Below are 72,089 nucleotides of genomic sequence, written 5' to 3'. Positions count from 1 at the left end.
GATTAAATTACCAGATGGGTATGCCTAGAATCTAGAAATGTGTGTTTGAACAAATGAATAAAAAATTACTATATTTAAAAGTCGTGATTGTCATGTATTTTTACAACTTAGCTTGTCGGTTTGTAGCTATGGATACTTGAACACAGATGTGCACGTAGCTTTGATTGAGTTTAGTACATTTTTTAAAGACTTATGTTGTGATGTCCCCAGATTTTGCTTGGGTTCAGACGGATATTTAAAGCGTCGGAACATACAATACAAGGTTACCTGCCTAGTTCATGACTATTAAAGATGCAATACTCTTACTATGCATTTAGCATTATGCAATATTAGCAGCGGATAATTTTTTTCTTTGCAATACTATGCACCAAATTGAAAATATCTCAAATACTTAAAACATACTTCATACAAAAGGACATACTAAACAACTGAGATCATAACTCTAGTAAAAAATGACTATGACCAAAAGAGTAGTGGAGATGCAACTCCATAGTACAAGTAGTAATTTAAGTTAACTACTATATTAAGATTGGCGTCGCATCGTCGCTCAGTCAATCGTGTCCAGTTGGTCGAATCTCATTTCTCCTTTGGGTTGTGTAACAAGATCTACCATTCAGGAGAAAATGGTAGTTGAGACTACCACAATGAGATTTGATTCCAAATCTCAGCAAGTTAACAAAAAAACCCCAACACAATTTAATGATGCATGCATGGTAGTAAAAGCATGAATTCATAATCAAAGTCATAAGTAATCATAGCATAACTTGACATACAACATAACATAACTGTCATAACTTAAATTGAAGCGTGAATAGAACTTGACTTAAATTGAACTGGACTTAATCTGAGACTTAACATGAACTTGATCTGAGACTTGACTTAACATGAACTTGGAATCTTGTTCTTCAAATGATTAAACTCAACTTCTTAGGTGCTACATGGGTCCCCTAGAGCCATATGTCCATGCCAATTACCACATCACAACACAGGTATCTGCAACAGCAGTAAGTGCGTTGTATGTGCCACACTCACTGTGGTCTCCATACCTCGTGTGCCACACTCACTGTGGACCCCACGAGAACTGAAATGTGGCTACATCAGCATCAGTGTCTAGCATGCTCTGGTGACCAGTTAGTTAGGCCCCGCCAGCTATCCGTTGATAGTATTTCGTCAACTTAGAGAATTTCACACCTATTTAGACCACTCCAACGTGCACAAAGGAGTTTCACTAGAATATTACCTCATCCTAGCACTTAAGGTCATGACTGACATGAATAACTTGACATGAGTGCTCTCGAAATACACAAACTGTACTCGAGATGAAATGTGACTAGAATATGAAAGAATAGAAGCTTTGACGCAACACAACATGACTTGAATGTAACTCAAAATATATGACTTACTTGAGATAGAAACATTTTGTAATATGGCATAACATGTAACAGACAACATACTTAACATGGTATAACATGTAATAGATAAAATGCTTAACATGACATAACATGTAACAGACAACATACTTAACATGACATGCTTGCAACAGTGAATATTACATGACATGACATACATGTAACAAATGACATACTTAACAAGACTTACTTGCAATGTATAGTAAAATGTGATAGAATATCTTGCATAACAGATGAACAATTCATGACAGAAAAAATTCTGTGTGATATATGAATATATAATGACTTGGCATGGCACATAAGATAAGATACATACATACACTGTAGTAAACTAATTGTAAGTTAAAAGCTAACTTACCTCGATTTTCGTGTTTCTAAGCAAACTCAAGCTCAATCACGAGGAACTAAAAGTAGTGATTTTTAAAAGCTAGAACATAATCAGTAACAATTAGAAATATGAAAAAAATATTAACTTAGAGCAAAATTACCATTTTACCCTCTACATGTGGAAAAATGATAATTTTACCCCTAACTTATGGATTTTGCATCCTAACTTCAAAAATCACCAAAATTTACATACCTCATCTAAGTTTTGTCCTAAACTCAAAATATCAAATCAGAGAAATTAAAAACTAAACACAACCATGAAAACTCTACAGGGCAAAAATTTACATAGGCTATTTCCCTTGATTTTTGTTGCAATTCTTTCAAATTCAAAACTCATGATTAAACCAAAATTTTGCAACAAAGATCTTCCTATCCTAAATTTAAAAAAATACTTAAACATCCATTAAAAAAAATGCTAATCATTACCACCAAATTTTTAGTAAAAAGATCCAAACTTTTTAACAAAAAACAAACCCTTGAATCACAAGTTTGACCTTATTCAAAACATCTCCAAGAATTCAACAAAATTCAAATCTTACTCCTAACATATTTATAACATCATCCTAATATTAGCCATACTTTAAATCATCAAACAAAGGTCATAAAAAATCACAAAACAACACTTCAAGTTTTCGGTTCTACACTTAGACCGAAAACAAAAATTGTTCCTTAACTAGTTTTGATCAATCTCTTAATCCATGACTTAAAAAGATGAGATCATCAAACTAAAACATCACATGGTTTAAAAATGTGTCCTAAAGAAGATCCAACTATCAAACTTAAAATCAAATGGCTAACAATAAATAAAACACGGATCTCATCCAAAAACATCAAAACTTAGGTCTAACCAAAATCTTCTTATATAGACAAATCATATCTTTGAAACTAATACTAAATATCTTCAAACCAACATCCTAACATGCATATAAGGGGCTTAAGATCATCAAATAAAATTATCAAAGCCATAGGAATAAGATTAAACCATAAAATATTTGAACTTTTTCAAAACAGAAAATGTTTTTCCACTTCCAATTTCTAAGTTTCTATATCTAAGAAAGTCTTTCATCAAAGGCTTTATTCATGAAACAAATGTTCAATGAACATTCATAAACACATGTTAAAAATACTTCATAAAATTTTTGGACCAAAATTTGTCGACTATCTTGGTCAAAAACTCCAAAATATAACACACTCCCCAGTTTAACATCCAGAATTACCTTTCCATGGTTAAAATAACTTTGGACCGACCAAAATGGCTTCGAAATAAAACAAGTAAGATATGCACAAAAACTAGACTCAAAGAAGAACAACTTTTATGAAGAAGTCATCGCAAGAAAATACCTACAAAGGATCGAAAAGTGCCACGTAAAATGACTCATAAAACTTTTCGAGAGAGGTATGAAGTGTTTCTCACTAAGAACGGGGATGAGAAGTGATGAAATCAAAGGAAGGGTTCCTTGCATGCCTCTAGAATTTTGGAAGGGGAAGTTATGGGCATGAATGACCTTTGATTGGAGGTACATATGTCACATAAAGTGAAAAATAGAGAGGGGCAAGGACCACCTGCTGCTGCCATGAGGTATGGAGGGTGATGAGGTGGATTTCTCATCTCCCACCAAACCACTATTGGATGCAGCCAAGGATAGTGGATGGCCTGCCATGTAGGGGAGGAAACTTCTTCTAGAAGTTTTTCGAAATTGGCCAAATTTATGGGCCTTGGTGGGCCTCAACCAAGTGGGCTTCAATTTGGGGTTTAGAGAGGATTTGGTTAGGGTTTGAGATGCTCTCAAGCTAAAAACTAATTTTTCTTGGCCCAATCAAAATTTCAAGATTTAAAGAGTTGGATAATCATGTCATATCATGAATTTGAGAAATTAATAGCTTGTGTAAGTGACTTAATCAAGTGATTAAACACATTGCTAGAAATTGGATCAAATAGGGTTTGGAGGCCAACTTTAGGGTTTGGGGAAACCATTTAGGGTTTCGACTTTTAACCAAGATTTTGGGGTTTCAATTGGATTCCAACTAGGTAGGGTTTCACTACCCAACTAGGTAGGGTTTAACAAAGAGGGTTGAAACCCTCTTTGTTTCAGCAAAATTTGGTTGATCAGATAGAAAACAAGGTTTTGATTAGGTGGCATGATCCCACACTTTGATTCCTTCATAATTCAACAAACTTAACTGTGCAATTCGCTTATTGAAATTCAATCTCGAAGTGCCTCGAAATAAGCAAAACGTATTTTCGAACATGCGTTTTGTCCGAAAATTGAAAATTAGGTTATTGTGCCATTAAATCCTAAATAATCAATCAAGTCTAATGGCTCAAATCATATCTCAAACTGACTCTTCTAACTACATCAAATAAATAAAACTGCACTTCTAGCATCACAATGAGTGATAACTCTAGCTATGCTGACAGACTAAAACCTACGAGATTGGTCGAATCCTGAAAACGTACGGTGTTTCCACGGAGACCTAAATCCTATAGAAATTCCACCAATGAATTTCTAGTGGGCTGGTACATATATGCTATAACATTGAGTGTAGAAGTTTTGGAATGTATGGAACGAGAAATTATTATGAAATTGTGTAAGCTGGACTGTATTTACCCACCCTCATTTTTTGACTTCATGGTTCACTTAGCTTTTAATTTGCCGCATGAGGCTTAACTTGCAGGAGTAGTCCAGTATAGATTATGTATCCCATTAAACGGTTCTTTGGAAAGTTAAAGCTTACAATGGGTAATAATGTCCGCACAGAATGGTCAATTGTAGAAGTATATATTAATGATGAGTGTCATACATTCCATTTAAAATACTTCCATAGAGTTGATACAAGATTTGATTGGCCGAAAAGAAACTTTGATGTCGGAAAACTTGCTCAAAGAACATGGAGTAAATGATATAAACCAAAAAATGAAGTGGAGTTTCCGAAATTGTTTGAACAACGGGTAATGACATTACAGATGCCAGTTTGAATTACCACATCAATATTACGATTGTTTATTTTTTGTATGTTTACGCTTTCTTCAATATATAGGTTGTACAAATACATACGAGCAATCCAAACGATATCTTGGATGAACTATATGCATTGGTGCTTGCCCATCGAGACTCGCAACTCAATATTCTGCATGTATTTCTCAAGGAAGTAAGTATCATACAATGTTGGGAAAAATGTTGACTCATCTGAAGTATCTATAAATGACGAGAGTGAATGGTCAACTGAAACTTATATGAATAATTGGACTGTTTTGTGTTTACATGACACTTTATAAAAAATCTTTGATCTGATGAATATATCAGTGCTTTGAAATCATGCCATTGAAAAAGAAGTAAGTTCCCATCTCCACATGTTCCTAGCACTTCCTCTGACTCATCATTGGAAATTAACTCTCCAGAACAAGGTAAAATTTTGATAATAATTTTGTTTCAATTAAGGTAAATCGTACATATTAAATATTTTCTAACTATCATTTACTTTGATTCTACAATAAATATGACATTTTTTAGAGCTAACTGTATAATATCGTCAAGTTCAAGGCATTACTGGAGGCGCAACTTTGGAAAAATATAATAAAGTGAGTAAGATTAACATTCACATTTCTGACAAACATACTGGGGGTGAAGGAGAACCAACAACTTAGCTTGCAACGCATGTGAGTATTCTTACATGAACTTATGCCCCTTTGACTCCGAGTTCTTGGCATAAAGTCCCCTAAGATATCAAAGACCTTATCAAGAAACGTTATTTTATAACTTTTAATTGATTTATAAAATTATTTAATGTGTATGCAAAATATAGAATATGCAAATGATTTGTTTTTGTATATATTTCTTCAAAGATGACTTTGAACTAAATTTTGGTTGGAGAGAAGAGTGTAAGGCTATTGATACATTAAGCAAATATAAGATGAGATGTCATTAGCATTACAATAAGTTCGAGAACAAGGACGAGGCATGCCAACATCCTTTTCAGGATGTTCGACCTTCCGCTTAGGAAACATTTTGTGACATGTTTGAGGATCCTGCATATAATGTAAATGACTTGTTTTACATGTCATATTTTATAATTTTCTCTTACTAATATTTACAATTTTTATGCAGGAGCGAAATTCTATAAGCAAAACAAATAGATCGAACTTGAAGATTCATCATCATCCAGGTTCAAGATCTTTCCATCATCTCTCTAAGAAATTTGTAATATTATTTTATATATTTAATTCTTCAAGTTTGTTTTTTGTCGTATTCTAATGACTTTCATTCTATAATATATATGTCTTGCATCAAGAGTAAAATACCAATTACGATCTAAAAAAATTATATGTTGTATCACATACCGATCGTAATGAAGAGTGGACTCATCTTGACACCCGTGAATATTATGTAATTAATATTATCTTTTTTAATTAAAAATATTTGAATATTTGTGACAATATTAATTGTTTCTCTTACGTGTAGGAAAAAATGGTTGTCCTACGTACTAAATTTGCGTCTGATCAAAATTCCTCAAGAAGTGATGTTGACATTTTTATAAAAGTTATAGGTCTTAGGATATTTGAGGGGTTTGGACCGTTGTGTCAAGCCTTCTAGTTTGTCTTCATCATCCAACAGTGCCTCCAACACCTCTAGAGCATTAGAGGTAGCGAGGTATGATATCGAGGAAATGAAGACAAGGCAGCATGAGTTAGAAGCTCAAATAGTGCAACAAGCATACATGTAAATGTGATTGAAACAACAAGAACAACAACAAGAGAAGTTCATGAGAGAAATGCAACTTCAAATGCAGATGCTTATACAATAATTCAGACCTCTAAGTAATTGATTTACATTGTAAATAATTTACAACTCTTTCTGTATGATGAACACTATTGTTTTATTTATTTAGCTCGTACTTATGAGACTACTTTTATGTTTATTGAAAAAATTGTAATGTATTTTTTTAAGAGATTAAGTAGTATTTGATTTTTCATTATTGGGTATAATCAAATTCCTACTGTTCGAATGACCAAAACCCGTTCGAACATAGTCAGTGAAACCATTCAAACGATCACAAAGAACATTTGAACATAATCCATAATCGACATTTGAACATCAATTGGATACCGTTCGAATGTAATAAACGTTCAAATGCTTTCTGACGACATCAAACGTTACATCTACTTTTGAAGACTATATTCCATGTTCTAACATCATCTTCTAGTAAATCATTCGAACGTATCATAATCCAATCAAACATTTAATGTAATACGTTCGAACATAGTTCCATTTCGACCACCAAAATTTATCATTCGAACATTTTTCCATGTCAATATGTTTGAACAAATTTATTTCGATCAACCACTCAATCCAATGCGTTCAAACAAACTTCCACGGTCGAATGTAATGATTTTATCGTTTGACCGTATGTTTGGGATGAAATTTAAATGTTCAAATTTTTTTTTGTTGAAATGCTATCAAATGATTTTGTTCAATTTTGTCTCAAAAAATATTTTTTGGGACAAAATTTAAATTTTCGTCCGAAAAAACCTTTTAGGATAATGATATTGGGACGACCTTGAGACGATTTTTCATCTCCTAGAAAGAGTTTTGGGACAATATCATAGTTTTTTGGGAAGAAAATTTTCGTCCCAAAAACCCTCTATTATAGTAGTGACATCTAATAAAAAATCCTTTTGTCTCTTTTGATCATGTATAACTTGGAGGGAGAAAATTGGAGACAAACATATATAGTGCTAAAACCGTTTACCAACTTTTCTCATCCAACCGACCCAAAATGAAACGAGTTGGAAATGGAAATGTTTCAATTCAGTTTTGAAATAATTCGTGTTCGGTATTACCCAATAACCAAAACTTAAGTTCAATATTGTGATTGTTTCAGTACTAAGTTGATGATTTGAAAGTTTGTTGGTCCTTAGATAGCAGTGTGTTTAGAGAAACATATTCACTAAGTTATTGGCCACTAGTGTAAAAACTTTGATTTGACTCTTGATTGGTGATGTGTTTAATATGCGAGCTATCTTTTGAGCCTTATTATGTTTTTAACTTGCTTTTATTTATTCAGTCAGTAGATGAATTTTCTATTTTTGTTAGAGTTACATACACTTCTTGGTGTTGTTGTGCAACATATATTATACACTTTATTTCTAAATTTTGATAACTTTGTATTTCTTATCTAGGGATTGTACATTATTCAATTAGTAGACTCTGTCTTGAACAATAAGTTTCTCTTATTTGTGCAATTTTCCTTTCTTTTCTAATCATAATTTAATAGTCCCAAAAAAGAAAAAGAAAGAAAAAAAAAAAAGCAAAATCTTATGCTATATGAACTTCCTGTATACATCTTCTATCATTTTCCAGACTATTAACAATGAAATCTGGAACTTCTTCTTTCGAATCTTTTTCCTCAACTAAGTATAAGGTAGCCTTTGCCAAATTGTGAGCAACATAATTCACTTCCCTATACTTGAAAACATTCCTAACGTCATCAACTAAAGGACCAACAAAAGACATATTTTCTTCATCATACTTCACAGCCATGATGACTTCCTTTGCATCTCCTTCGAAGATAACTTTCTGTATGTTGAGTTCACTGTATACCAGCAAAGCCTTCCACATAGCTTGACATTCTGCAACTTCAGGTGTTTGCACATTACTCCTACTGTCACACACAACAAGCAAAGCTTCTCCATCCTTATTTCTAATGATCATCCCCATCCCCATTCTCCTCTTCATCATGTTCAGGGAAGCATCCCAATTAATCTTCGCAAAATCTGGTGCAGGTCAAACCCAACTTGTCTTGTTAACAGACATTATAGCTTGCTGAACTTCAGTGATTTGCCTCCTATATGCCAGCTTATAATCCATCAGTGTCTCAATAGCTATAGGTAACAATTTTCTCTGGCATGTGAGTCTTTTATCAAATACAAAGGTGTTTCTTCTCATCCAGACTTTTCTCAAAAACTTCCATCAACTTCTCCCACAACATTAAAAAATCACCTCATTCCCTTTTCCACTTTTGAACTCCACTCAAGCCATTTTTCCAAACATCATTTGTTGTTGGACATTCCCAAAGCACATGCATTACAGATTCTACTTCTCTAAGATAGATTGGGCAAAAGGGATTCTCAATAATCTTTTTCAAAAAAAGATTCCTCTTAGTAGCTAGTAACTCAATTGCTGCCTCCCATAGAAAAAACTTAACCATGTTTGGCACTTCTAATTCACAAATGCTCTTCCACCTGCTATCAAATTGTTTCTCCATAGAAGATTCACCTTTACACCTTCTTCTCATTTCGAGTTGCAAAAAATATGTACTTCTGACAGTAAAGACCCCTTTCTTTGATGGCCCCCATATTGCCTTATCTTTAGTCCAAGCTCTGCCCAGTGGTATGCTTAGAATCTGCTCTGCTTCTTCTTTCTCAAAAACTGCATTAACCAAATCTTCATTCCATTCTCTTTTGTCTTCTAACAGCAGTTTAGCTACTTTTGAATCTTCCTTGAGCATTGATATTGGTGACTGTATTGAGAATGATGAAGGAGTGTTCAACCATTTATGACCCCATATTTGTATCTTCTTTCCATCACCAACCCTCTACCTTATACCCTCATTGATTAAATCTCTTGCACTCCATGTGCTTCTCCATATCAGATAAGGTTTTGACCCCATCTTAACATCCAGGAAATTAGCATTCTTAAAATACTTCTCTCGAAAAACCATTGATGCCAGGGAATGAGGGGACTATAAGAATTTTCATCCTCGTTTTGCTAATAGAGCTAGGTTAAAACAACTCAAACCCCTAAAACTGAAGCCACCATTCTCTTTTTGTCTAGCCATCTTATCCCATTTTCTCCACTGAATCCACTTTTCCTTCTGTTGTTTCCCCACCAGAATTTGGAAAACATATTGTTGATTTCACTGCAAAGTTTATGGGGCAGCTTAAAAACACTCATGGTGTAAGTAGGTATGGCCTACAACACAGCTTTTATCAATACTTCTTTGCCTGCATGGGATAAGAAATTATTCTCCAACTTGTAATCTTTTTCCCTATTTTTTCTTCTAGAACTCTAAAAGTGTTATATTTAGATCTTCCTACAATAGTTGGTAGACTTTAAATACTTTTCATAACTACCAAAAGCTACTGAGTTACCAGCTTCCAAGATTCTTTTTTGTCCTCTAACTTGTAACTTATTCCACTCCACAAGTGTTGCTCTACCAATCAAGATGCAGTCATCATCAAAAATATGTAAGTGATCCTCATCTTCTTTGATTGGTTAAGCAGACAACTCAGCCCTTAAGCACACATAATAAAAAGATAGCATGACAAAGGGTCACCCTGTCTAAGGCCCCTTGATGGATAAATTCTTTCACCAGGATTCCCATTAACAAGTACTGAATAGGTCACAGTAGAAACACACTTCATTATGAGATTAATCCAACTATCACAAAATCCTAGCTTTTTCATTACAGCCTCCAAATATGCCTATTCTATTCAATCATATGCTTTTGACATGTCTAGTTTTACTGTCATACTCCCCATTTTCCCCTTCTTTCTTGTTTTCATCGAGTGTATCATCTCATAAGCTACCATAATGTTATTTAAAATCAGTCTTCCAGGTAAAACGGCACTCTGTGTAGGGGCTATAATCACATATAACACTTGTTTGAATTTGGTAAACCTTTTCAGCAATCAGATTCCAATGGCTTTGATAAAAGCATGCACCGAAACCATTTGGTCCTGGTGACTTTAAAGGGGACATTTGCTTCACCGCCTCCTCAATCTCCACTCTAGTGAAGTTCTTTGACAACATTTCATTCGTTTCCCTTGTCACCCTTGGCTCTATGCATCTTAAATAATCTTCTAGCTCTTCATTGGTTGGATTAGTCGAGCAAAACAAATTCTCAAAATAATGACTGAAGGTTCTTGCAATCTATGTGCTTCCTCTAACCCTTCTGTTATGGTCATTAGTGACTCCCTTTATTGTATTTCTCTTCCTTCTTTGATTAGGACAAGTATGAAAATATTTTGTATTTTTATCCCCAAGCTTGTACCAATTAACCTTTGCTCATTGTCTCCACCTTATATCCTCCTTCTCCAATAGATTACTTAATTCCATCTTTACTCTCCTTATCTCATTAACATTGTGCTTGCTCTCAGCTGCCTGCAATTGCTGTAACTCTACTATTTTCTCCTCCATCTCCCTCTCACCCCCTCTCCTTCTTTGTCTACTCCACATCATTAAAGCATTCTTGCTCCTGTTCAAATAAATATCCACTTTATCCAGAGGATTCATGCAGCCCTCCTCCTTTTTGCACACCTTCCTTACCACCTCTTCACAATCCTCCTCTAGAGCCTAGTTTGCTTCATATTTGAACCCTTGACTTTTAACCTAGTACCTCTTCCTTCCTTTAAGAATATGAATCAAAAGAGGCTTCTGATATGAAGTTCTTGCAGCTAGTACTTCCACCCATACCTCATTAAATACCTCAATCCATTCTGAATTTGCAACAAGCCCTGTCTAATCTTTCCTTAGTGAATGACTCATCCCCATGCATATTACTCCAAGTGTACTTCTCACCCTTCCACCCTAAATCATGCAGGTTTCTTTTCAAAAGAACTTCTCTAAAATCCTCCATCTGTTTCTCTAGCCTTGGTCTCCCCCCCTCATTCTCATCAATGAAAATCATTTCATTGAAATCCCAACCTATGCACCACCCCATCGACCCTTCTGGTTTTAAAGAAGGTAGCATCTCCCATGATTCCTTCCTTTTCCCCACCTTAGGCTGGCCATAAAAACCAGTAAATAACCACTTGGCTTTTGTATCTTCATCCCTCACCCAAGCATTTATATACCATTGTGAATAATTTCTTATCTCCACATTCACCCTATCATTCCGTAGTAGCAACAGACCACCCCCTTTTCCTATTGAGTTTACTGTAAAGCAGCCCTCAAACCTAAGCCTTCTTCTCAATCTCTCAAAATTAACCCTTCCACTCTTTCTTTCCATAATAAAAATATCATTGGGTTTCTTTTCCTCTGCCATACTGCAGAGATCATGAACTATCCGAGGATTTGGGAACCCTCGACAGTTCCAACTTAAGATTTTCATAATGTTTGGTGATTCCCCTTTGCACCGCGTGTTCCTGCTAGTTATAGCACCATCAATGATCCGTACACCTTGATGAATACATCATAAACAGAGATTCATATTAACTCGACCTTACTTCCTCGGGTTACATGCCTTATACACCCACTAGCGTTAGGCGCTTCCTCGCTCTAGTATCCTTTAAAAAGAACCCATTCGAGGCTCGTCGACTGTTCTTCGTCGACACAGGGGTTACCACTCCATTCTTAAGTACTCTAGAGTGGACAGAGGAGTTCCACTAGGACATTCTCCTGCCCTAGCACTTGGGGTCGTGATAAAACGTTTTCTTTGAAAACACTTCTTCCCCAAATGCATGTGACATGAGACTTAAACATGCTTACTTACACTTCACATATGACCTATGAAATGTCATGCATGAAACAACCAAGTATAACATATTCATTTCATAGCAGGATAACATAAACCTTGAGAGATATCAAAACATATACATGGAACCATGCAAACTTGCTTAGGCCGAAACTCATAGGTACAAAAACATGAAGATTTATCACATAAACATGTTCCAAACTTCAAATATATAATGTAGAAATCAAGACATAGTGAAACAAAACATAAAATCATAGATTGTTTTCTAAGTCCGAAACTTCCAAAGCATATTCAAAATGAAACTTCATATTACATAAACCATCAACCTCAAACAAGTGAAAACCGAAACTCATAGGCATATTTCATGGCATTTTCATCATAAATTTGAGACATATAATTCATTCTTTAGAGTTACTCAAGATTATACTAACATATTCAAACAAACAACCAAGAGATAACAAGCAAAGCAATCAAAATCATGGAATGATTAACACAATCATATATGAATATTAACCAAGAGTACGTTGAGTGTATACTTGCAAAATCTTCGTAAAGGAATACTAGCAAAATATGAATCCGAACATACTATATTATAAACAGCATCTAAAACCCTATCTCATGTTCTTGAGAGTGTGTATGGATTTCTAAGGTATCACTTTGTCTTAAACCATTCGGCTTCTAGGTTTTTTAGGTTAAAACTCCCTTCATTTCACTCATATGGTAAAACAAAACCTAAGGTAGGCAAGAATACATGTGATGGTCGAAACATGGAGGATGAACTCCTCCTTCACTATTCGGCCCAAGTGTTTCTCTTGAAAACCCTAAGTTACTTCCAAGAAAATGGTAGAAAGTGTGTGTGTTCTATCTTTCTCAAAGTCTAATGAGATTTGAATCTCATTTTCGGATTGAGAAAAGACTTGTGTATGTGCAAGACTTAGGAGAAACCGATCGTTACCTTGCTAATCTTTGGTAGTGCCGAAATCCCTTCTCTTGCAAGGATCCTCATTGTTTGGTTGAAAAGAAAATAAAGAAAATGAGGGAACTTTCAAAGGAACATGGGAGAGTTGTGTGGAGAGAATGGAGGCTCATGCAAATCCAAAAAAATGGCAAGGGAAAAGCCCCCTAGGCGTGAACCCTTCTCTTTATATATGAGATCCGTCACTTCCCTCCTTGGTTGCATCCAAAAACCCTTGCATGGATGACAAGTGGCAAGGTTTCTTCTTCTCCCTCTCTCTATTACCGAAATGCCTCTTGGAGTTGCCCACTTGGATTGCATTGGGAATGGACATTCTTGGGAGGTGGAACGTAGGACTTTTCTCCTTGGCCAAAATCCCCTTTTTCCCTTTTATGCCCTTCCTTTCCTTAAACAAGTAAATATCTTTTGAAGGGTACCTTGGTAAAACCATATACCTTTTCCTATTCCCAACAAGTAGCTCGTGGCATAGCCCTAGCCATCGTCTCCATTTCTTTTCCTAAGATGTCGCTTCATTTTCCAAGTATTCATTCTCTAGGTGACCTTTCATATACCATTGGTCCAAAATGCACTAAGTGACAAGTTTCAAGTGAATGGAATGCTTAGGAGTGTGCTAGCCGAAACACTGAGGGAAAACTTGTCCTTGATACAAAAGTCTCTTCACAAAATCTTCCAGAAACTTGGTGCATGCTTGACACATGGCAAAAGCTAGCTAAATTCGAAATCTCAAAGGCCTCCCTTCAGTTTCCTATGCAAAACTTCTAGAAAAGCTCAATTTCACTTCCCTAGGATTCCCTTTTCAAGAAATCTATCTTGAAACTTGAATTCTGGACAACAAAACAATGGGCTAGGCGTGTAAGCCCATCTTGGTGCCTTCCTACACCTCTCTTTCCCCCTTAATCCACTTTCAACACTAGGTTCAAGGTGTAACATTCTCATGACAGATGGCACTAGTAACTTAGAATTGGATCATGGGCCTAAACCATTGGACCTAAATTTCCAAATAGGGCCGAAATTCCAAAATAAACTAGGGCCACTCCCCTCTTGGGCTCAAGTTACTACATCAAAGGTTCTAAGGCCTTCCAAAGTAACTAGAACTCCTAAAATGCCATGGCAACCTAGAACAAATTCTAAGGGCCAAGCCTAGACAAAACTCAGGTCATCACATGTAGCACATGGATCCATCGCTCACTCGATCTGAGATGTAGCGATGCCACCCTCGGCTTGTCGCTCTCTCGAAACCAATGTGTCACCTATAGAAGGAACCCACAATACAGGCTCCTCTAGGACCATTGACGAGGTAACCTCAGGCTCGGATGACGTACTAAAGGGTAAGGAGGGTATAAAGAAACAATCCTCACTAAGGTCAACCACAAAGGGATGGTCCTGGGACAACCCGGTTAGGGGATCAGGGCATGGATGATGGACGCCCTTACCATTGTTGCCTAGAGACCTGGGCACCATAGGGTCAACGATTGTCCCAGGGGCAGTGGTAGACACCTTGGCATCGTTGTGTATGGAGAAGCGGTCATTTCCAAGGCTACTTTGAACAGCAGAATTGGTTCACAATACCCCCTAGGAGAAGAGTTAAGAAAGGCCAAAAATAAGGTCATCTCGAGTTCTTCCTCTTCACGGCTAAGGTCCCTGGTCGATTCTTGGTCACCAGGCTGGGTCAAAAATGGGGCCACCAACTATAATGAAACGGGATTCTGACATGACAAGAGAGACTCCTTACCCCCCGTAGTTGGTAAAACGCCTTGAGTCGATTCCCCAGCTTACAAAGAAAATAGGATGGAGAGGAGATCTCCTCAAGTTCGATACAACTGCCAATGAAACCCGATGACACTCGAGGTGTCTCTGTCCTTGAAGCAAAGTTTCTTTCCTTTGCCCTTAACCAAGGAACCAGGAGGTCTCTTCTGAGCACATGGGGTAGATGACTCCCTCGTGAAGCGAAGGCCCTCGCAACGAGACCAAACCACAGTCACCAAAACCAGATTGATGGTTGCCCCGGTTAGTAGAGTGTCAGCCCGAACTTCCTCCTGAAGCTTCTTAACCCAGGCGTAGATCGTCTTTAGCCGAATTTGCACCCAATCAGACAAAACTAGAGAAATCTTCTTATCCTCTAGGAAGATCCCCCAAATGGCATGGACAGGGAACTCATGGCATACTAGCTCGGCAGCAGAAAATTCCCAATTGTGATCCAACACAAAGAAAAACTACTTAAACTAGTCCTTGACACGGGAAAAGCAGGGTTCTAGGTGGGCAACACTGTGTTCCCTGCTAGAATGGAAGCTGCAAAAGTGGCCATCGTGCCGCCGTACCCCATGCGTAAAAAGAAACTCCCTAGCAGTCAAGTAAGGGCAATCTTGACCCACGGATTCTAAGACTATGCATTACACAATGCAACTCGACATCATAATCCTCCATGCATTAGGATGAAGCTACGACAAAGCCAACCTAAGGTCATCTAAAAGATCTCAGACGGGGTAGCAAAAAGGAAGTCGTAGTCTATTAGAAAACAAGTATGGGTACAATGCCACTTTCGCAATGAAACCCTCCGAGTTGACAGCTTGCTCGCGTGCCCCAGGATTTCTAAGTCGACGGAGTCAAGCACGCTAAAAAGGTCTTCACCGACCTCAATTATGCATAAAAGACAATTCAGGACCAATGGTACCCCTCTAAAAATTGAAACTACCCTAGACCTCAGGAGGATCAAGACCCTTAGGATCCTAGAAAACCCCTTAGGACAAGACAAACGAGAACCTTGAGATGAGAAACAAGAGGTGTTCTTAGGTGCCATCGAAGACAAGAAGAGGGAAGGTTAGGGATTATCAAAGGATGAAGGAAGTTGGAGAAACGAAGAGCTGGGAACTCTTTTAGACAATAGAAGGACGGGAGAAAGTGGAGGATGGGACATGAGTTTAAAAAGAAGAATGTGTCGATTCGACTACCCCAAATGACGGGAACATATCCCATGGTTTCAGCTGCATGAGGGAGCGTGGATTTGAGCAGCCACATGCAACCCCAGATATGAGAAAGTCTTCCAGTACGCACAATGGATACAAACCCTTCTGTTGAACATTACGAACAACTGAAGTGTCGTAATTCCTACCACGTACGTGGCATAGGAATTTGCGGGGTAACTAGAAAGGAAATTTTCAGCTGTCACCGGACTGAGCCTGGACCAGGTCTTATAAGCTTAAAGGCCAAGATGTAATCGACCCACCAAGCGATAAAGGAGAAAGAGGGCCTAGAGCCCACACGAGAAAGAGAATCGACATGGGAGATGGGACAATATTTGCTCTAACACAGCCCTATTTGGATGACCTTCAAGGATACCACGTCGCATTAAATGTGCAGATACAGAGCGCAGACAAGAGAACCCAACGGGATGCATCGTTCCTGACAGAATGCCACAGGGGACGTGGCCCAGGAGAACCATGCCTCATTAAACATGAAGGCTTGGTACCCTATATGCGAGATGGACACGCCTAGTATAAGAAATGGGCCCCACCTAGATAGGAAGTATAAAAGCTCAAACCTAGGTCAGAAATCGATTCTCATGCACTCCTACATACAAAAAATCTCTCTAAGAATCAGAAAACTAACTTAGGTATAGAAGGAGTTTCAATACCCCCAAGCTCTTACATATCTTCTGTTGTAGGGGACCATCGAGCCTAGTCATCAGTGTGCGACACAAAGACAAGAACTAGTCATTGACACGGGACAAGCAATGTTCTAGATGGGCAACCATGTATCCCCCTCGAGAATGGATGTTGCACATGTGGCCATCGTGCCGCCATACCTTATACATAAAAAGAAACCCCCTAGCAGTCAAGTCAGGGTAATCTTTACTCTCGACTTCTAAGACTCTACGCCAGACAACGCAACACGATATTAGAATCCTCCATTCGTTGGGATGAAGCTGCCACGAAGCCAACCTAAGCTAATCTAAGACATGTCAGATGGGATAGCAGAAAAGAAGCAGAAGTCCATTAGAAACCATGGAGGGGTACAATGCCACTTAAGGGTGTAACTGGTTTGGTTTAGTTCACTTTTGGACAAAATTTGGGACCTAACCGGTATGCACCAGTTTTAGATTTTTAAGAACAGATTCTACACTGGTTATCCCCTAAACCGATACTTTCAATTTTACCAGTTCTGGTCTGGTAAAGGCCATACTGAGAGGTATCATGGTTTGTAAAGAGTTTGGGCTAAATCATGTGGATTCTGTGTTAATTGTTCATTCGTTGATTTCAGATGCCTGTAATGTGTGGTACCTCTGGGATTATTGGGACCTGTTACTTGAATGTCTGGTAGGCATGGTTTTTTCCGTTTCACATATTTTCTGTGAAGGTAACAAAGCGGATTTCTTTGCCTGTCAAGGAGAATCAGGGATCACAAGGACGTATGGATCAAGTACGATTTTTCTAGCCTCTATTGTGAGGGGCATGATCCGACTGGATAAGATTGGTTTTCCATATATAAGGTAGAAAGGTTTTTTCTTTTGTGTGTGGCTTGTTATAGTTAGATGGTTTCTTGTTGGGCTTTGTATAGGATGAGTTTTTTTATTTTAATCTTGTTTGATGCATGGGGTATTTTTGTAAATCCCAAGTGTCCGTCTGTTACCACGGTATTCATCTACCATAAGTGAGGGTTTATTAATAAATTTGGGACGGGGCTGCTATGTGGGTGTCTACCAGCTCTTCTTAAAAAAAAAAGAGTATATAATACTATAGTGATAATATATTGTAGTATATAATAATATATATTATAAATGTATTATAGATGCTAGGGATATATTATAGTATATTATAATATATAGTGATATAGTATTAGTATAAGTATTAAATCAATAGACTATAGTTATATAAGATTTTAAAACTTAATATTATATTAATTAATAATTTATGATATAATACAAAAATATTTGGTATATAATTTTATATTATATATAAAAATTATATACAATATAAAAAAATTATAATATATATGAACCGGTCTGATTCGGTCCGATCTAATTTTAGAATAAGAAAAATTGGAACTAGACTAATTTTGACCGGTTTTAAGAAAAATAAAACTGGTACCGGACCGAACCAAACTCGGTGTTGGACCAAACCCCCCATTTCGGTCCGGTCCAATCCGATTTACCGATTTTGTTTTCACCCCTAATGCCACTTTCAGGAGAAAACCCTCTGAGTTGATCGAGTCAAGCACTCTAAAAAAGGTCCTCACCAACCTCACTTTTGCAGAGAAGACAACCAAGGACCAATGGAACCCCTAAAAACAACTGGAAATTGCCCCGCACCTTGGGACGATCAAGATCTTTGGGACCCTAGAAGACCCCTCAAGACGGGACAAACGTGAACCTTGAGATGAGAAACGAGAGGTGTTCTAACACTCCATCAAAGATAGGAAGAGCAAAGGTTAGGGATTATCAAAGGATGAAGGAAGTTGGAGAAATGGAGAGTTAGGAACTCTTTCACACAACAGAAGGACGAGAGAAAATGGAGGATGGGACGCGAGTTTAAATAAATAACTGTGCCAATTTGACTACCCCAAGTGGGAAAGTGACAAGTGTCACCAAGAGGGAAAAGACGAAAACAGATCCAGTGATTTCCATTGCACAAGGGAGCGTGGGATCAAGCTGCCTACACAACCCTAAATGTGGGGAAGTGTACCGGTACGCACAACAGATACAAACTGATATGTTGAACATTATAAACAATTCAAGTGTCGTAATTCCCACTGCACACGTGACGTTGGAACTTGTTGGGTAACTAGAAGGAAACTTTTCAGTTCCCACTACATTGGGCTGGACCAGGCCTAAGAAGCCCAACAGTCATGATGTAACCGGGCCACCGAGCGATGAAGGGGAAAGAGGGCCTAGACCACACACGAGAAAAAAAGTTCGGCATGGGAGATGAGACAACGTCATCGTTTGCTTTGACACCTGTCCAGATGACCTGCAAGGACACCACACTACATTAAACGTGCAGATACAGAGCACAGACAGAAGAACCCGATGGAAGGCATTGTTCCTGAGAAAATGCCCAAGTACTGGCCTCACTCACCCATCTACCACAGGGGACGTGGCCCTTGAGAACCAAATTGCATTAGACATGATGGCGTGGTACCCCGTATGGGTGACGGAAGACCTTGGCACAAGAAATGGGGCCCACCTCGATAGAAAGTATTAAATCTCAAATCTAGGTCAGAAATCGATTCTCATGTACTTCTACAAACAAAAACTCTCTCTAAGAATTAGAAAAGTTAGGCATCGAGCCATGTGATCATTATGGAAAGCACATTGTTAATAGTGTTCTTAGAGATTGCTAGTGACTTCAATCATTGATGAGCTAGAATTCTAGTGGTTCAGATGAGGACATTTGTGGTGTCATGTTGTATATGGATTTTTTGTGTGCAGAGATCATGTTGGTTTACAAAGTTTTGTAAGAGTTTAAACTGATTGTCATATAATAGATATACAAGTAGTGACTGAGCACTACTCGAACTAGTTTCTTACTTTTGAAGATTTCATCAAAAATCTTCTCTTCCTCAACACAATGACGGAATCAATGTACACAAACAGAAGACTCAAACTACTCTATCAAATAGTACTTTGGCAATGTGGAAGTTGATCGTCCCATGATCACAGTAAGCTGCATAATAAAGACTCTTTGCTATTGCGAGAAATGTTTGCTTTATATCAGACTGAATATCATCTTTGGAGTTGTGGAGTACTAATTGCACAAGTTCTCGCATCTCAGATTCTATTTCTGGGGTTGTGACGTAATAATTAGCATATGCAGTAATATTGTGGCTGCAATTGTTGTCTACCTGCATGATTTAGAAAATCCACCCATGATGAGAAAATTAATAACCTCCAAGAAATTAATATTTGAAAATAAAAGTGTGAAATCACCATTTGTCAAAAAAATTTAAGATAACAGGAATAGGTAAATTTAATAATTGTATTATATTCTTAATATAATTTTCAACACTTGCATCGGCCTTACTAAATAGAAATGATCTTTTTTCATCAGAAAATGCATTGGAATCATACATTGCAATCACCCAAATGGAAAAGTTTCAAAAAAGAAAAAAGATCAAAAAACAAAGACACAAGCGGCTGCTAATGGCTTGTTTTTACAAACGACGTCCCATATAATATACTGTTTTTGGTCAGAAATATGCCAAAATGTTTAGCATGCTTGTAGAAAAGTGTCATAACTGTTCTCCATATTGCATAAAATAAATGCCAAATGACATAATAGCTTATTAGAATAAATATTGAGCAAAGTGATATCAATCCTATATAGCAAGTTCAGGCAATCAATTCAAAAATGATGGATTCATATCAAAATTAAATTTTTTTACTTTTACGCCCTAAAATAAACTTTATTGATATTTTCTGAAAACAAACCTTGTCCTTTTTGTAGGAGCTAAGTTTGTAGCAGACTTTGTTAATGAGGCCGGACAGTCTCTTATATTGAGGATGGGACAATAGCTCTTGTGAAAATGAATGGCCTGCAGCGACATTTATCATATGTGCGAGTAGCTCTGCCTCTCCTTTTTGCCTATCGCCGTCGCTGCACCACTCAAGCAGCCACTTCTCCCACTATATTTAATTGTACCACACACAAAGAACAAAAAAATAAAAAAAAAATAAGTATATAGAGCAGGCCTACAAATTACTCAAAATGCATTAACGTCAAGGTTGTCACATGGCAATCAAAGGAAGCTAGACACGTGACATTAAAATGTCATGTCAGGACACTTATTTAAAAAAGAAATAAGCTAAAAATATGATTAGCAGTATGAAACTGTTTAAAATTATGCAAAATAGTTCATAGTTCATCTGTACTTGCATTGCTTTCATTTGTACGTATTATGATAATCCAAGAAACTCACCGCTTGCCGTAAATCGTGGATGATTTCTTGTCCGTCCTGATCAGCTATTGCCTCCAATGAGAGATGCTTTAGGAATTCAAGCAATATCCCGAGGATTGCCTCCCCATTCTTCTTTGTATTCGACTTTCTGCAACTAATAGCAGATGAGTATGACTTCTCTATCCATGTTTTTTAATTTTTTATATAAAAAAGAGGTGAGAGAGTACTGCATGGGTACGAATAAACCCATGTTGTATCAAGTAACTCCGAATTCCGTCCCGCTGCAAATAGGTTGACTTTCTTTGGCTATGTGAAAAGGTTTGACAAAATGATTCTCACAACCTTAAAAGAGTCGTGCATTCTTGCATTCCTTTTATATTTATTTGTACAAAGATTAGAAATAAATATAAAGAGATTTACAGCTGATTTCATGTAGACTATAAACTAGACACTAATGGTCCAACTATTTATGCTGTGATAGAAGCTATGATTGAGGACCATCAGTTGACTTGCCTTGTATGAGAGAGTTAACAGTTGTATCCTTATCACCCCCCTCAAGCTAACTGGGGATGTTGTCACAATGACCTTGGAGCAAAATAAAATAAATTGAGATCGTAAAAGACTTCTAGCAAAAATATCAGCAAGACTAATATGAATCAGGGATGCGAAGCTCATGAAGCAAATGAAAAAACCAAACGATATCAGCTGCAGTGAGTGCAATGGACTAATATTCGAATTCAGCACTGGATCGGGCGACAATTGGTTGCTTTTTAGTTCGCCATGATAGTAAGTTTGAGCCAAGATAGAATAGCATAGCCTAATGTAGATCGACGTGTATCTGGGCAGCTAACCCAGTCAGCGTCAGAGTAGGCAACAAGATCATTAGACCTTTGAGAGAAACTGTTGAAGTCAAAATAAATTGTTCCTTTGACATGGCGAAGGATCCTTTTGACTGCTCGGAAATGATCTTCAGTTGGGGCATACATGAATTGACATACTTTGTTAACAGAGTAGGACAAGTCAGGCTGTGTGATAGTGAGATAATGAAGAGCACCAACGAGTGATTAGTATAGGGTTGGATCTGAGTAGGGTTGGCCTATGCTAGAAAGGTGTTGCCCAACGACCATTGGAGTAGCAACTGGTTTTCTATCAGTCATGGCTGCTTGGTCAAAAAGATCAAGAGCATATTTGGTCTATGATAAAAATAAACCATGAGATTGATGATGAACTTCAATGCCTAAGAGGTAGTGTAGTGGCCCAAGATCCTTAATGGAGAAGGTATATCCAAGTTGCTGGATGAAGCTGGTAAGAAACTCATTGTTGTTGTCGGTGACAACAATATCATCTACATAGAGCAGCAACTAAATGGTGCATGTAGATTGATGATAAACAAATAGAGAAGGGTCTGGACGACTGCATTGGAAACCAAATTTGAGAAGGAAGCTGTTGAACTTGTGAAACCAAGAACGAGGTGCTTGTTTCAATCCATAGAGAGCCTTCTTTAATTTACAGACATGATTTGGATATGCAAAATTGGTGTCACCAGGAGGCTACTACATATATATTTCTTCAGAAAGATAGCCATGGAAAAAAGCATTTTTAACGTCCAGTTGTCTAAGAGACCAATGTGTTCTAATAGCAAGAGAGAGGACCATTCTAATGGTGGAAGCTTTCACTACAGGGTTGAAGGTTTCAGTTAAATCCAAGCTAGGAATCTGTGTATCCTTTAGCGACTAAACTAGCATTGTACCGTTCAACACTTCCATCAAGTTTGAATTTGGTTCAAAAAACCCATTGAGAGCCAATAATATTCTTATTTGGTGGCTGAGGAACCAAAATCCATTCAAGTTTCGTTTTTTTTTTTTAGAGCTTGGATTTCGTCATCCGTGGAAGAAATTTATTCAGGACGTTTTCATACTAATTTGAAGCCTTTTGGTTCTTTAAGAGCTAATAGAGGATGGACAAAATGAGAGGAAGGTAATGAAGTGATAGCATTATAGGCTTTAGGACAAGAGATGCCAGCTTTAGCTCTTGTGATCATGTTGTGGTGCTAATAGGAGCATATGGCAATGGTGTGGGTAGGCTTTGAGGAGATGGAGGTGCTAGGACAATTGAGGTGTTTGGTATGTCAGAAGGTGTAGAAGATATTGAAATGGAAGGAGTTGTTTAATGTGGGAGTAGAGCAAATGGATTGAGTGCACAAGGAAGACAAACTGTAGGTTGAGAGGAGGAAGTGGTAGTGGTGTAGCTTGGAATTGGTGAACTTGGTATTGATATGATTTGTGGAGCATCAAAATAGGAGACAAAATCAGTGAGTGATGAAAAATGAGAAGGAGAATGTCCTACAAAGGATAGATTTTGTTCATCAAAAGTGACATGGCTTGAGATATAGACTCGTTGTGTGCTACAATCAAGACATTGAAAGCCTTTATGAGTAGAGCTATAGCCAATGAAAACACAAAGAGAATTTTTGGGAGTTAGTTTTTGAGATTGATAATCACATAAGAAAGGAAAACATAAACAACCAAAAGTTAGGAAAAGTAAATAACTTGGCTTCTTACCAAACAAGAGTTCATAAGGAGTCCTGCCTCTGAGAATTGAAGTTGGTTGTCGATTGATGAAAATAGCTGCTGAGGACGCTTCAACCCAAAGTGAGGAAGAAACATGTGAGTGAAACAACAATGTTAAACCAACTTCAATTATATGCCAATGTTTACGCTCTGCTCTACCATTTTGTTCGGGTGTGTATGGGCAGGAAATTCGTTGTTGAATGCCTTTATTTTCCAAGTGAGTTTTAAAGTGAAAATTGATTTTCTACCAACCTTTGAAAATGGGTGAATGTTTCATAGAAATCAGCTTTGGTTTTTAACTGGTAGAACCAGGTGAATCTCGTGTGATCATCAACAAAGATCACATAAAACTGAAAGCTTGAAGAAGAAAGAATTGGAGAGGGTCCCCACAAATCATAGTGGATTAAATCTAGGACAAAAGTGTTGGGATTTGTATTTATAAGAAATGGAAGTCTTTCGCTTTTACCAAGTTGACAACAAGAGCATATAAAGGGTGTTGGCAAAATTGATGTAACAGATAAAAGACCATTTTTATTCAACAACTCAAGTACATGATTTGAGACATGCCCTAATCGAGCAAGCCAAAATGAAAATGATGCACTGAGTTTGTTATTTTTTATTGAAGCAAGAAAGGCTGGGTGTCCGTGGTTAAGAACATAGAGGCCATCAATACATCTACCGATTCCCAACTCCATTCCCGTGTGCAAATCTTGTATGAAAAAACCAGAGTAGAAAAACTTGACAGAATAATTATGATCAGCAATCAATTTGCTAATGGAGATAAGGTTTTTAGTGATATGAGGCACAACAAGAACATCACGAAGATAAATTGAAGAATTGGGTTTGAGTGAACCAAATAAGACTTGATCAATACCAGTGTAGGTGGTGGAGGTATCAAGTTGGGCACGACCATTTGTCATGTGGGAAGAAGCACCACTACCAATATACCAATCAAATGTATTATCAGGAGAAGATAAAGGTTCTACAATGTCAGCTTCATGACTATTTTGATTATAGTGTTCCCAACAAACAGCTGCAGTGTGACCAGTTTTGGCACAAATCTGACAAACAGGTTTGGGTTGCTATGTGGTGGAGGAGTTCTTGTTATTGGTGAAGTTGCTACTCCCACCTTGAGAGCCTTGGTTTCGAGTGCCTCGATTGCCACCACGATGGGGGTGACGACCTCCTCTTTGAAGAGTGAATGCTACTACTATATTAGAATGCCCTTCAATAGATTTGGTCTCAATCCATGTAAGAACCAATGGACTTTATGAGAATCATCAATAGAGCAGCCCATGCCTGCAAGCTGGTTAAAGAGGTTTTTGAAGGCTCGAGAATATTCACAAACAATTCGGGTCCCTTTCTTCATGAGCTGAAGATCATCCTTGATCCTGAGTTCTCTGGCCTTGGATTTATGATAGAAGGAATTCTCTAGAGATTTCCAAGCATCTCTAGCAGCGGTCAATCCAAGAACCTCACTTATTGCTTCTTCAGAGAGAGAGGAGTAGATGAGACTTGGGATTAGTTGATCTGTTTGTTTCCAAGAAACATAAGCTGGGTTGGGGATGGGACGATTGTTATCAAGAATGGTTTCAATTGGTACAGGGAGAGAACCATCAACGTAGCCCAAGAGAGTTTGACTTGAGAGAGGGGGTAGAATCTGACTACACTAAAGTAGCTAATTGGTAGAAGTGAGCTTAATAGAAAGCATGTGTATCATAGTGTTGAAGGACCGAATAAAAGGACTTGAGGATTCGGAAGCCATGACAAAATGGATGTTAATACTGTAGGACTCTGAATACCACAAAAAGGTTTGACAAAATAATTGTCACAACCTCAAAAGAGTCATGTATTCTTGCATTCCTATTATATTCATTTGAACAAAGCTTGGATATATATATATATATATATATATTTACAGCCAAATTTAGAGTGTTGCTGGTGGCGAGATGGTGCTAAAGCTAGCCATCCAATGGTGGCGGTCACCACGGGATACTTGTGTTTTTTTTCTTTAAATAACTTTTTTAGTTATTTATTAAAATAAGTCAACTTGAAAGCATTTACACCACATATTATTCACGTAGTATAATTTAATTTAGAAGATAAATTTTAAAATTTGAATCTTACAAATCAAAATATACCATATGAATTGTGTATAGTATAAAGGCATTCAAATATCACTACTCTATTTATTACATCAACCTAAAAGCTCTAAAAAAATCCACATCCAAGTATATTTTCAATGGGTCCCACCAATTTTTAATACTCTATCAAATCATCATTTAAACAATATTTTATAATTATTTACGAAAAAATTATTTATAAAAACTTGTTAATATAACATATTCATAGCAAACGGCGTTGGAAACCCTAATCTAGCAAAAACTACGTTTTTCACTCGAGCGGCGTGTCGAGCGCGCCTCGACCAAACAACCAATAAACATTGGCTCGAGCGGGATGTCGAGTGTGGCTTGAGTGAATATTAGGATTTGTATCTCGCTTGAACCCACTGTCGAGTGCACCTCGAGCGAACTCACGGGTTGTGCTTCGCTCCAGCCCACTATTGAGTGACTCATTATTCCTCAATTTTCTGCTCACAGACTAGTCTCCACATGCAACCCAACAATCTCGCACTGGGTGTGTTTGGATGTTGAAGTGAGTTGAGTTGAGTTGAGTTGAGACGATAAAATATTGTTAGACTATTATTTTTTCATATTATTATTATTTTAGAATTTGAAAAAGTTGAATTGTTTATTATATTTTGTGTTGGGATTTGAAAAAATTGTAACGATGAGTTCAGATGAGTTGAGAAGAGTTTGGGATCCAAACTCAGATCTCCACATGCTAGAAACCTTTTCCAGCCAAGCCCTATCATCTCTATAGCTCACAGCACCCATCTTCAAGCTAGAAGACGCACTGAAGTCAAGCCCGACTTCAGTCTTCCATGTACATCGCCCTTAGTCAGCACATCCACTAGGTGACTCACAACTCCCATTGCACTAGGAATATCTGATCTCAAACCGATATTAGCAATGTCAGCCAACTTTTCCAAGCTTTCATGAGGAACAGCAAAGCTAACTCCCTTTGGCTTCCTCACATATTTCGCGCCATCGAGCCTGCCTTTTTGCACCCTTGTATTTCCTTACACATCACTGGACCCAGATGCTAAATACAAAGAGTTAGATCTTTTACTATGCGCTAAGACCAGCGCACCTTTAGTGATCTTCCAAGCTCCTCCAAAGAACGCTACTGCATAACCGCTGTCATCAAGTTGTCCCCTAGAGATCAGGTTTTTCTTCAGATCTAGAACATGACTTATTTGCTGTAAAGTCCACACGTCTCTGTTTGGAAGTGTGATGTGTATATCACCCACTCTCACTGCATCCAGTGCCTCTCCATCAGCCGCATAAATCTTTCCAAAATCACTAGCAATATAATTATGTATGATTTCTCGATGTGAGGTGCTATGGAACGAAGCCCCTAAATCCAACACACAATCATCAATTGGACTGCAAGAAGTAAGGCATCATGAATTTCTTCTGCCACTACATTCATTGCATCATCCTCAGCACTTTCTTGATTCCTACAATTTTTCTTAATGTTGCCCGGCTTGCCATAACTCTAGCACGTAATCTGCTGTCTAAATCTTGTCTTGCTCTTCCCCCTACTCTTAAAGCTTGACATGTCATGTCTTTTGCCCTGATTGTCAACATTCAAGGCCGATCCTATATCCGAGAACTCACCCGAGTCTCTTCTACATACCTCTTCAGCAAGGACCATGTCACATACGTCGTCGTAGTTCAGTTTCATTTTGCCTGTTGAACTACTCACAACCATCATCATGGCCTACCAACTATTTGGCAGCGATGCCAACAGAATCAATATTATGATCTCATCATCAAACTCAATCTCAACAGAAGATAGTTGATTTGTGATCATATTAAATTTATTCAAGTGTTAGGCCACATACATACCTTATGGTATCTTCAAATTGAACAATTTCTTCATCAAGTGCACTTTATTATTTGCCAACGGTTTTTCATACATACCTGACAAAGTCTCCATGAGATCCACCATGGTTCTCTCTTTACTTACATTGTGTGCCACTGTTCTGAACAAGGTCAGCCAAACAATCTCCAGAACCTGTCGATCTAACAGGGTCCACTCAACATCATCCATGCTCTCCTACTTCTTTCCCAACAATGGAAGGTTAAGCCTCTTCCAATAGAGATAGTCTTCGATCTTATATAACTTTATCTAAGATGCATTTGTTTTAACTCCTCTAACACCCCATTTGGATGTTTAGCTAAATTGAGATGGGTTCAGTTTTTTATAAATAGTAGTGAGTTGAGATGGTGGAGTGAGTTTTGTGGGGCTCACCTAAGATGAGTTTAGATATGTTTGGATGTTAAGATGTTAAGATAAGTTTAGATGTATTTAGGAAAAATTGAAAAAGGTTGTAGGTCCCATGTGTAAAAAGGTGTTGAGTTAAGAAAGGTTGTAGGCCTCACGTATAAAGAGGTTTTGAGTTGAAATGAATTTAATTATTTGAGACTTAGGTATTTGGATGTTAGCTTCAGCTTAAAATTAGACTGAACTGAGTTAATCTCAATTGAGTCTAATTTCCAAACAGGACCTAAGCCTTGTAATAAGGGGTGTCCTTTCTAAAAAAATGTAAGGTTTTTCCTTTGGACTTATTAAGGAATCAGTCAGTCTCAATATAAGAAATTAAAGAAATTAAATTATTGGTCCAGTCTTGGAGTTGGGTTTTTTCTTCCCGGATTGTACCATTAATTAAATATATAATTAGTTAGACAATTTAGATTATATCATTTTCTTCATTTGTTTTTATCATTTTATATAATGTTTTGTCAAAAACTTGAAAAAAAAATTGAAAAAATGACCCGGACCAAAACACCCCAATAAGACTAAATGGACCGAACCAGAGCGATCTAGTCCAGGCTTTTGGTGGACCGAAAAAATCAGTCCGGTACAACAATCTCCGAAAGGAAAAATGTAAATAAATCTGAAATATATATTAGATCTGGATAGACTTTTTTATCTTCACCATACAAGCCCAACAACACTAAGTAAGGCCTATACACTTGCCGCCATAAAATCGCACCACTTAATGTGGTAACTGTCATCGATTGTAAGAGATATTCCCTCCTAAGGAAACAGAGATATTCACCCACAATATGGTAACCACCTCCTCCTTGAAGAAAACCTTGGGTACGTGATAATCGAGTCCCCAAGATTTGGGAAAAAGATCAAGCTATCCTTATCAGCAATAATTTGCACCAATATAAAGAGTCAACACTAACAATCCAAAGTAACATTTTATGATCTCTCATCACAAGGCAACATACATACATTTTTGAATTTGACATCGGAGGTGCACCAAGTACATCAAGCCACAATATTTTCTTGTCACATGTTAACAGTCGAAATGAGTTGGCAGTGAAATACGTCCAAAATAGTGGCGCTGTCTATGGGATCCGAATAGAACTCCTTGTGACATCTCAATGTAGTTTTCACATACCTACTACAACAAGCTCCCACACAACCCATGAATAGGAAACCACTAGAACAAATATGGAAGCATGGCTTTTTGAGATGCAAGAACAGTTGAGGAAGATATGTGTAGCAATGGAGGCTCTCCAGCGAGAAAATGAGAGCCTTAGATGGAAAGATCCCGATTATAGCGAGGGAGTCCTGCCAAGCCACAACGAACAACCATATGGGGAGGCATGCCAAGGAGGCAGAGAATAAAAAGTTGCACGAGGAGTTGTGCAATCTCGTTGACAAATATGAGGAGATGGCCAAGAAGATGGGGGTTGTCCTCAGTCAATCAACTGCTCAACTGCACAGATTTATCCTATAGCGTGGAGGTGCAGGCAATGCTGCACCCACCAAAATTCAAGGTCTCACAAATAGAGTTGTACAACAGGCCCAAGATCAAGTAGATCACTTGGAAAATTTTAAACCACACATGATGCTTCACCAATTCCGTGGAGAGATAGCATGTCAAGCTTTCCCATTGACATTGAAAGGCAAGGCGAGAGGCTGGTTCAGAGCGTTGCGGAGGTGAAGACAACACGCAGCATACCTCTTGACCAATAAGCAGAAGGAATAAGAGAGCCTGAAGGCATATCTCACCTGGTCCAACAAGGAACGATTAACCACTGATGATGAAATGAGAAAATTACACTAGCGTATGGTCTCGAAGCCCATTCATGGTGGAGTTATCACGGAGAACTCCATCAACACTGAGCGAGTTCATGGATAGGGCCGACGACTTTGTCAAAGCTGAAGACACTTCTCAAGCCCTAATTGCACAACCAAAAGAAGAGATGAAGGAAGAAGGTAAGGACCCTCAGAGATCGAGCAAGAGAAGATCCACAGAGAAACATGGGCAAAGTAACCATGACAAAAAGCGAGAAAGGCGAGCACTCCCCAGTAAACGTGGTCCAAGATTCATTCAGAACATTTTAAATATACAATCAGACAAAAGCTCATTTGTCCAGTGGGAGGTGACCAGGAAAGAAGAGGACAATGTTTTTGCACCTACCATCAGTCAAATAGTCACTGGATGGAGGATTGCTACATGATGAAAAGACGAGTAGAGAGGAAGTGGGAAGTTGCAGTGGCTGATTGCGGAACGTTTGAAACTTGCGAAACTAGTGCATGGGCAAAGGATGGAGTGAGATCGAAATGCCGGTAAAGCAGGAGCCCTAAAAGGCAGTGACCAGCAAGGGAAGATTATTGAGATGCTCCTCGCCAAAACCCAAACCACAACAAGACACCAATGGGTGAGATCCATATGATACCAAGAGGGTTTGCTGGAGGAGGGACCCCTACATCCAGCAGAAAAGTGTGTGCTCGTTGGGCAAGATACAGGAGAGCATCCCCTTTGGGGAGGAAGATTGCAAAGGGGGTGCTATATACGCATGATAATGCATTGGTAGTAATGTTTTCAGTCGTAAACTACACTACCAAAAGAATTTTGATCGACAATGGGAGGTCTGCATATATATCCTCTTTTGGGATGCACTTGCCAGAATAGATATTGAACCTAGTAGACTCTGACCATCGTCCATGCCATTAAAGGGATTCTCTAGAGATGCAGTACATACCTTGAGTGCAATAACCCTACAAGTCATAGCAGGGAAAAAGATACACACCACCACCACGATGACCGACTTCCTAGTAGTCAAAGCCACCTCATCCTACAATGCTATACTGGGGTGCCCGATGTTGAATAACATCAAAGCCGTCAACTCAACCTATCACCTAAAGATGAAGTTCCTGATGGAGATAGGAGTATGAGAGGTCTGAGAAGAGCAAGCCCTAGCTCGAGGGTCTTTGTACAAGAGCTCAAGACAAGGGAGTGGAAGTCTGTACATTAAAAAACCATATGTAGGTTGAGGTTCCTTCCACTCTTCTGGTCCTCCTCAACTATGACATGGAAAGGTGGGATGAAGAAAACTTGCAATAAGCATAAGCAAATGAGCCATTAGAGATAGTAACATTCCACCTAAAGCAGCCGAAGGCTACAACACGGATCGGGACCAAGCTGCAACCTGAGATTCAAGAGGCACTGAAGTAGGTCATGGTTGAGCATAGAGATGTGTTTGCATGGAGCTGCAAAGATATATCTGAAATAGACAACGCAATCATTTAGCATCACCTCTATGTTGACCCTGCCAATAAGAAGGTCCACCAGAAGAGAAGATCGTTCAACAAGGAGAATTACGTGTCCACTATTGACTAGTGAAGCCCACTACCCTGAGTGGTTATCCAATGTCGTACTAGTGAAGAAACCCAACAAGTGGTAGATGTGTGTGGACTTCACTAACCTAAACAAAGCCTACCCAAATGACAGTTTCCCCCTGCCACTCATCGACTTGATTGTTGACTCTACAATAGGGCACTACATGCTAAGTTTCATGGACACCTACTCGGGGTACAATCAGATTTGAATGAACGCGACCGACGAAGAAAAGATTGAGGACTGTATTGCTATCAAGTTATGAGGTGTACATCGATGACCTACTAGTTAAAAGCAAGGAGTTGTCCTAGCACTTGGAGGATTTGAGGGAAGCCTTCGCTATGCTATACCAATTACTAAATTTCATAGTGTCTTAGAGAGGAATAGAGGTCAACACGGAGAAAATCAAAGCAATCATAGATATGAAGCCCCCTCGAAACATCAACAAGACCTAGAGGCTGATTGGTAGAGTAGGAGAACTAAAAAGATTTGTGTCTAGATTCACAAATAAATGCTTACCATTTCTTAGGGTCTTGTGCAAGGTACACCCTTGGAACGACGACTAAAATTAAGCATTTCAAGCACTAAAGCAATGCATATCTAGCCCATCACTACTAAGCCAACTTGAGCAAGGGGACACGTTCTACGTATATTTGATTTGGTGATATCACCCCACACCATGTCGACGACCTTGTTCAAAGAAGAAGGGGCGGCTCAGAAGCCAGTATACTACACAAGCCGCACCTATGGGGCACAGAGTCAAGATACCCTCAAATGGAGATGATGGCCTTTGCGTTGGTAACAACTACCAGGCAGTTGTGATCGTATTTCCAAGCTCATCCCATCAAAGTAATGGCTGAAACTCCTATAAGGAAGATATTGCAGAAGCCAGATGGCTCTGGGCTCCTAGTGAGCTGCTCAATTGAGCTGAGAGAATTCGGCATCGATTATCTGCCATGACACGCAATGAAAGGATATGCACTAACAGACTTTATTCGCTCCAATACCACACTGCCAGCCAGACGAGCTCACCTCCATTGGCCATTTGTGCAATGGGGAATTGACCTATCAGGGCCTTTCCCTCCAAGGAAAGGAGGAGTGAGGTTAGTGGTCATTGTCGTAGATTACTTCATCAAGTGTGTAGAAGTAGAACACCTAGAAAAATCACGGCGAAAAGCATCACCAAGCTCCTGTGGAAGACCATTTTATGCCATTTTGGAGTTCCCCAGAGCATCATCTCAATCAATGGAAGGCAGTTCGAGTCAGAGCATTAATGGTGTACAGAGATGAGGATTCAATTCAAGTGCTTATTCCCAAGACACCCCTAGGCCAACAAGCAAGTGGAAGTGACCAACAAATCCCTACACGGGATCCTAAAGAAGAAACTTACAGATAGAAAATGTGAGTGGGTAGAAGAACTCCAGGTGTTCTGTGGGCGTACCGAACCATAGTTAAAACTTCGACAAAGGGACCTCGTTCTCCCTAACATGCGGGAACGCAGTTGTGGCCCTTGTAGAGATTGGCTTATCGAGATACAATATCCTGCATTTCAATCGAAGGTAGAACAACAAAGCATTGGAGGAGCACCTTGAACCGCTAGATGAAAAAGGGGATGAAGTTGAGGCCCAAACGAGCCTCAAGAAAAGAAGAACGAAGCGCTACTTCAACCGGAGAGCCAAGCCCAGGTCCTTCAAGATAGGTGACTAGGTTATAAGAAAAACCAAAACAACCATACAAGAAGAAGGAAAACTTGGCCTCAGAAGGACCATATGTCGTGATTGCCAACAATCGACTAGACTCAAACCACTTAAAAGATGGCCAGGGAAAGGAACTACCACATCCATGAAATGGTGAGCATCTAAAAAAAATAACATCCCTAATTTTGTATCATTACGCAGTCAAGTAAAACAAATAAAGTTGATTGATTCCCTTTCATGCGTCTCCTAACTTGAACGACAACATCATTGAGGTTGAGTCCTTAAACTTGTGGTGATGAAACGGGTTAGGCAAATCCGCAAATTGCGCAATCCTCGACCATCGAGGTTGAGTCCTTTGACTCGCGACGATGATATGGGGGCACGCAAGTCCACAGACTACATGACCCTCACCGACCAAGGTAGATTCATTAGACTCAGGGTGATGATACAAGCGTGCAAGTCCTCAAACTGCACAACCCTCACCCACCGAGGTCAAGTCCTTAGACTCACAGTGATGAAACGGGTGCACAAGTCCTTAGACTGCGTGACCCTCGCCCACCGAGGTCGAGTCCTTAGACTTGCAGTGATGAAACGGGCTCACAAGTCCTCAGACTACGTGACCCCTGCCCACTGAGATCGAGTCCTTAGACTCACGATGACTAAATGGGTACCCCAAGTCTTCAGACTACGCGATCCATGCCCACCGAGGTTGAGTGCTTAGACTTGTAGTGATGGGGCACGCAGGTTCTCAAGCTTCGCAATCCACTCCCATCGAGGTCAAGTCCTTAGAGTCATAGTGATGAAACGGTCGCACAAGTCCTCAGACTACGCGACCCTTGACCACCAAGGTCGAGTCCTTCGACTCACGATGGTGATACCAGCACGCAAGTCTATAGACTATGCTACCTTCGCCCACCATGGTCAAATTTAGAGGCACAAAGCAACAATAACACACAAAACACAATCATAAAATACGACTCGGAAAAATATTATGGAAATCAATTATTTGAAATACAAATTGCTCAAAGAAAAATACCAACCGAGAAAAAAAGATAGGCATATATTCAAGCTGGAGGAGCCGGCAGACTTGGCCTCGAAAGACTCGAGGTTCAACATCCTAAAGTCGGTCTGAGAGTCCGCCAGTAAGAAGGCCCTCAACCTTTCTAGGCCAGCGTCGTAGCCATAACCGAAGGCCCTATTGCAAACAGTCTTGGCAGCCAAGACTTGAGGGGTGAGCCAAATGATCTCCTCACCGTAAGTAGCCAGCTCAGAACCCAAGTACTTAATTCACTCATCGCAAGCTTTAACTCTCCTATTAAGACACAACATAGAGTTTTTAATTCGTTTTTCTCTTGTCCATCCACTCGCAATCCTTCTACATCATCGAATGCCAACCAGAAAGTTCCTCCAACTCCCCCTTCACCTCGTTGAGGTCAAGCCCCAGACATCGACGGGCTTCATCAGCCTTCACCGCAATCTTAGTTAACTCATTACAGTGCCCTTTGGTCTCTTTCAACCCTTTTCTCAAGGCGAGACAATTGTTACTATCTTAAAGCCCTTTCCTTCCCACAGCACCCTCAATTCGAAGTGATCACAGGAAGTTTCCCCACAAGCCTAGTCGAGCTTGCCCCTGATGTCATTGCCAAACGACCTACCAAGGAAAAGAATCATCCCTTGCCTGAGACCCCTGCACGTTCGAGGGCCGAGATGGACCAAGGTGCTCCTCGCCCTGAGGAAGGGGAGTCGAGCTGCAGAAAGACCCTAGAAGACAAGGGTTGGAGGCATCTGCACGTGGCGGCGAGGTGCCACCCTCGAGGGTGTCTATTTCTCCCTCATTAGTGGGCTGAGAAGAACCTGTTGTAGCGGGGTTAATCATCGGGGATTGCTCCTCGCCTCCCCCCTTGACTCATAATGGGTTCACCACATTCTTTTCCTCCCGAACAAGGGAGGATGACATTGCCTCCTCTATGATAAAACTTGGCAAGCGGGCGAAGTCAAGTTCCCAAAACAGAAACTCAAAGTCAAAGGTCGTGGTCAAGTCTGTAAGGGCCTGCCCCATCAAATCACCCATACCATCCAAGTTAAGAGAATCTTATTGGACTAAAGACTACTTTCCCACAAGGACCTGAGCCGATCTAGAACAATCGTCTGATGAACGAAGAGGCTCCAAATTTGTTCCAAAACAAGTCAGGTCCACATGAGGCTCAAGCTCAGGCACCATTTCCCCTCCTTCTCTAGCAAGGTCGTGTTAGGACTTTTCTTATCATTGGAAGCAACTGATTCCCCCATATGGCACGAACTGAAAAGTCTATCACCCTCCTTACTAGGGAACTCTCATCCCCGGCCCAAAATAAAAAAGATCTTTATTGCCACTATTTAGCATTGGAATGATGGCATTCAATTCATGTGAGACGATATCGGGGGTGAGAACAAAAGCTATAAATGTAGCCTTCCAACGCTCTAACTGCGTGGGTAGTGAGGAACTCCCAAACAGTCAAATCGGGATGCTCCTCTCGAGCGGGCTCCAAGACCATTCTCCAAGCCACACAATACCACATTAGGATTCTCCAAGTGTAGGAGTGGAGCTGAGTCTACGCTAACTTCAAGAAGTCGAGAATGTCATGCACCGGCAGCCAAAACAGGAGCCATAACCCATGAGATAGGGCATAGGTAGTGAGGGCCACCTTCTTAGCAAAGCCCTCAGAGTCAACAGCACCATGGGGAGGAAGCTCAAGAATCACTGAATTGGAGATTCCATACGAATCCCTCAACTTCTTAAGGTCGGTTGAAGCGAGGACAGAAGACCAGTCAAAACCTTCATAATAAGGCACGTTGTGGATAGAGGACTCTGGTGCCGCCGAGGACCCCGTTGGTGGGGGAGGGGGAGATCCGTGAGAAGGAAGATGAGAAATCTCTCAACAAGCCACTGACACAAACTGGTGATACCCAAGGAGGAAAGTTAGGGTTTCGACAAAGAATGCAAACAATGAGGAATACGAGCAAGCAAGAGTGAAAAAGGTGACAAGAGGGAAGAGAATGTCAATTTATAAAAGGAGACGCAATATTTGAAGTACCCTAGGAAGAATATGAGCAGACGGACAACAAGATCGCTACGAATAGATCCCATGATCTCGTGATGTGACGAGGTACAGACATAGAGCCCTTACAGCCCCCAAGACGCACGAGCACGAACTGCCAATCAAAACCAATGATACACTGGACAAAAACCGTTCATAATTATTAAACTCCCGCCAGGCCAACGTGACAGGAATTTACGGGGTAATTGGAGAGGCTTTCTTATCTTCACCATTATGAGCCCAACAATTCACAAGTAAGGTCCATGCGAGAAGCCTAATGAGTTGAAAGACCACAAGTGCACCGTATGCTTGCTACCATAAAATCGCACCACCTAAAGGCATTAATATGGTAACCGTCGTCGATTGCTAGAGATATTCCCTACTAAGGAAACAGTGAGATATTCGCCCACGATATGGTAACCCCTTCTTCCTAAAGCAAACCTCAGGAACTTGATAATCAATTCTCTGAGATTTGGGAAAAAGATCAAACTATCCTAATCAATAATATTCCACATTTATATAAAGAGCTAACACTAGCAATCCAAGATAACTTCTTGTGATCTCTCATCGCAAGGCATCATACTTATATTTCTAACTTAGGTATCAAGGTGCACCAAGCATATCGGACCACCATATTTTCTTGTCACAAGTTAATGGTCAAGATCAGTTGGTAGTGAAACACATCCAAAACAAGATTCATTTGGAATTTTCTGGCAAACCATTTTTATTCAGAACTGTCTAGAAATTAATTATAAATAAAATTTACCTCCTGATAATGTAGTCTCGTGGATTGTTGTTTTCCGCGAATTCATTTAGAAAGGCTCTCCTCATTTCTTCCTTATCAAAATAAGATGCGATTGTCTCGACCAAGGCTGTGGTTTTAACCCAAGCAAGTCGTTCCCTTGACCTTTCCGGTTCATAAATACTGGCAGCTGCCAAAAAATAAGCCAACAGAAGGGCTCTTTTGCTGAAGCCAAACTCTCCAAGATTGCATTCTTCGTACCACCTATATATACGTGGATCATTATTGCATAACCTCTCTCAATATATTAACAATGATTCAGTCAATTTCGAGATCCTTAATTTAATATTTATTGATGTGACATCAATTATCAATCGATTGTAAAAGGTAATTTATACCGTTGATATTTCAAAGATCAATAAGAAATACACGTCTCATTCTTTTTACTTACCTTTGAATAGTATCCAATTCCATCCGATGTAATGCTTGGCAATCATTGTAGTCCAATTTCGCCAGTTCGAGATAGGTTTTATTACTGACAAAGGGCATCCTACAGAAGAAATCAACGAGAATCATGAGTATTGTACAGATTTTCAATAAATTAAATTTCGCAACTTGCATATATATATATATATATATATATGATGGTTTGAATATTAGTTTAGATTTTCCATTGGCAAGATGGAACCATCTTCGACCCTTGTGAATTATTAATTTGTGTCAAACTATGTTACAGTCAGCCCTTTTTTTTTTTTTAGCAATTGTGAGTCTCGCTTTGCATGCTCAAAGACATAATTTTAATATTAGCAATTGATTTTTAAAGTAAGTCCAGTGTTTTAAAACCTTCAAATATTTTAAATGTCTTGAAAATATTTATATGAGATATTTTCAGTATTATTGCTTGATTTTAAGTAATATAGTTATAATATTTTTTAAGAGTTCCAAAAATATTATAATTGTAGAAAATCATTTTATCAATATGATTTTAGTTATTTAAAATATTATGAGATTTAAATTATGTTAAAAACTCTAATTAATTAGATGGTTTTATTCTCTCAAAGATATTAAACAAGATTTCATCATTTTATTATTAATAAAAGAATATTATTTTATAAACTAAAATTTAATTTAACTAATATTTTATTAATGTTTATGTATTTTTAAAATAATATTTAAAGCTTACTATTCGATCGTCTTGAAAACTCCAAGATAAAGGGTTGGAATTAAAACCCTATAGCCCTTAGCTTTTCTCCCATTTCCTCTTTCCCTTTCTCTCCTCCCTCTCCCCTTGAGCTCGACGAAAGCCCCTTCTCGCTATCACCCGATTCTCTTCTCCTCAGCTTGGTGCCGCCGTACGCCACCCAGCCTCAAAGCCATCACCGGCAACTCCCCCTCACGCCGGCAAGCACTTCCCCACCATCGACAGCCACCGTACAGCTCTCTATCTCCTCCTGCGGTAGCCCAACAGAAATGACCCATTTCTCTCCCTCCTAGCGCCGCCGTCTTCAGCCAAGGCCACCACTGAGCACCACCACAGGTCTTACTTGACCACCCCCTTCCTCATCCCCTAGCACCGCCTTCAGCCGCTCCCACGACCACCGAACCACCACCAGAAGCTCTTCCTTTCACCGACGACCTCCCCTAGCCACCCCCATGCCTAGCCGAGCCTCCCTCCTCCCGCATGCTCTCTCCCTCTCTCACGAACTCTCCCTCACGCATGGCCCAGATCTGCAGTCATGTCGCCTCCACCTCACCACCATAGCTCCACCAGCAACCCCCTAAGCTCCTCCATGGCCAGCCAACAACCAGCCAAGCTCTCCCTCCAAATTCCCTTGTTGAAACCCATGGCCTAAACTCCTCCATGAGCCGCCGTGTCTTCGACATGTGCCACCTCAGCACCAGCATGAAACCACCACCCCAGGACCACGACCCAGCCCTCATATGCATAGATTCACACCTGAAGCCATCTTCAATGACCCAAACAGCCACTATACGTGGCTAACTGCCACTGTACATGACCTTAGTCTCCACCCACGAACTCCCCACCTTGTCGGCCACCCTCGCACAGCCTAGATCTTGTAGCCAAAATCTTAGATCCGGTCCTCGAGATAGTCTCGTCGTAAGGTCATGGTAGTGACTGCTGCCACCCAAGCTAGTGGCTTCCGAAGCCACTGGCCAACCCGGACAGCAAGCAACGCACGGGTTATCCCGTTGATGGTATAACTCTCTTTCCATTTATTCTCGATATTATGTTAGTTGGTTGGTTAGGTTGTGGATTGTGCTAATAGTATTTGTGGAGTCCATTGTGTAGTGTGGTAATGTGATGTACTATGTACGTGAAGTATCGGGCATAGTTGGGAAGTGTGTTGTGGACTGTGCTGTGAAGTGTGGTTGTGAAGTATGTGTTGTAGTGGTGACGTGGCATTGTGTGGATGGGAAGAGTACAAGTGGAGTCTACTCTGTGTGGCATAGTGAGTGTGAAGGGAGTACACGTGGAGTGTACTCTATGTGGTGGAGTGATGCACCATATGGCGTGTATGTTGTAGTGGTGATGTGGCGTGCGTGTGTGAAGGGAGTACACGTAGAGTGTACTCCATGAGGTGAAGCAATACACCGTGCGGCTTGTCACGAAGATAAGAATGATTGCGTAGTTGATGAGAGTAGAGCGTGATGAGTAGTGTCGAAAATTGTGGAACAGTATCCCGAAATAGCTGTGATGTGGCCTGTAATCTAAGGTGACAAATGTCACCGTGTAGTTGACTTATGGCTGGGAGTAAGTGTGAAGTGACAGGTAGTGTAAGAGTAGTGCATCAGAAGCATGACGGTGGAATGTCACGAAGTGACATGGTTAAACAAGAAGTTGTGCTTTTGATGAGCGAGGAGTAGTGTAAGAGCGACGTACCAGGAACGTGACGAGATGTCACGATGTGACAGGAGTACGTGAGGGACCGTACTCATGATGAGTTGGGAGTTGATGTAACAGCCCGCTAGAAATTCATTGGTGGAATTTCTATTGACTTTAGAAATCTCGTGAAAAACCCATAAGTTTTTACGAATCGACCAATCACTTACGTTTTAGTCTGTCATCATAATCAGTGTTATCACTCACTATGTTGCTAGATTTACGAGTTTAATTATTTGAGATAGTTAGAAGTGTCAGAATGAATTATGGTCTGTGCCATTAGACTCAGTGGAATATTTATGATTTTATGGCGCAATAGCCTATTTTCATAATTTTGGACGAAACGTCTGTTGGAAATTGTGAAATTTATTTTTAGGGCCACTTCGGGATTGAATTTCGGTAAAAGATTTTCACTATAGGTTAATAAGAATATTTAGAATTTTTCAGTACTAAATTTATTATGTATTTTTTTTGGAGTGAATAGTAACCTCGATAAGCGTACCCAGTGCAGTGTTTTCAAAATCACAGTGTAAAATGTCCAAATTAGGTTGGAGGAGTATTATTTGGACACTTGGCAAGATCTTAGCCACACATAGTGAATAGTATTAGACACTTGACACCATGAGGAACCATTAGATGGATTTGTAAAGGAAGTCAAGGTGTGAGATCATGCCACCTAAGCAAAGCTCTGTTTCATCTGATCTACTATATTTTGCCAGACCAAAGAGGGTTTCAACTCTAGCAAAACCCTAAATGGTTGGAATCCAATTGAAACCCCAAAAGCTTGGTTGAAATGAAAACCCTAAACGGTTTTCCCAAACCCTAAAGTTAGCCTCCAAACCATTTTTAATCCGATTTCTAGCGTTGTGTTTAATCACTTTTACATGCTATTAATTAATCAAATCTTTGTTATGACATCATTATTCAACCTTTTAAACCTTGAGAATTTGATTGGGCCAAGAAAAATTGATTTAGGGCTTGATAGCATCTCAAACCCTAACCAAACCCCCCTTTAAACCCCAAATTGAAGCCCATTAGGTTGGGGCCCACCAAGGCCCACGAAATTGGCCACCTTGGCAAAGCTTCTTGGAGAAGTTTCCTCCCGCACATAGCAGAGCATCCACTCCATCAACCTCCATCTCTCACAGCTGCTGCAGGTAGTCCTTGCCTCTCTCTATTCTCCACTTTATGTCACATAGCCACCTCCAATCAAGGGTCATTCAAGCCCATAACTTCCCCCTCCAGAAGTCTAAAGTCGTGCAAGACATACTTCTCTCCATTTTACCACTTATTTCCCCCGTTCTTAGAGAGAAACCCAAAAGAGCTCTCTCAGGTAGATTTATGGATCTCTTTACGTGGCCATTTTCGATCCTTTGTTAGTATTATCTCATGATGACTTCTTCATAGCAGTTGTTTATATTTGAGTCTAGTTTCCGTGGATATCTTATTAGTCTCATTCCATGCTCATTTGATTGGTCAAAAGTAGTTTTAACCATGGCAAGGTCATTCTGGGTGTGAAAGTGGAGAGTATGATATGTTTTGGAATTTTTGACCAAGCTAATGGACATATCTTGGTCCGAAAATTTTATGCAGTATTTTTAGCATGTGTTTGTAAATTTTCATTGAGATTTTGTTGCATGACTAAAGCTTTTGATGATAGATTTTCTTAGATTTAGAAACTTGAAAACTGGAAGTGGAAAAATAGTTTTTGTTTTGTGAAGGTTTGAATATTTCATGGTTTAATCTTATTCCAAAGGCTTTGATATTTTTATATGATGCTCCTAAGCCTCTTATATACATGTTAGGATGGTATTTCGAAGATATTTAGTTTTAGTTTTAAAGATATGATTTTCTATGCAAGAGGATTTCAGTTTTTGCCTAAGATATGATGTTTTTGAGTTAGATCCATTTTTTTTTTGAGTTTTAGCCATATGATTTTAAATTTAATGGCTGGATCTTCTTTAGGACACATTTTTAAACCATGAGATGTTTTAGTTTGAAGATCACATGTGTATAAGCCATGGATCAAGAATTTGATCAAAATTAGTGGAGAGAAAAGTTTATGTTTTGGACTAAGTTCAAAACCAAAAACTCTAAGTGTTGTTTTGTGATTTTTGGTGGCTTTTATTTGATGATTTAAAGCATGGTTGATCTTAGGATGATGTTATGAATATGTTAGAAGTAAGATTTGATTTTTCAGAATTCTTGGAGATGTTTTTATTAAGGTCAAAACTTGTAATTTAAGGGTTTACTTTTTGTTACAAAGTTTGGGTCTTTTTACAAAAAGTTTGATGTTGATGATTAGCTTTTCTTAATGGATATTTTAAGTGTATTTTTAAACTTAGGATAGGAAGATCCTTGTTACAAAATTTTGGTTCAATCATAGGTTTTGAAGATGGAAGAAATTGCAACCAAAATCAAGAGAAATGGCCTATGTATGTTTCGGTCATTGTGAGTTTTCCATAGTTGTGATTGGTTTTAAATTTTTTCTTAGTTGTTATTTGAGTCTAGGACAAAATTTACATGAGGAATGTAAATTTTGGTAATTTTTAGAGTTAGGATGTGAAATCTTTAAATTAGGGATAAAATGGTCATTTTACTCTAAGTTGTCCCTCTTCACTTTTCTAATTGTTAGTAATTAATTTCTAACTTTTAAGAATACACTCTTACAGTTCTTCGTGTTTCGCACTTTACACTCATAGGACGCGACGATCAAGGTAAGTTAGCTTTTAACTTACTATTAGTTTAATGTGTATGAGTGATAAGTAAGGGAACTAAATTGTATGTATGCATGTTATCATATGTGCCATGCCAAGTCATTACATATTTTTCTGTTACACATAATTTATTCTGTCATGAATTATTCATCTGTTACACAAGATATTCTGTCACGTATTGTTATACATTGCAAGTATGTCATGTTAAGTTAAGTATGCCATCTGTTACATGTATTTCATGTCACGTAATATTCACTGTCACATGTTATGCCATGTTAAGAAATGTTGTCTGTTATATGGTATGTCATGTTACGAAATATTGCATGTTACATGTATGCCATGTTATGAAATGTACTCTGTTACAATTATGTCTTGAAGTATGTCATGTCTATCGTCTTACGTTCATTTCACGTTATGCTCCATCAGGACTTCTGTCTTTTATGTCACGTTCATGTTACGTCACGTTACGAAATGTCATGTATGCCAGTTAAGTTATTCATGTCAATCACGACCCTAAGCGCTAGGATGGGGTAATATCCTAGTGGAACTCCTTTGTTCACCCTAGAGTGTCTAAATAGGTGTGAAATTCCCTGGGTTGACGAAGTACAGTCAACAGGTTGCGAATGGAACCTAATTAGCTGGTCACCGGAGTGCGTCAAGCACTAACGCTGATGGAGCCACACTTTATATTACATGTGTCCACAACAAGTGTGGCACAAACAAATAAGTCATAGGGCCACAACAACTGTGGAGCATACACTACTTGAGACATAGCAATTGTGACACGTAGAATACGTGGGGCCAATCCAACTGTGGAGTACGTATTAACGCACTCACAGCTGGTATGGAAACCTGTGATGTGATGCGGTAATCGGCAGCGACACAAGGCTCAAGGGGACCTGTGTAGCACCCATATGGTCACTTTAATGATTAAGTCTATTGAATAAGATTCCAAGTTCATGCATTTCACGTTTAAGTCATATGTCACGTTATGTTATGTTCAAGTTTACGTTCACGCAATCACGGTAATCCCATGAGACAAGAATATGTTTCAAGTTCATGTTATGTTATGTTCACGTTTACATTATGTTCCAAATTCACATTTATGTTATGTCATGCTCAAGTTCATGTTCAAATTATGCATGTTCACGTTCATGTTATGTTTCAAGTCCATATTATATTTCAAGTTCACGTTCATGCTATGTTTCAAGTCCATGTTATGTTTCAAGTCACGTTCATGCTAAGTTTCAGTTTCAGTTTAAGTTATGCCAGTTATGTTATGTTGTATGTCAAGTTATGCTATGATTACTTATGATTTGATTATGCATTCATGCTTTTACTGCCATACATGCATCATTAACATGTGTGGAAGTTTTCTATTAACTTGCTAAGATTTGTAATCAAATCTCACTGTGGTAGTCTCAACTACCATTTCCCCCGAATGGTAAATTTTGTTACAGGATCTGAAGGAGAACTGGGAATCGACCAACTAAAAACGGTCGACTAAGCGACGGTGCAACGCAGATGGTAATACAGTAGTTACCTCAGATTACTACTTGTATTTGTGGAGTTCAATCTCCAGCACTCTTTTGATCACAACCATATGGACTATTATTGTGATCTTAGTTGTTTAGTATGTCGTTAAGTATGAAGTATGTTTTTAAGTATTTGGGATATTTCAATTTGGTGCATAGTATTGCTAAAGAAAAATTTTATTATCCACTGCGAATATTGCATAATGCTATATGCATGTTAGGAACATTGCATCTTATATGTCATGAACGGGGGCATGTAACCTTGTGTTGCATGTCTCAACGCTTCAAATGTCCGTTCGATCCCAAGCGGAATTTGGGGGCGTCACAGTTGAAGTAGAAGTGACGTAGTGAGATGTCAGGTGAAGTGACAAGGTCACAGTGTAGCTTGAGAGTAGTCTTGAGGTACGTGACATGGCAGGAGGTATAACTATGAATAGTGTCATGTCGTGTCAAGTGTTGGGATGAAAGCATGAAGAGTCATGTTGGTCGGGTTAAGAGAAGGTTGGTATCAGAGTATGGGCTTGTTTACACAAGCAGGTGATCAACGTGTTATATGTTGATATTAAGTGATAAGGAGGTAGGGTACATGTGTAATCTGGTGGGACATATGTGCCGGACAAATTTACCATACATAATGGGTAATCTATCCTAAGCATAGATATACGATGTTTGAGCCTCAGAGTTGGCTTAAAGTCGTGTGATATGCATGGATAAGAATGATGATGACGATGAGGAAGCATAAGCTCGAATGTAGGAAGTGACGTATGTATTGTCTAGGATTGGGACGCATGACTTAGTCGGTTTGAGTCATGCATCAGGATGAGGTTAATAAGAAAAATAAGATGAAGGTCTTAGTGAGTCATGCATCGGGATGAGGTTAATAAGAAAAATAAGAGGAAGGTCTTAGTGTTTTAACCCTAAGGTGAATCATGGAGGCTCACTTCAAAGGACATGACCTCGAAGTAGGACGCTGAGTTTAGAAAAGGTAACCTCAAGGAGGACACAGAAAGAGAAAACGTGATAAAGAAAAACATAGAAGACCGGATATAAGTAGAGTGTGTCATAGTGAGGAAAAGTCCAAGTGAAGTGTAGTTTATGTCTTCTAAGTTTAGTTGCTTATGCACTAGATAGAGAATGGCAGTAAGATTATGTGTATGCATATAGGTTGACATTTGACACACACATGAATGGACTGCATGAAATGAGTATGGTTTAGAGTCCAGGTAAGTATTATGTTCATACTCCTATAGAATTTTCTAAAAGATATGAAAATGAAAAATAAATGTTTCTATTTATGATGCTTTACGAAATGAAAGGAAATTATATTTTATGAAAAGCATGCTAAGTGTTTAAAAGTATACATATGTATGGTCCTTCTTGGTAGCCCCTTCTTATGCACCCCAAAATATTAATTGTATGCATGTGAATGGATGATTATACGCAGTATTTATTGTATGTATTTTCATGAAATGAGATATGAGGCTCATGCCTTATGCTTTAAATGACGCGAAGAAAATGTTTTAAAATGTCCCCATGAATTGATGCTTTATAGATGCCATAAAGATGATGTTTAAACTCATACTTTTAAATGGCGTTTTTCCATGAATGAACTATTAAATGAAAATGACTGAAAAGAAATGTCTGAAATGAATGGAAGAAAAAAATGACTGAATAAATGAATGTTTCAATGTATGAAAATACGTAACGGCTGTGACTGAATGAAAGGGTACCAAAGGAATGGGCAAATTGCAATGTTGGTTAACTAGTACTAGTAGTGCACCCAGTGCTACCCCCTGACTGAAAGGGGTTCTCAACTCATGGCTACCGGCAGAATCCAAGTCCAAAGGAAGATGCTAACCCGAACACACGGGACGTAACAGTGTGTACCGGCCAAAGAAAAGTGCTAAGAAAGAATATATGAATGCACTGAACTCTTTAAGAAATGAAAGCACTGACGGGAGAAATGTTTTACAAAAAGAAAACCTTTGTTAAGAAAAATCCCGCCTAGCGATGTTTTCAAAATTGATGTATGTCTCATGTACGTATAGTATGTATGGAGTGATAAATGCATGACTGAAAACCTATGTTAGTATATTTTAACTGTATGAAGTAATGCTTATTAAGTATTCGACTCATTTTAGTTTTTATGTATGCCCCTCCCCCCACAAGAACTAACTGAGCAGAAAGCATCAGAACGGACACAGCCCAAAGGAAAGAGCACGGAAGCCTAGGCATAACATTTTGTATGAAAGACTTTAACTTATAAAGTTTAATGTTTTTCGTTGTAACCCTTTAAATTAAGAAACACGGTTTATTTTAGAAACATGGAGTCTTTTGTATCCTGACATGGAACAAAAAGTTATTTTAAAATGAACGGTAATTCCCGTCTCTTTTTTTAAAATCATTTTCTAAAGGTCCCACCACAAGGGCAGACGTTACATAGTGGTATCAAAGCAAGACCCAGGTTATGCTAGACTTTATAAAATTCTTTCCAAAATAAAAGACAAAAAAAAAAAAATTCCAGAGAAAGAAACCTTTTGAGAAGAGAATTGCAAGTGAAGGAAAAATCTAGACTAATGTCTTCCCAAGGCATGTCTAGTCCTACAATAAATATAAGAAAGTATTTTTCCTTTGACTGTTATAGCATTTTATAAGTATGACATAAACACTGCATGCATGTCAAAATGGCACCTACTAGGAAAGGTCATGTTAAGTGCATGTCATGAAGGAAGTAATAGAGAATGAACGTAGCTAGAAGAGGAGGGATGAATAATGAGATGTTAGGAATGTATAGAAATAGTCTCATGTTATGAGAGGAATAGACTAGAAATGCTAGATGGACTGCGATAGTTAGGTAATGCATGAACGATCGTGAGCTAAGCAAGGATCGAGATGGAAGATGAGATGACGACTTGAAGCCTTGCTGGCAAGAATCTTAGTGTAGAAGGTATGAGCGCTACATGATGGATAGGCTCAAGTATTTCGAACTGACTTTAAGCATGTCGACGGAGGAGTGACAAAATGTGAGGGCAAAATTCTATACAAGAACTGACTGAGATGCTGAACGCGCGCGGAGACGCGTGAAGACAATGCGAGGACTAGTATAAACGGGTCCATAGTAAGGGTAAACAAATTCTTAGGACATTGCGTGAATTCCTAGAACGCTAAGGAAATTTAGAGGACGAAATTTATTTTAAGGAGGGGAGAATGTAATACTCCGCTCATTCTTTCTGACGTAAGAAAATTCTAAGAACGGAATTTATTACAAGGAGGAGAGAATGTAATAGTCCACCCCTTCCCTCTAACGACTGCGAGTTTCGTTTTACGTGTCGAACCTCAAATGCGTGTTTTTAATGTTAGTAGTTGACTCTTATAGTAAGCCCAGTATTTTAAAGCCCTCAAATATTTTAAATGTTCTGAAAATATTTATATGGGTATTTCTAGTGTTATTGAACCAAGTCTGATATTAAGTAAAACAATTATAATATTTTTTAAGAGCTCCAAAAATATTATAATTGTAGAAAATAACTTTATCAATGTGATTTTAGTTATTTAAAATATTATGAGATTTAAATTATACTAAAAGCTCTAATTAATTAGATGGTTTTATTCTCTCAAAAATATTAAACAAGAGTTCATAATTTTATTAATGATAAAAGAATATTATTTTATAAAGTAAAGTTTAGTTTAAATAATATTATATCTTAATACCTCTCAGTACTTTTAGTTAAGCTAATGTTTAAAATAAATAATATATTTTGAAAACCACGAAAAATTAATTTGTTTTAAAAAATCCCCTAAGAGTGATGCCCTTCCCAAAAGCGGGTGGCCAACAAGCCGCCCTACGTTGGTTTGGAGGTGGCCTGCAATGTGTGCCGCTACCACCTCTTGTGGTTTTCAGAACCATCGCAGGGTGGCAACAACCCAACCTGCGAGGGTGGAGAACCTCTCCCTCTACCTACGACCACCAGCCTATGACACCCATTCCGCTCCCAAGGGTTCTTTGTATATTATTCTTAATAAAACAATAAGCACATTTTAGTTTTTATGGGTTTCTAAATATATTTAAATTTATTTGCTTATTTTCTAATTTTTAAAATTAATTATTAAGATAGTTTAATTTGAACTGGATTTTCAAAAAACCTTACATATATCGAGAGACAGAAGTACCTGTAAAGGGTTTTGCCAATCCAGACATCATCTTGGCCACCATACTGTTCTAAGTAGAATCTTGTCTCCACGCGGGGTAAGCTTGCATACCATGGGAATTGCAGTGCATACCCTACCTGTTTTATATCGCTATTATCATTAACTGCGCGCTACATCATCAACAGATATTGGATTTTCATAGGTTTGAATCTTGGAAAAAATTATTCCTAAATTACTGTAGAAGAGATATTTAATGATGTCACCGCATATATGTTTTATGAATAATATTAAATATTGTTGGGCTTACTTTATGAAGTTCTCTGTATCTAACCTACGTATTTTAGAGAATTTTATAGAGCATGTGAAGATTATAAATTTTTTTAAGAGGGGATTCTCTATATTTATAGAATTATTAATAAAATTTAGGGGCATTTTGAAATTTCAAAAAATCTTGGCCCCTCGTTAAGGCCAACTTGGGTTCGCCAATGAACTTGAAGAAATCTTAATACACAGCAATAAGAGCCGGTTTGGATTGAGATGTGAGTTGAGATTATCTCACTACTGTTCACTATTATATATTCACAAATTTTAACTCACAAATCTCATTTCCGAATCCACTTCTTTATTTCTAAGTGCTAGTAGCCTTTTGACATGACTATCAAGCAGCCAAGTAATTACTTTTTGCCATTTTGTTAATGAATATAAAATAAACATCAATTTATGAAATCAGACGGATCGACGGATCATATTATATACCTCGCCAGATAAGTCCTTCATAATGATCCATTTGTCAAAGAGCTGATTAGCAGCTTGTCTTTTTCTCAAGTAGTTGGATGAGAATTGCTTTGCATCCTCAAGGATCTTCTCTCCTGGAAAGAGCACCTGAGATGCCCTATACAGGTTAAACATTCCTGTCACAGCCTGTGTAGACTGCCCGCCAATGCAGAAGAACTCCCCACCTTTCTCAAAATGCTGGAACACATCTGTCATGATCATGTCAAAAAAACATAATTAATGCTAATTATATTGAAAACATCGATCATATTGATCCCTATATATATTGGAACGGCCGTAGTACCAGCGGAAACCTCGTGGCCATGCAATCTAAGTAACCTAAATCCCATGGCCGAGTCATCAATGTCATAAACGTCTGAATTTCTCGCCCAGCATATCCCTTTATGTGTCCAATATCTGAAAATTTGAAAATTAATAGATATTTTTATCTGAGTTGATAACTAATTATAAAATACTCATGTAGTGGCATGGGTCAAATTATATATATATATATATATATATATATATATATATATATATATATTTAGTGTCATTGGTTAGGTGTTTATTCCACCAATGTCTCAAAATACCAGTAAAACCTTGAGTTAAAAACATAATAACATCAGGTTGTCTGATATTGTTATTCATATAAGCATTTGCCACTAAAGACATTTTACTCATGGTATTGAGGATTTCTTGTTCAGATAACCCATCAATATTCCATTCATAAACTTTATCAGCAGAGTAAGAAGATTGGTTCTGGAAAACTTTTTCTTCAAACTGTAAATCAGGAGGAGTGGGTCTTGGATACCAATTCTTCGTAAGACTCATTGGTTTGGGTCCTTTTGAAGAAAATCTGGCTATTTTGAAATCAATATCTTGAAAATTCTTTTCAATATATATATATATATACCTGGAAACATAATTTATACATTCCTTGATCTCTAGCTGAAAGTATCTGGAAATTCCTAGCCGCTTCAGCCGATCCACTGCCCAAATGTGTTCAAACAAGTCCACCGGATACACGTTGGGGACTAAAGGCAGAATGAAGCTTAGAAAAACCGGAAAGCAATAACGTATTCGAATAAAAAAAAAAATCAATTATTACAAGAGAAAGACAATTGAAGAAGTTTCTATAATATCAATATGTAATCATGAAAAATGCTTTAGCTATAAAGATATTTTATAAAAATAAACTCATAAATTGATTTGGTTTGGTGTAATACGTTAAATTATAAATCTACTTTCGTAATAGATCTACCATATCATATGAAATCATGTCATTTATAAGTTTACTTTTATTAATTGTTGAAAAGACAGTCTTTACCTCCACCATTAAACCTCTGGACCACCCTTTTTAAGTAGTTCAAACAATTTAGGTCTTGGGTCTGCATGACTGCAAAGGCAGTGGAGGAAGGTGAGAACAAGAAGGACCCATGCTGGCACTTTAGTTTAAGAAGCTTTTCCCAGTCTAGGTCTGGCATCCCTTCCAAGCTATAGAGCAGAGTTGTGGGCACTTTGTGCAAGATTTCCCTTGGTATCCTATCGCAAAAGACAATAATCAGGAATGTCGACCTTTTTCGAATGTTTGAGTGTAGTTTGGGCAAGGAACTGAATCTACCTTTCGATCTTTACATTTCTCTTTGCATATATATCTTGAAAGACAGGAGAATCGTACGGTACTTCAATGTTTAAACTTCGAGCAATTTCCACAAGCGAAGGAAAAGCAACTTCAAAGCCAATTGGCATGTGCTCATCATTCTCGGATTCAAGCTTTGACATATTTTCATTCAAAAATGAAATTCCTATTACAATGGCAACCCCACGTTATAATATATATATATATATATATATATATATATATATATTGGGAAGTAAATCGGTTCGGTCCAGGGAAGATGGACCGAAACATCATTTTCTCGAACTAGACCAGACTGGAATATCACCCTAGTGAACCAGACCGTTAGTTATTGGTCCGATCCACCCATATCGATCAGGCTAATTTCAAATGGAGGCCCAATCATACAAAAAACTCTATTATTCTTAAAGCATGCAAAAAAATCCAGCAATCTGGATTTTCAGCCTATTAGTATAAAAACAAAGCTTACAAAGTTTATAATTTTGAATGATACAACTATTTAACTTTATTTAGACATTTTTTTACTTAAAAATAACCTAAAAGAAGTTGTTCAAATTATCAAAACTGATAATTATATATTAGTTAATTAATAATTATATATTTAACAGTTTATATTGTCAATAGTCATAAGTTAGATGAAAATTACATAATTCACTTATATAACTACTATATAAAATAATATATATAATTTATAAAAGAAAATATTTAAAAATATATATTTGTAGTTCTGTTGGTCCGGTCCTGTCTTGGGTGAAAAAATCCCATCCCGAGACTGGACCAAAACCCATTCGGTCCCACAAATAGAGGATCGAAATTGACCAAACAAGTTTTCAGTCCGGTTCGATCCTGACCAAGAATTTTACAACCCTATATAATATATATATATATATATATATATATATATATATATGTATACTCTAGAATAAAAGAGGTTATAGTCGCATGAAGAGTAGATTTTGTTTGAGTTCGCATTATCCCATTTAGGCAATTACGTTTTTGCCCTCATTTGTACAATTACATTTTTGTCCTATAATTCATTATTAAAAATACAATTAAATTTTATTTTATTCTAATCGTCCCCACACACCACATATATTTTTATTTTTTTATTATTTTTTCCTCTTATCAAATATGTGGTGTGCAGATAATGACTAGAAGAATTCAATTAGTTTAAGAAGAATAAAAAAAATTAAAATTAAAATAAATAAAAATAAAGTGGTGTGTGATGTGTGGTGTGTGAGGATGATAAGCAGAGTTTTTCTTGCACAATTACGTTTTGGTCCTCTAATTCATCATTAAAAATATGATTAAGTTTTTTGTTATTCTATTATTAGTTAGAATAAAAAATAATATTTATAATGAACTTAAAAATAATCTAAATTAAATATTTTGGTTTATTGAACTTTTGTGGAACAAATTAACAGCTTAGGATTTTTTTTTTTATATTTCTTCTTAGATTTAAAAATATATAATGGTATTTTTCGTATATAAAATTATTTGAAAAAACTTTACAATTATAGTCATATTATTTTTCAAAATAATTCATAAAAAAAATCATAGTTATTGGACTAATAATATTTTAATTTTAAAAAATTCAATTAATATTTTTAGATTCCAATTTATGCATTAGTTTATAATTGGACTTTTATTTATCATATTCACTATTTTATTTTTATGGTAACAAAAATAGTATTTTAGTAAGACCATGCTTTATTTTCTAAGATCCATATTGCAATTCCATATTTGAGAAAATTAATAATATTATATTTAAGTTCAAAAATAAAAATATTTTCTTTAAATTTAAAGAATTAAATTTTATTGCCATAGGATATCGTTTAAACATAATAATAGTTGTCTTCATATTATTTATCTTAATAATGAATCATATTGAATAATACTTTTTAAACAAATATTATTTTTTCTTATAAATGTTTTCTTATAAGATCCATATTGAATAAGTTTTTCTTATAAATGAAAAAAAAATTATACCTTTTTAAATTTGAAATGAATAGTCTAGTTTTACATTTATCGTTCCAATAAGAATTATATATCTAATAGTACTTTTCTGAAACAAATAAAAATAATATTATTTATTTTTCATTTATAAGAAAAACATTATTATTATTCTTATTTATACGTCTGATTGGTTATATAACCAGTGGAGCAATATATCTTCTATTATGATTTCAATAAAATGAGTTCTAAATATTTCATTTGCTATGTATTCAATAATTTTACATTTTCTGTTTCTTTCATTTTTGTTGTTCTAATTTACATTTTTTCTGATTTATCATATTTGTTGTTCTAGTTGATATGTTTCTTAAAATTCATATTTTCCATATAAAAAATACAGTAGCATTTTCAACAAGGAATATGTGCCTTGCACATAAGCTCTTATTTAGTATTTATATATATATATATATATATAATAAAATCAATCTTTTTTTATCAATTTAAACTTTTGAGATAGATGATGATTTCACGTGGTATCAAAGCAAAATCCAATATTTAAAATTTGAATCTATACTTTATTTTATTTAATTAAATATTTTACATGTTGAATTACTCATTTTATTTCTCAAAAAAAAAAAAAAGCCTGATAATTAATACCTTTTTTGTACTTTTCAGGAAGAATATTCCATGATTTTAAGGCAATAACGCAGGCTAAAGTGTTGAGTATCCGATCATAAGCGAGGAAGATTTCACCATCGCCCCATGAACCATCGGGAAGCTGATTGTTGGCAATCCAGCGAAGGGTAGATGGGAACTGAGGAAGGCCACTTCCATTGACATCTTGTACAAGGGCAACCCAGGCTGTGTCATAAGCCGAAATGCTGATTTCTCCATCATTCATCGACGACAACATCCGTTTGATGGAGTCTACGCGTTCCTGTACGTACATCATGCACGTATATGATTTGATCAATGAACGTACAAATCTCTCCCACTTCCTTTATAAAATAATTAGATTCAACATAAAATAATAATAATAATAATAATAAACCTATTCTTTTTTAGTGAGACTCTATTTTTTACTAAGAGTTTATACTATATTTGTTTATTTAAAATTTATATCTAGCATTACTATTTTTTTAAAAATACTACCAGTAAAACATACATGTCACATTAAAATCATAACTACATACTTCGAATACCGATATGAAACATTATGAAACTATTTTAAAAAATTAATGATATATACATTATACAAGTTTTATTTGTTAAAATATAAAATAAATAATAAAATATATCTCTCTTCAATATCCGCTTAAGTTTTTTTTGGATAAATGGTGATCATTTCACACAACTTGTACAAGTCTGAAAATTTACTTTCTTATGGTGGGATCCAATTTTTTCTTATAAAAACTTGTGTATTTAAAAATTGACCATAGCATTATCATTAAAAAAAAGTTAAATGTACGGTTGAAAAAGAAAAAAAAAAAAATTTGTTCAAATCACCTTGACATCATCTGCTTCCCTATCCGTGTGACCCTCTACAACCTCACGCCACTTTATGACCGGCAGATCTTCATGTTGAAACCCATCTGAGTTTTGGAGATATTATATATAATTGGTTTAACTATATAAATGCATTTCATATAAATAGAAGAGAAATATTTTAGTCACACTTTGATTTTACAAAATCAAATTCATAAATGATGTGACTTGATCATATGATACATCCGATTAAAAATTTATTTTTATTATAAAGTAGATCTAATGTATAATAAAAAATTTCGTTAATTTGTAAATTTATTTTTATTTTTTCTACAACAGCTGTACGTGTGCATGGTATAGATTCATTCTAGTACGGCGTCCCGTGCTCGTATATACCTTGACCAGTCCCGGGTTTGGATATAGGGCAGCATCTCAACGGAGAGTTTGGTCGCTTGTGATCTTTAGCCCCCAATGACCAGACACCTACAAAATATGATAGCGATGCAAATAACACTAGCAGGTATATTATCTATACAGCTACAAATCATGTAGTCCTCTTGATAAGTGAATGCTATTATATTTTGGAATTACTTTTTGTATGATAAGTACTACCGGTAAAAAAAAAAAAAAAAAATCTACAAAATTAAATTAAAAAATCGACATGATTTTATATAAGTGAAAGTATATGCATTAGTCACTATTTATTTTTATACTCTATATCTTTAATTTTTTTTTCATAAGATGTGAGTTTTTTTATAGAGTATGGAGTATAGAATAGTGAATAGTAACTTATAAAAAAAAATTCTAAAGTTAAAATATTTATAACTTATAACTTATAATATTCTTACATGAAAGACTTGAGCAGGGTATTCATAAAATATTCTTAGATGGGTATGGAAGCAACGCTCAAAAACAAGTAAAATTATAGACTTTATATGATTTGCGAAGGTGAAGAACTTACACTTGAAGGACAAGCAAGATCGTGGTAGGATGCAGGAAATTGCAGGAGAGAGATGGAAAAGGTTTGAATGCGAGGACATGATCTTCAGGCATACCAGATGTGGAGAGTGAGACTGGAGAGTAAGGTTTAGCGAAAGTGGGAGCATTTCAGAGGAGACTAGGAAAGGAATAAGCGGATGGAAATGAGTTCACAAGATAACGATCTTGGGAAAGTTATAGACAAAGTGAGGAAAAAACCCCAAACGTCTTTGTCAAAATAATTGCCAGAATTGGTAATTGCCAGAAATTCTAGAAAAAGTTTTCTCAAAATCTGCTGCCAGACTAATGACAAACTGCGACAAAAAAAAAAAAAGTTTTTTTAGACGAATATTTTTGTGATGTGATTTTTTTTATTTTCAATTTTAAGAGTATAAAAAGAATTTTTATCTTATAAAAATTATTTCCGTCTCAATTCTTACTATTTCAAAAGCCTTAAAGTAAAGTTTAGTATGTAAATTCATTTACTCACATTAAACTACTTCCACTTAGATTACGTTGACATTTTCTCTATTTATCTCCAAAAATAATCAAATCCACAGACACTCTCTCTATTTTTCTCTCTCTTTCTTTTTGAAATAATATTAAATAGAAGTCATTATAACAATATATATTTTATACTTACCGTATAACTACTTTTAATTAATTATTTCTAATACTTATTTGAAAAGATACTTAGTTTAAATGATATCACATCATATATATATATATATATAAAATGAATTTTTTTAATAATAATTTTTATTTATATTTTTTTTTTTAATTATGAGATCCACTAACACTCTCAATTTCTCTCTCCTTTTCTGTTTATTTGCCCGACCATCTCTCTCTATTTCTCTCTCTTCTTAATTTGGGGGACCATTGACCCATTGACTCTCACTCTCAATTGTGTTTGGCGCCAGAAGAAAAAAGTTTCGTTTTTATGGTCAGGTAAACAGTATAAAATAATAATAAAATTAATTCCTTTTTATAATTTTTTATAAACATATTTAAATTTATTTTAATATTTAAATTTATTTTAAATTTATTTTAAATAGATTTCATCAAACTTATTCAATAACCTTAATTTATTATTATTCATAAAAAAAAAATTTAACTCATCCCAACATCTAAACTAAACTTAAAATTCATCTCACAAAATAATTTTTAAGTACAAAATTTAAATTTAATTCGTCTCTAAACATAGACCGACAAAGTCGCTAACCATTCGAATAGGACAAAATATTCTTAGGTGGAAAGTTATAGTCAAAGTGCGGAAAAAACGGCAAACATCTTTGTCAAATTAATTGCCTGAATTGGTAATTGTCAGACATTCTTGAAAAAATATTTTTAGACCAATTTTTTTTAGACCAATTAAAACTCATCTCACAGAATAATTTTAAGGGAGAAATTTAAATTTAATTCATCTCTACATGACAGTGACGAAAGTCGCTAACCATTTGAACAAGAAATATTACATTCTAACGAGATATTTAGAAACGAATAATTTTGTCCTCAATAAAATGTTCATTCGACCATGTATTAAGCCGTTCGCTCAGAAAAGAATAACCAATCAAACGAATATCAGTTACATTCAATTGAATAATTATCAGGGTAAGTTATTAAAGTTAGCTAGAAATTGACTTACCATTCAAACGATTTTATTTACAATTTTTGTGTATGAGCGAAATTTTATAAATAAAATAAATAGATCAAATTTAAAAATTCATCTTCATACAAGCTCAAAATCTTTTCATCGTCTCTATAAAAATTGATAATGTTTTTTTATATATTTGATTGTTCAAGTTTATTTTTTGTCATATTTTAATGACTTTATTTCTATAAAATATATGTCTTGTATTAAAAGTAAAATATCTAATTACGATCTAATAAAATTATATGATGTATCATATACCGATCGTAATAGAGAATGGACTCATCCTGATACCTGTAAAAATTATATAAGTAATATTATCTTTTTTAATTAAACATATTTGAATATTTGTAACAATATTAAATCTTTCTCTTATGTGTAGGAAAAAATAGTTGCCGTACATACTAAATTTGCGTCTGATCAAAATTTCTAAACAAGTGATGTTGACATTTTTATAAAAATTCTGGGTCCACCACATTTATGATATTTTGAGGGGTTTCTATTGTTATGTTGAGCCTTCTAGTTTGCCCTCATTGTCCAACAATGCCTCCAACACTTTTAGATCATTAGAGATAGCAAGGTATGACATCGATGAAATGACGACAAGGCAGTATGAGTTAGAGGCTCAAATGAAGTAACAAACAAACATGTAAATGCTATTGAATCAACAAGAACATCAATAAGAGGAGTTCATGAGAGAAATGCAACTCCAAATACATATGCTTATGCAACAATTCAGACTTCAATGCAACTAACTTACATTATACATAATTTACAACTCTTTATGTATCATGAACACTACTGTTTTATTTATTTTGTTCATACTTATGAGACTACGTTTATGTTTATTGAAAAAATTGTAATGTATTTTTTAAGATATCATGTATGTGTATTTAGTTTTTCATTATTGGGTAAAATCAAATTCTTACTGTTCGAACGAGGAACAACCGTTCGAACACAATTAGTCAAACCATTCGAACAATCGCAAAGAATATTCAAATGTAATCCATAATCGGCGTTTGAACGTCAATTGGATACCGTTCGAGCATAATAAATGTTCAAATGCTTTCTGACGACGTCAAACAATACATCTACTTTCGAAGACTATATTCCATGTTCGAACGTCATTTCCTAGTAAATCATTCAAACATATCATAATCCAATCAAACATTCAACATAATATGTTCGAACATAGCTGTGTTTCGACTACTAAATTTAACGTTCGAACGTGTTTCCATGTCAATGCGTTTGAACAAATTTATTTCGATCGACCACTCAACCCAATGCGTTCGAAAAAACTTCACGGTCGAATGTAATGATATTATCAATTGACTTTATATCTTGGATGAAATTTAATCGTCCAAAAAATTTTTTTGTTGGAATGCTATAGAACGGTTTTGTTCAATTTCGTCTCCAAAATCATTTTTTAGGATAAAATTTAAATTTTCATCCCAAAAAACATTTTGGGATAATGATATTGGGATGACCTTGGGATGATTTTTTATCTTCCCATAAAGAGTTTTGAGACAATATGGTAGTTTTTTTAGATGAAAATTTTCATCTCAAAAACCCTAGGTTGTAGTAGTGACATCTAATAAAAAAAACCTTGTGTCTCTTTTCATTATGTATAACTTGCAAGGAGAAAATTGGAGACAAACATATATAGCGTTAAAACTATTTACCCAATCCGACTCGACTTTTCTCATCCGACCAACCCAAAATGAAATGGGTTGGAAATGGAAATGTTTCAATTCAGTTTCGAAATAATTCAGATCGGGTATTACCCAATAACCAAAACGTAAGTTCAATATTATGATTGTTTCAGTACTAACCTGATGACTTGAAAGCATGTTTGTCCTTGGACAGCAGTGCGTTTAGAGAAACATATTCACTAAGTTATTGGCCACTAGTGTAAAAACTTTTATTTGACTCTTGACTGGTGATGTGTTTAATATGCGAGTTAGCTTGTGAGCAGGCCCGTGCATAAAGGAAAATGATACACAATATTTTTTATATTTTTTATATAATTATATTTTAAATAAAAGGTATTTTTATAAAATATTTTATAAAAATAATATTATTTTATAAAAATATTCTCATTTTATATATCAATATTGATGTACAGTTTAGTATGTAAATTCATTTATAAGAAGATTTTTTCATTAAAATTCATCTCACAAAATAATTTTTTAAGTACGAAATTTAAATTTAATTCGTCTCTAAACACCGACCGACAAAGTTGCTAACCATTCGAATAGGACAAAATATTCTTAGGTGGAAAGTTATAGAGACAAAGTGAGGAAAAAACCCAAACGTTTTTGTCAAAATAATTGCCAGAATTGGTAATTGCCAGAAATTCTAGAAAAAGTTTTCTCAAAATCTGCTGCCAGACTAAACCGTTCACTCAGGAAAGAAATAACCAATCTATAGGAGTGTAATCGGTCCGGTCCGGTTTAGTTTTGGATAAAATCTAAGATCGAATCGGTATGTACCGGTTTTATATTTTTCAAAACCGATTACGTACCGGTTATCCTTTTAAACCGGTACTTTCGATTTTTCAGGTTTCCGATCTGGTCCGATCTGATTTTTCAATTTTTTTAAGCCTATTGGTATAATTATAAATTATATATTACTATTAGTTATAAATTATATATTTAATATTAGTATTAGTTATAAATTTTTATATATATAATATTTTCTATAAAACTTATATATAAAAATATTTTTTTTTTTATTTTTTTTATCAACTGGTCTGGTTCAATCCGGTCCGGTCCAAAAAATCCCTGAACCGGAATTGGCCTGTTTTCACATTTTAAGAACCGGTCCCGGACTGGACCGGTTCAAGACCGGTAAAACGGGTCCGGTCCGGACCGGTTTTCCGGTTTGAATTTACACCCCTACCAATCAAATAAATATCAATTACATTCATTTGAAAAATTGTCAAGGTAAGTTATTAAGGTTAGCTGGAAATTGACTTATCATTCAAACGATTTTATTTATAACTTTTATGTATGAGCGAAATTCAAACAATACATCTACTTTTGAAGACTATATTCCATGTTCGAACGTCATCTCCTAATAAATCATTCGAACATATTATAATCCAATCAAACATTCAACGTAATATATTTGAACATAGTTGTGTTTCAACCACTAAATTTAACGTTCAAACATTTTTCCATGTCAATGCATTTGAACGAATTTATTTCAATCGACCACTCAACTTAATATGTTCGAAAAAACTTCACGGTCAAATGTAATGATTTTATCAATTGACCGTATATCTTGGATAAAATTTAATCGTCCAAAAAAAGTTTTTGCTAGAATGCTATCGAACGGTTTTGTTCAATTTCGTCTCCAAAATTATTTTTTGGGACAAAATTTAAATTTTCATCCCAAAAAAAATTTTGGGATAATGATATTGGAACGACCTTTGGAAGATTTTTTTTCATCCCATAAAGAGTTTTGAGACAATATCGTAGTTTTTTTAGATGAAAATTTTCGTCTCAAAAACCCTAGGTTGTAGTAGTGACATCTAATAAAAAAATCCTTGTGTCTCTTTTCATTATGTATAACTTGCAAGGAGAAAATTGGAGACAAACATATATAGCGCTAAAACTATTTACCCAATCCGACTCTACTTTTCTCATCCGACCAACCCAAAATGAAATGGGTTGGAAATAGAAATGTTTCAATTCAGTTTTGAAATAATTCAGATCGGGTATTACCCGGTAACCAAAACTTAAGTTCAATATTGTGATTATTTCAGTACTAACTTGATGACTTGAAAGTATGTTTGTCCTCAGATAGCAGTGTGTTTAGAGAAACATATTCACTAAGTTTTGGCCACTAGTGTAAAAACTTTTATTTGACTCTTGACTGGTAATGTGTTTAATATGCGAGTTATCTTATGAGCAGGCCCGTGCATAAAGGAAAATGATGTACACAATAACTTTTATACACTTTATATAATTATATTTTAAAAGAAATGTATTTTTATAAAATATCTTATAAAAATAATATCATTTTATAATATTGTTATACAATATATTGTGTGTAATCTCACTATGAAAAAATATGAAAATTCATTTTTTTTTTCTTTTACGGAGGGATCCATTTTTTTTTTATAAAAACTTGTGTATTTAAAAATTGTCCCTAGTATTATTATTAAAAAAAGTTAAAAGTATGGTTGAAAAAAAACATTGTACGTTCAAATCACCTTGAGATCATCTGCTTCCCTATCCGTGTTATCCTCTACAACCTCTACCATGTTGAAACCCATCTGAGTTTTGGAGACATGATAATTGGTTTAATTATATAAATGCATTTCTTATAAATACAAGATAAATATTTTAGTCACATGATATTGATTTTAGAAAAGAGTAATGTTACATATACTTATAATTTTATTTATATTTTTACTTACAAGATTCATTTTATCCATTTTTTTTAAATTCAAATTTTAAATTTTAAATTTCATAATTTCCAGCATATTAAAAACTGATCACATGTAGAGAAATATTGTAAGTTTTTCTTAAATATAAATAGCATTTTTCTTTATAAAATTAAATTCATAAATGATGTGACTTGATATGATACTTCAGATTAAAAATTTATTTTTATTATAAAATAGATTCAACATATAATAAAAAATCTCTTTAATTTATAAATTTATTTTTATGAAATCTCTTTGAAACTATAATACTAATTCTCTAAACATAAGAGTCCCAAAAGAAATTATTTTTTTAGTCCACCTAAACTTCTCAAAAATTTCTATTCAACAGCTAGCCCTACATCACACACTTTTTGTTTTCTACAGTAGCTCTGTGTTGTAGGGCTGCTAAATAGAACTCCCGTGATCTTATAAAAACATTTACACAATTTTTTAATATTTACACAACTTTCACATATCATATTTTTTTTTATTTTTTTAATCAAATATTTAATATATAAATAATGAACAGAAAAATTAAATTAGTTTAAAAAGAATAAATTAAAAAAAAAATTTAAAAATTTAAAAATTAAAAAAAAAATGATATGTAGAGAATGAAAACTTGTATAGTATTACTCTGATCTTATATACCTTGATCAGTCCCGGGTTTGGATATAGGGCAGCATCTCAAGGGAGAGTTTGGTCGCTTGTGATCTTTAGCCCCCAATGACCAGATCACACCTACAAGATCAAATGATAGCGATGCAAATAACACTAGCACGTATATTATACAGCTACAAATCATGTCGTTCTCTTGATAAGTCAATGGTGTTATATTTTGGAATTACTTTTTGCATGATAAGTCATTTGGATTATATTTTGGAATTACTTTTTGCATTAGAAGTGCTATCGACGGTATAAAAAAATTTTTTATAAAATAGATATAATTTTATACAACACGTTAAAATTATTTTATAATTTTATAATTTTTTATTTTTTAAATTTAATAAAACATTATAATTTTAACCATTTTATTTATATTTATAAGATATTTCAATACCATTCACCGACACATTATAAGATATTGTTAAAGATACCGGCATCGAGGACAAAATATCCTGTGGAAAGTGATTGACAAAGTGACAAAAAGACGGCAGACTTCTTTGTCAAATTTGTCAGAATTGGTAATTGCCAGAAATTCTTGAAAAATTTTTCTCAAAATCTGCAGCCACATAATTTTTACGGCTTACGTCATAATGACACACCACAACAAACAAAAAATTTTTTAGACAAATTTTTTTGGGATGAATTAAAATTCATCTCACACAATAATTTTTAAGGTGAAATTTAAATTTATTTGGTCTCTAAACACTGGTGAAAGTCGCTGCCCATTTAAACAAAAAATATTACGTTCGAATGAGATATTTAAAGATGAATAATTTTGCCCTTGATAAAATGATCGTTCGAACATGTACTAAGTCGTTCGCTCAGAAAAGAAATAACCAGTCGAACAAATATCAATTACATTCGATTGAAAAATTGTCAGGATAAGTTATTAAAGTTAGCAGGAAATTGACATACCATTCAAACGATATTATTTTAGTGTTCGAGCTAATGCGATTTTGGTCCGAACGCATTGTATTTCAGTCAATCGGTACTAATGGCCATTCAAACAAAGGAATGTGTAGAATCCAATTCATAATTAAAGAAAAAGAGGATTCATAATTAAATAAGTTTTACAAAACATGAAGTGTCCATACAAAAAACTAAAAATATGCAAAAGATATACAATACTATTACACCCAAGTCTTTTACTACATCCTCGACTCCAATTAAGTGTGCCTCTAGATGTGTCAATTGAATACTGAACGTCACCTTAGTCTCAAAGATGCTAGCAATCTTAGTACATAAGTCAGAGATGACACTCTAGATTTTCGTACACATTACAATCACCTCCAATGTCTGTGCGTGGATCTCTGCACATACTATATTTGCAATCTCCTTACGAATAGTAGTGCGTGATGCCTCCTGTATAGAGGCCTCACCCGATACGCCATGATCTCCCGAACACAAGGTCAGAAATTTGAGTGTCTCGTGCTACGTGACAAGGTTGAGGAGTTAATCGACTCCTGAACACGCTCAACAACATCTGACTTGACCCCATCACCAACAAAAAAGTGTGATTAGGACCCCAAATGGCAAAATATTTGTAGTAATATAGTTTGCCTCTAATCAAATCCTAGCAACGATATACCTCGCTGGGTTGATACGCTCCCCATGAACCATGCGTATCATAAAGGTGTCTAATTCATGCCAACCTCAGTCTTGTGCTGCCGATGATCAATGTTATTGGTGATGATTATGTTCATGATTTTCAAAAAATCCAAATAAATTAGCATGTTTGATGCTCTTGGTTCCATAATAGGGAGGAACATCTGGACTAACAATTAACTGTCCAACCTCATGATCAACGAGGCCAGCTAGTCCATCTACATCAGTGCCCTTGTCCCCAATCATCTCTCCATCACCCACAGTTGTAGACTTCCTAGGCATCAAGTTTGGATATGCAGTTGGCAATCAAGATATACCAAGAAAATCATAGACTACGTCCACTGAAAATCTAACTGGTACACCCTAGATCGAGATTGTATATGCCTCATTATCTCGGATGACACCACCAAGCTCTATATAAAACTCAGGTACAATGTCGATGATAGCAATTATCTTGTTTGTTCCCTTATCATTATGGTCAGTGATTGGTTCCCAAGCACACTCTATGAAAATAGTTGCCGGTGAATGCTCCTCTGAGCGAAGATCTTGAAAGTCTGAGATCTTCACTTGTCGCTCTAGTAATACTATCCTCTCTTGGACTTCTTTGCTAGAGGGTTGCCCTGATCTACCACGCTTCCTTCCTCTTTAAGCCATTGTGAACCTGAAATTTAAAAATTAATACTAAGAAAATTGGTTATAACATATAATACAAGAAGCTGCAAAAAATTGGCTTATTAAAACAATTACAAACTGTATTGTGTGGAAACCGTTTGATCGAATCATTAAGCATTCGAACGTGGACTTAATGTACAAATGCACAACATATGTAGATCAACGCACTGTTTGAACAACTGTTCGAATGGGGCTAGATTTGTTTGAGGCGTGACTTTATACATTCCAACATAAATAACATCATTCAAATGGTTTCTGGATTAAACTCAACAATGACTGAGTCAACTCAGTGGCCATTAAAACGAAAGGAATTGGTAGAATCGTTCCGTTCTTCCACAAATAACAAGCATACAAGGCCAGAATGAGCATAGAAGCATCCTGGTCTTGTGTTTTCTGGCCACCTACAGTGTCCATTCACGGAAAATAGAAATCTAAAAATAATTCCTAGTTTCTACAAATAATCAACCGAAACAACTCCAAATCAACCCATTAAAAGCATGTAAGTTATGTACTTATTGAGTCAAAGTGCTAGTTAAAGATGGCGGTGACGACGGAGACCAAAATGGTGCTAAGCATTTGAATTGAGAGAGAGATTTGGGGTTTTCGGGTATTTGGGTATTTGGGTATTTGGATTAGTGTTATACCATTTGAACGTAACTCGAATTAGCGTTCGACAGCTAATATGTTTGTTGAAAACATATTAATGGCCATTTTAACTTTATTAAATTTAGATTTGAAATTTAGTATATAATAGTATTAATATTATATATATAATACAAACTATATATGCTACATCACTTATCATATAAGTATTGTTATATATAGAATATATAGTATAAGTTATTCTACTCACTAGCCATACACCACACATGTTATTATTTTTTATCTTTTTATTTTTATTTTCTCTATGTACATGTGTAATGTATAGTTGATGAGTAGAATTTTTCATGTAATATATTAGCTATATATACTACATCACTATATCATATAAGTATATTGTATAAGTATATATATAGTGATATATATTATGATATATAAACGTATATAATATTTATTAGTATGATATTAGTATGTTACCCACCAAGCCATTAGCAGCAGAGGAACGGTCGAATGCTTCTTGTTATCGTTCAAACATCTGACATGAAAATATAGTCAGCGGGAAAAAGATGGGGATGAAAAATGTTTGAACGATGTCGTTTCATATTTGGGAACCTGTTACAATGACTTATTTCACCGTAATAAGTTAAAAGAAACACTCCCCCATTTAAATACCCCGAGAATGCCCAACACATGGCTTCCTCATTTATTTTGAGAGAGAGGACTCCTACGATTTTCAGAGAGAGAGAGAGGGAGAACCAGATTTTTCTTTAGAGAGAGTGAGTGAGAGATAGAGATAGAGATAGAGATAGAGTGAGTAAGATTAAAGAAGAATTGGAGAGAGGACTGCCACACAAAATTTCTTACGTATGGTCGTTAAATTTTTATGCCTTACTCCAAGTTCTTAATTTTAAAAATTTTCTATTACTAATTTTATTGTATTTACTAAATGTGGTGTAGGTCTTTTCTGGTTTATTGGGTTGTTTGGAATTGCATTGAAAGTAAATATTGTAATTTCTACAAACTTAGTTTCTGTATTATAGTTGAGTATTTGTGTGTTTGTCTGTATTGTACATGATCAATGAGGATGTGTTTGTGAATATTCGCTATGTTTTGGATTGTGTATTGTTTGATGTTGTTCTACGTCTTTCGTCTGAAAATTGGGTTGAAACCGTTTGAACTATATATGTAACCATTCGAATGGTTGAGACAGTGCATTCGAAAAAATCGTACGTACGTTCAAACGTTAAACCGCATTACATATTCCACACAAAAACGTTAACATTATTAATTATGAAGAAAAAAAACATTCAAATTATTTCAAAAAATTCACAAATTTATAACTTTGAAATACCCAATTAGATTTAGGCTGCGTTTGGATAGCCAACATACCTCAACATTTTTTAAGTATTCTCGTACTAATAGAAAAACTCCAAATGCCGAACGCAATGAATCATCTTTGTATCAAAGTCTTTCCAAAAATTACTATAATATTTATCGTTATAATATATAAATAAAAAATCAAATCACTATAATATATAAATAAAAAAATCAAATCACTATAATATTTATCACTATAATATATAAATAAAAAATAAAATCACTATAATATATAATAAAAAATAAAATCACTATAATATATAAATAAAAAATGACATTACTATAATATTTATCACTATTATATATATGAAAATAAAATCATTATAATATTTATCACTATTATTTATAAATTAAAAAAAAATCATTATAATATTTATCATTATTATATATAAAAATAAAATAAAATCACTACAATATTTATTAATATTAAAAAATCATTATAATAAAATCACTATAATATTTATGGGACCCACACATTTTTCAACTACCTATCCAAAAGTCAATAACTCAACATACTTCACACATCCAAACAACTCAAAATACTCTCAATGGGACCCACAAACTCACATCAATCTCTACTCATAACTAATCACAAACATTCTCAACACTTTTCAAGTATTCTCACTACCCAAACGTACCCTTAATGCAATCATATAACAAAATTAACAGCAGAATTAATTACGAAGAAGTAATAATTTAAAAAATGGGGTCATTTATATAAAATGAGAGAAAAAGAAATTTAACACTTAGAAACACCCAATTAAATTTAAAAAAAGGTAAATAATTAGAAACACCCAATTAAATTTAAAAAAAAAGGTAAATAATTAATACCGTAATTAATTACTAAAAAAAATATACTTTAAAGTAATGATGCACTTTTATATATTTCGAAAAAAATTATAAATTTAAAACTTAGAAACACCCATTTAGATTTAATACAATCATATAACACAATTAACAACACAATTTAATAGGACAAAGTAATAATTCAAAAAATGTTGTCATTTAAATAAAACGGAAGAAAAATAAATCTAATACTTAGAAACACCCAATTAAATTAAAAAACAATATGTAAAATAACATCTATTTTTTTTTTATGAAGAGTCAGGGCCACATGTCCAATAGTGGCCCCTACCCCATATTTATTAACAAACACTCACTTGTGGTGGTGGAACACCATGTAACAATAAACCACATCTAAAGAAATAAACAAAGAAACACCCGAACCCAAGTGTAACTAAATACATAATCCTTAAACTCCTAGCACAAACCTAAATATGAAGACAGCAAGAAACAAGACCCGAACCCACTCGACTCCAACCACCAAAAGCTTAAGACCTCAAGGAAGGAAGACCTAATTTATCAACTTTTAAAATACCTTTTAGCTTCCATGGAACGTCACCAAAATCAATCCATGTACCAGACTGATGATTCGAAGCTAGACGAGCAAAAAAATTAGCTCCTGAATTTCCTTCTCTATAAACATGACTGATCTTGACTTGCAAACTAGACAAGATCTCTTGGATTTCATCCCAATAGTCTTCAAGATACTACATGCCACATCTACCTCTTGCCAACCAATTAACTACAAGTAAAGAATCAAACTCAATCTCAATTCTATACAAACCCAACTCCTTGCAATGTTTAAGCCCATAATAAAGAGCTAATAGTTCCGCTTCATTACTAGAGCCATGAGCCAACTCCTTAGCAAAAGCCATCCTCAAATAGCCCCGATCATCTCGAATAAGGCCACCCGCGCCCATGCAACCTGGATTGCCCAACAAACTCCCATCAACATTCAATTTAAACCTCCCCATATTTGGTTTACACCACTTTACCAAACAAACGGGCTAACGTAAAGGAGCTTTAACCTGAATTGAGAAGGCCTCCAATATTTGAGCGTCACCTTTTTCCAAATTTTTACTCACCCTCTGACGTAATGCTACCCATGCAATTGAAGCTTTAATTGCACTCCACAACGACTGCTCATAAATATTTTTCCCTTCCATGCGAGCGTTACACCGCGACACCCAAAGAGATCACTTAAATATAATTAGAGTCAAACCAAGCAACATACGTTTTTGAGATGAATGTGAGGCCCTTTGAAACCAAAGCTCCATAGTATTCTTCCAAGGCCTAGAAGAGTCATAAGGCATCCCCAAAATCAAAGATGCCCTGCGCCAGATTTCCGCTACTAGAGATCTTGTGGCTAGGACATGATCTTGATTTTCCAGACAATCCCGTACACAGCATTCACATTTAGAAACCACGAGAATGCCCAACTCTTTAATACACGCACCCACACTTAGGCAAAAATTCAAAGCCTTCCACATTGTAACCGAATACTTCTTTGGAAGCGCTCAGTGCCAAATCCAAAGAGCCCATTAAGATTCTGGAGCCCTAACACGAATACATTCTCAAGCTAATTTCGAGGAAAAATTACCATCCAAACTCGATTTCCAAATCAGAATATCTACCTCGTCTTTATGCTCACCTAAACATGTCAAGATTTCCTCAAGTGTAGATTCCCCCACTAGTCTTCTTAAAAGTTCCACATCCCTCCCACTATAAATTCGACACTCCCTTTATGTGAGAAGAGGAAGATTCGAGATCTCACAAGAGTCTATAATAGCACCATATGTCAACTAGTTATCCCTCTAGAAAGAGACTCGAACATCCCTTACCTTCCACATAGAATTACACAACACCTTAGGTAGCATCTCTACTATTCGCTTTCAGAATAAAGAACTCTTACTAGCCTCAATCAAAGAGACATGCCTCTACTTGACATATTTTTCCATAAAGAAATTAATCCAAACAGATTTTTGAGTTAGAAGCTTCCATGCAAACTTCATAAAGAGCGACACTTGCACATCTTCAAATTTCTGTAGACCCATACCCCCTTCAAGAATCAGAGTACACACTCTACCCAAGAAAACCACTTCTTTTTTGGTTTACCATTGTAGGAGTCCCAAAAAAAATTTCTCATGAGCAGACTAAGACTTGCCACCACAGCCTTAGGAGCATACAACACATAAAAGAGATGGATCGGTATACTTGACACAATATGCCTCAACAACAAAATGCGAGCACCAGACGAAAGGAACTTCATTTGCCATCCTTCAAGCTGGCCTTGAATCTGGTGCATTAGCCCATCAAAATGAGTCACTTTCAGCCTTCCTGAAATCAATGGCCGCACCTAAATATTTCAGCGGAAAGGAGCCCTCTGAGAAAGAAGTAATTCTCAAGGCACTCCTTTTTTGAGCACTCGTAAAATGTTTAGGGAAAAAAATAGAAGACTTCTCTTTACTCACAACCTGACTAGACCAATCCTCACATCCCTGATAGCACGAAGCGAGGGTATCCCACCATTAGTAAATACCACAATGTCATCAGTATACAATAAATGAGAGATAAGAGGAGCACCCCGAGGGTGAGAAACTGGAATAATCATCCCATTGCCAAATATGTGCTTTAACAATCTGGGTAATAGTTCTTCCACAAGAATAAACAAATAGGGAGATAAAGGATCCTCCTGCCTCAAGCCACGCCCACTGGAAGAAACCTTTCATTGTGTCATTCATAACCACAGAAAACCATGGAGTGGAAATACATTGTTTGATCAACTCACAAAACTGAGAGCCAAAACCAAAAGAGGACAAGACCTATAATAAGAAATCCTAGTCAACACTATCATACGCCTTAGCCATATCCACTTTAATTATGACATTGCCACCACGAACCAGTTTATTCTCTTAAGCCAATGTAACATTCTCAAAGATGCTTCTTCCAGTTAAGAAAGCCCCCTGCTCCGGGCAAATAAGCTTATTTAAAATAGGTGACAATCTACGAACGAATACTTTGTAAATCATGGAACACATGCTGATGGGTCTAAATTTGTCAAACCCAATTGGTTTGGCACTTTTGGAAGAAGTACAACATAAGAAGCCGAATAGAATTTGGGTAGAGGGGCTCCACTAAAAAACTCCTGAACAGTGGCCACCACATCAGCCTCGCGCTCCTTGGTCTTGTCTTCAGAAAGTCACCCAAGAAATCCACAGCCTCATCTTGGATAGCCTCCGGGGAGGAAATTAGAACTGTCACGGAGTCACATGTCCTGCACAATTGGCTTATTCACAGAAGCAAACGGTTTAAAAAACTGAGCGGAGGCCTCACCCTTCTCCATCCACCTAATTTTGGCCTGTTGCGATAACCGAGTCTCCTCTCTAAGAAGCCACACCGCAAGTTCTTCTTTGACATTTAATAATTCTGTCTCAACCTCTTCAGAAAAGCTAGCTTGCAATTGACCCTCAATTCTTTCTATATGCTTCTCCAACTCACTAACATGTTTCTCCGTATGCCCAAAAACTCTACAATTCCAATCTTTTTCAACTTTTTTAATTTAGCAGCTACACGGAACAATCTCACATCAGCAATTGGAGCCTGCCAAGAGCCTTGCACAACCTCTCTAAAATTCTCATGAGACACCCATATTTGTTGGAACTTAAACGGTGATGGGCCATATCTACATGCTAAAACAAAGGACACTGGAGTATGATCCGAAGTCGAGCGAGGCAAATAATTGCACAAAGCATCCAGAATTAAATTCACAGCCAAAGGATTCAGGAGACATCGGTCCAGTTTCAACCAGCTTCTAGCCAAATCTCGCTGCCCATTACACCAAGAAAACTTGGGCCCCATTGACTTCATTTCATTTAACCCACAAGCCTCAATAAAATCATTAAATTCATCCATTGTCATTCTCGACCGGGGTCTACCACCCCTACGTTCATCATCCCCACAAATAATATTGAAATCACCAAGACAAAGCCAAGGAATTAAATTGGCCACCGGGGTTAGCACAACCCTACCACGGGGGTGAAACATGGTCTCTGCTCTGTTTGATGCTCTGTTTAGATCTGATGATGATACTCAGTTTATGTTATGCCAAAGTACTATGGGTTTTACTTGTCTTAAAACCATCGCTCTGTTATTGGTAGAAGAAGGACTTCTGGTGTTCTTAGTCTTAATGTCTTTGAGTTTTATTTATGTCTTGAGTTTAGTAAGATTTATGAAATATTTAGTTGGTTTGTTATGTCTACCGGGAGGTTATGGACCCCTTTGATTTATTATTATTGCATTAAAGATTGTGTGGAATTTGTAATGAGATTATTGAGAAGATATGAGATTGATTTCATTTATGAAGTTTTTGGAGATTATTCTTTGGATGTGTTGGGAGACATGTTTATGAGTGACAAGTAGTAATTCTCCAAGCCACCCGGGTTTGGGGCGTTACATTTGGTATCAGAGATAGGTTTGAATTCTGCATACTATAAACCTTGGAGGTTTAGATTTCTGTGGGTTCATAGGACGTAAAGATTTTAGAGTATAAATAGTGTTTAAGAAGTCATTTTCAGATTTATTATGATAGTAAAGCGAACTAAAGGATTGAATATGGTTGAGGTGGGAAGTCTTAGAATTCGCAGGCTTTAGGAATAGCTATGAAGTGTGGTATTTCACAGGTCTATGAACTAAGTTCATGTTGATTAAGGTTTAGTTTAATAACGGAGCCTTCTTAAACAGTTAAATGGGTTAAAGTTTTAGTTTGTGGAGATTGATTATTGCTACGGTTATATGTACTTCTCTTTTCCCCGTTATGGGTATTCTTATAACTTTTGAATTATAATAAATACATTTTGTTTTTACCAATACCACTAAATTTTCTAGGTTCTTATAAACTCTATTTTTGAAGTGATTATTAAAAATTCTAGTTATTTTGTCAGGATGCCACCTCGTCGTAGAGAACGAAGCATGTCGGATCTGAATGCGAACGAGAATGAAAGGGAAGCAAACCCGAGTGCTTCCGAAGTACTGCGAGCGGCTGCACATCAATTAATGGATGACCTTGTGTAGAATCCCGCGGGTCGCCAGCATAACTTCAATGAAGGGGGTTGTACTGTAG

The 72,089-nt window shown here is 36.3% G+C and overlaps 1 protein-coding gene across 1 annotated transcript; it reads right to left on the bottom strand.

Moving 5' to 3' along the window:
- Positions 1 to 19,839: 19,839 nt before the first annotated feature.
- Positions 19,840 to 55,218, bottom strand: LOC109018179 ((-)-kolavenyl diphosphate synthase TPS28, chloroplastic-like). The gene is made up of 15 exons (XM_035693032.1): positions 55,108 to 55,218; positions 54,543 to 54,629; positions 54,168 to 54,253; positions 53,319 to 53,598; positions 50,691 to 50,874; positions 50,397 to 50,611; positions 49,983 to 50,103; positions 49,374 to 49,486; positions 49,052 to 49,278; positions 48,317 to 48,432; positions 37,444 to 37,542; positions 37,017 to 37,256; positions 21,157 to 21,283; positions 20,669 to 20,863; positions 19,840 to 20,082 (listed from the first exon to the last, which is right to left on the bottom strand). The coding sequence occupies exons 1-15, from the start codon at positions 55,184 to 55,186 to the stop codon at positions 19,840 to 19,842; spliced, it is 2,412 nt and encodes an 803-aa protein (XP_035548925.1). The 5' UTR covers positions 55,187 to 55,218.
- Between the last annotated feature and the right edge of the window lie 16,871 nt (positions 55,219 to 72,089).

This window comes from Juglans regia, chromosome 8 (genome assembly GCF_001411555.2).
Source record: "Juglans regia cultivar Chandler chromosome 8, Walnut 2.0, whole genome shotgun sequence".
NCBI classification, from domain to species: Eukaryota; Viridiplantae; Streptophyta; class Magnoliopsida; order Fagales; family Juglandaceae; genus Juglans; species Juglans regia.
This window is presented reverse-complemented; position numbering and strand designations above follow the sequence as displayed.

Coding starts and splice junctions, on each gene's coding strand:
- LOC109018179 (XM_035693032.1), bottom strand. CDS start 55,186: ATGTCCTCGCATTCAAACCTTTTCCATCTCTCTCCTGCAATTTCCTGC. Junction 20,864..21,156: donor TCCACGATTTACGGCAAGCG/GTGAGTTTCTTG, acceptor AATTAAATATAG/TGGGAGAAGTGGCTGCTTGA. Junction 20,083..20,668: donor GCTCCTACAAAAAGGACAAG/GTTTGTTTTCAG, acceptor TAAATCATGCAG/GTAGACAACAATTGCAGCCA.